General features: G+C 51.4%; 5 protein-coding genes across 8 annotated transcripts in view; 1 reads left to right on the top strand and 4 right to left on the bottom strand.

Annotated features, from left to right (window-relative positions):
* Positions 1-22,223: 22,223 nt before the first annotated feature.
* Osbpl7 (oxysterol binding protein like 7) lies at positions 22,224-38,942 on the bottom strand. The gene is made up of 23 exons (XM_057776285.1): positions 38,797-38,942; positions 37,436-37,590; positions 37,204-37,329; positions 37,002-37,055; positions 35,681-35,794; positions 35,254-35,349; positions 35,018-35,135; positions 34,297-34,400; positions 33,986-34,078; positions 33,764-33,896; positions 33,587-33,681; positions 33,311-33,406; positions 32,087-32,224; positions 31,376-31,469; positions 30,060-30,292; positions 29,740-29,877; positions 25,245-25,308; positions 25,037-25,115; positions 24,052-24,196; positions 23,806-23,950; positions 23,596-23,722; positions 23,359-23,481; positions 22,224-23,198 (listed from the first exon to the last, which is right to left on the bottom strand). The coding sequence occupies exons 2-23, from the start codon at positions 37,508-37,510 to the stop codon at positions 23,090-23,092; spliced, it is 2,499 nt and encodes an 832-aa protein (XP_057632268.1). The 5' UTR covers positions 37,511-37,590; positions 38,797-38,942; the 3' UTR covers positions 22,224-23,089.
* A 2,104-nt stretch (positions 38,943-41,046) lies between these two features.
* On the bottom strand, positions 41,047-48,822 carry Mrpl10 (mitochondrial ribosomal protein L10). Its single transcript, XM_057775340.1, has 5 exons — positions 48,744-48,822; positions 46,926-47,095; positions 43,465-43,629; positions 43,100-43,244; positions 41,047-41,915 (listed from the first exon to the last, which is right to left on the bottom strand). Exons 1-5 carry the CDS (start codon positions 48,790-48,792, stop codon positions 41,659-41,661), a joined length of 786 nt encoding a protein of 261 aa, XP_057631323.1. The 5' UTR covers positions 48,793-48,822; the 3' UTR covers positions 41,047-41,658.
* A 170-nt stretch (positions 48,823-48,992) lies between these two features.
* On the top strand, positions 48,993-54,778 carry Lrrc46 (leucine rich repeat containing 46). Of its 2 annotated transcripts, XM_057776019.1 has the most exons (8): positions 48,993-49,252; positions 49,343-49,451; positions 51,493-51,601; positions 52,843-52,889; positions 53,119-53,228; positions 53,386-53,455; positions 53,751-53,896; positions 54,333-54,778. In XM_057776019.1, the coding sequence occupies exons 1-8, from the start codon at positions 49,231-49,233 to the stop codon at positions 54,695-54,697; spliced, it is 978 nt and encodes a 325-aa protein (XP_057632002.1). In that variant the 5' UTR covers positions 48,993-49,230; the 3' UTR covers positions 54,698-54,778. The 2 variants fall into 2 exon arrangements, with proteins under 2 accessions (XP_057632002.1, XP_057632001.1); XM_057776018.1 differs by lacking the exon at positions 48,993-49,252 and having other exon boundaries at positions 49,270-49,451.
* A 640-nt stretch (positions 54,779-55,418) lies between these two features.
* Positions 55,419-59,169, bottom strand: Scrn2 (secernin 2). 2 transcript variants are annotated; one of them, XM_057775030.1, is made up of 8 exons: positions 59,073-59,169; positions 58,588-58,755; positions 58,119-58,306; positions 56,988-57,187; positions 56,374-56,589; positions 56,139-56,304; positions 55,871-56,051; positions 55,419-55,736 (listed from the first exon to the last, which is right to left on the bottom strand). In XM_057775030.1, the coding sequence occupies exons 2-8, from the start codon at positions 58,753-58,755 to the stop codon at positions 55,578-55,580; spliced, it is 1,278 nt and encodes a 425-aa protein (XP_057631013.1). In that variant the 5' UTR covers positions 59,073-59,169; the 3' UTR covers positions 55,419-55,577. The 2 variants fall into 2 exon arrangements, with proteins under 2 accessions (XP_057631013.1, XP_057631012.1); XM_057775029.1 differs by having other exon boundaries at positions 59,086-59,169.
* A 5,073-nt stretch (positions 59,170-64,242) lies between these two features.
* The window catches only part of Sp6 (Sp6 transcription factor), a 10,585-nt gene continuing 6,916 nt past the window's right edge, over positions 64,243-67,911 (bottom strand). For both annotated transcript variants that reach the window (XM_057775091.1, XM_057775090.1), the window contains exon 2: positions 64,243-67,618. In XM_057775091.1, the coding sequence (XP_057631074.1) occupies positions 66,431-67,561 (1,131 nt within the window). In that variant the 5' untranslated portion in view covers positions 67,562-67,618 and the 3' untranslated portion in view covers positions 64,243-66,430. The remainder of the gene's footprint in view (positions 67,619-67,911) is intronic.

The raw sequence follows: 67,911 nt of genomic DNA, 5'->3' as shown, positions 1-67,911 counted from the left end.
GTCCCCTGAACAGGACAGGTGGTTATCAACCTCGGCTTCCCATAGGGGCGATCTGGAAGGGCGATCCCCCCCCACTCCACCCCGTAGAGGAGCTGACAATGGGGTCCTGGGGCTGACTTGCCAGTTTATAAGGCCTGGATATGTTGGGCATGGTGGCTCACACCTTTAATCCCAGCACTTGGGAGGCAGGCGGATCTCTGTGAGTTCGAGGCCACCCTGATCCATATAGAGCTCCAGGACAGCTGAACTGTGTAGTAGAGACTGTCTTTTTTTAAACACCCTCTGTCTGCTCTCTCTCCCAGGAATCAGGTCACACTCTTATATGGCTTATCCCTTCCAACTAGGCTTACAAGATGCTTCCTCACCCATCATAGAAGAACTAATAAACTTCCACCCCATGCAATCTGTCCCTTAAGACAAAGAACTAACAGAAGCCTGCTGTGACTGTTGAGTCCTTAGATCTCTGAGGGAAAAGCAAGCCCAGCTCTGCTCCCCTACCCCATCTCTCTCTGGGACACAGAGATGATAAGAACTAGCGGACTCTGGTCTTACAGTTCCAGTCTGTGGTCCTGCCTAGCGCTTGCTTCGCGCCCCTTGACAGGTAGACCAGGTTAGACCATGGGGTATGACGCTTACACACCCACAGAAAATCTGTACAAGTCAGAAGCTGGGTTTGGAGGAAAGTCTCTCTCTGTCCCTCCTCAAGGTCTCACTGTGGCTATATCTATGGCCGTGATGTCATGTCTCTCCTGATTGTAGGTGAACTAAAGGGTCCCTATGTCCCTTCAGGGTGCCCCCATCATGCCCTCCATGGTGAGTATCTCTCCTAGTAAAACCCCTCTTCAGACCTGAAGGCTGCGCTCACCTTTCCGGGCCCCCTCAAAGAAAGCTTCTGGGAAGGATGACCTCACTCCCTTTCTATGAATCTGCGAATTCTCTTTTAAGTTGACACAGAATGGACATAGCTTTCCCTAATGACTTCCAGTAGCCTTGGATTGGTAGCCTGCCGCTGTCCACAGTGGGAATATTTACACCATGGGAATCAACTTGTAGTACACAAGCTCTCTCCCAAAGAGCTTGTTTCCTACCACAAAAGTGAGAGCTGGCATCCCCTGCAGCGTTAGTGCGCTGAGACCCTGACCAAGGTGATCCATTCTCCAGAGGAGATCCCTTAGCAGCTGCAGCATTCTGGGAGTGGGGCATGAGAACAGGGAGCTGAACCCCACTTATTACCTCCAACTTTATTGTGTATGGTGTGTGTGTGTGCATGCATGTGTATGCATATGTATGTGGTTGTAGGAGGTGTGTGTGTGTGTGTGTGTGTGCACGCACGCTATGGCATGCACTTGGAGGTCAGGGGACATCCTTGGGTATCCGTCTACCCCTTCCACCTTGTTTGACACAAGGATTATATTGTTTTTCTTCTGTGTTTGTAATTTGCTGTCTTGAGAGTTTTGGGGGATTCTCCTGGCTCCACCTCCCATCTTCTGGGAAAGGAGGGATTACAGGTGTTTGAACTACATGTCAAGCGTTCACATGCGCTCTGGGGATTTGAACTCAGGTCCTCACGCTTGGGTGGCAAGTGCTTTTACTCAGAGAGTCCTCGCTCCAGCCAAAGGTGACTTTGATTTCCTTTTCTCCACCTTCCATTTCCCCTCTCCCTGTCTTTAGTGTCCCCAATCCTGAGTTTGTTCTTCTCCTCTTCAGAGAAGGACATTCTCTACTTCTAGAAGGAAGTGGTGGTGAAATGGCTCCTGGCGGTTAGCGTGAGAAGCAGACACGAGCATCTTGACACGTCTGAATTCAGACTTTGGATGCTCCACCAGTTCTCTGAAGGGGCTGCAATCCCTCCTTCCACTGTCTCTGGCTGTCCCGAGCCCTGGGACTCTATGCTTCCCTTGGGGATGAGTTAGTTCACTTATTGTTCATCCTTTTAGAAGGCGTTTTAATCTTCAGCTCCATTTTGCATACGTGTTCACAAGTCACCCTCAGCCACATAGGAAGTTAGAGGCCAGCATGGGCTACATGGGCTATGTCTCCAAATAATCAGAGCAGAGTCCTTTGGAAAATTCTGTCCCCACTCTCTCTCCTAGGAGCCAGGTTTATATGATGGGACCGTGTTCCATCTCCTATGCCACCCCATACCTTAGCTCAGTTTCCTGGAAGGGGCTTGTGACATGAAGAAACTGGGTGGCACTCTGAGGCTGTGTGACTGTGTTGTCCCCCTGGAGTGGGCTGGGCTGTCCTACAACAATCATTAATCAAGAAAACACTCCACGGACTTGCCTACAGGGTCACTCTGATGGAGACAATCCTTCAGTTGAGGTTCCCCCTTCCCAGATGACTCCAGTTTATGTCAAATAGACAAAAATTAGCCAGTGACTAGGCATCTATAACCCATCTCTCTGGAAGCTGAGACAGGAGGGCACCATGAACTCTAAGCAAACCTGGGTATAGCGTGAGAACCTATGTCAAATGTAAAGGCGGTAGACACTGCTGGCACAGCTTGGCAGCTAGGGCAAGGGCACTGGGCGCTCCCTCTGAGGTCGTGCTGAGCCTCCCGCTCTCCCACATGCTTACGGCAGTTTCGCTTTGATTTGGAGCGGGAGTCTGAGAGCGTTCAGAGCATGTCAGTGAAGACATCCTCTCCCTGTCGTGATAACAAGGCACATCTCTGTGAGTAAGAGGATGAAGATGTGATGGGCTCGCTTCCTTTTATGGGCTGCCTAGCTCTTGCCACGGTTATATCAACTACCCAGGAGTGGGAGTGGGGTGGTGACAGAGTCCACATTTTACCTCTATGGACATTACTCCAGACCCATGAAAAAGGGTGGCTTTGTCATTTCTAGATTTTTGTTGTTGTTGTTTTGTTTTGTTTTTTTGTTTTTTCGAGACAGGGAGGGTTTCTCTGTAGCTTTGGTGCCTGTCCCGGAACTAGCTCTTGTAGACCAGGCTGGCCTCGAACTCACAAAGATCCGGCTGCCCAGACGTGAATAGTCACACAGAAACTATACTAATTACAATGTTTGGCCAATCGCTTATGTATATTTCTAGCTAACTCTTATATCTTAAATTCACCCATTTCTATTAATCTGTGAATCACCACGAGGTTGTGGCCTACCAGTAAGGTTCTGGCTGGTGGCTGGCATCTTTCCCCTTCGGCAGCTGCTACATGGAGTCTCTCTGACTCTGCCTACTTTCTCTCTATATCTCTGTTCAGATTTCCTGCCTGGCTTTACCATTGGCCAAAACAGCTTCTTTAATAACCAATGGTAATAAAACATATTCATAGCATACAAAGGGGAATCCCACATAAGCTCCCCTTTTCTTTCTAAATAAAAAGGAAGGTTTTAACATAGTAAAATTACATATAACAAAATATGTATCAAGCAAGAATTGCAGTTACAATATTTATATCTACTTTATCTTTTATGATAACTAAGGAAAACTATAACTATCTATTTTTTTTTAACTCTATTAAACACCCAGAAGGATTACCTAAGTTAACAGGAAGTGCACTGTAAGCAACTTCTAAAACTCTAGAATTGACAGAGACATCTCGCTGCCTGGACAGTCACCCAAAGTTTTTCTGTAACATTGGGGCATCCTTTAAGAGAGGTCTTCCTGACTCAGCACTGGCAGTGAAGGCCGAAGCAGCTTCTTTAGTAACCAATGGTAATAAAATATATTCATAGTATACAGAGGGGAATCCCACATCAGAGGACACTAGGAGAACACAGCCCACAGAATCAACTAAGCAGGGCTCAGAGGGGCTCACAGAGACTGAAGAAGCAGCAACCTCAGACCCTGCATGGGTCCCAGCTAGGTCCTCTGCATACATGCTGTGGTTGTTTAGCTTGGGGTGTCTGTGGGAGTGGAGGTGTCTCTATTTTGCCTGCTCTTGGGACCCTTTTCTTTCTACTCACTTGCCTCATCCAGCTTTGACATAAGATTCGTGTCTTTGTTTGTTTGTTTGTTTTTTGAGACAGGGTTTCTTGGTGTAACAGCCCTAGCTATCCTGGAACTAGCTCTTGTAGCCAGGCTGGCCTCAAACTCAGAGATCCACCTGCCTCTGCCTCCCGAGTGCTGAGATTAAAGGTGTGCACTGCTGTCGCCACGACTACCCAGCTTGTGCCTAATCTTATTGCATCTTGTTATGCTGTATTTGGGTGATATCCTTAGGAGGCCTGCTCTTTTCTGAAGGGAAGCAGAGGAGGAGTGGATCTGAGGAAAAGGGGAAGTATGGGGGACGGAGTTGGGGGAGTGGAGGGAGGGGAGTCTGCAGTCGGGATGTATCATATGAGAGAAGAAAAATAAAGAAAAAAAGCGGCACTGGCTGCTCTTCCAGAGTGCCTGGGCTCCCTTGCCAGAACTCACTCCCGGCACTGGCTCACAACCACCAGGAGATCTGAAGCCCTCTTCGGGACTCTTCAAGCGCTGCATGCAGGTGGGACATCCAAGCAAAACGCCCCTACACATAAAATTAAAAACAACCCAAAAACTATATATTAAAAATATGTTGAGGTCAGACAGGGTAGCACACACCTTTAATTCCAGCACTCCTAAGGTAGAGGCAGGCATATCTCTGAGTTTTAGGCTATCCTGGTCTACATAAAAAGTTCCAGAACAGGCAGGGCTATACAGAAATACTGTCTTAAACACGCAGACAGACAAACAACATGTATGTATCTGAGGCCCCTCTTTTCCAGGCTTGGGATTTCTCTGATGACGTTGGTTGAAATATATCCCACTTGGCTCTCTGCTCTTTGATTTCCTGGGGATACCATGTGCAAGGAACCAGGTGTGTACGTATGTATGTGTATACACACACACACATATATATATATTAGGGCTGGCAAGATAGCCTAACAAAGGCATTTGCAACCAAATCTGATGACTTGAGTTTGATCCCTGGGATTCACATGGTAATACTGACTCTTGAAAGTTGTCCTCTGACCTCTCATTTGCACTATGGTATGTATGTGACCACACCCACACATACATACATACATACATACATACATACACACATACACACATACATATCATATACACACATTTTAGCTTATTTGTATTTATTACTTCTCTTGAGACAGGGTCTTGCTGTGTATCCCTGGCTGTCCTGGATACACAGGCCAGTTTGGAACTCACAGAGATCTGCCTGCCTCTGCCTCATGAGTCCTGAGTTAAAGGTGTGCGTCACCACACCTGGCATACGAGTGTGTGTGTGTGTGTGTGTGTGTGGACTGGGGAAATGGCTTAGTTGATGAGGTTTTTACCATGGGAACACAAAGACCTGAGCTTGACCCCCAGAACTCACTGGAAAAGCTGAGCGTGGTGGGGTGGCTTGTGCTTACACTCCCAGGACTGGGGAGGTGAAGACAGGTGGATTCCTGAGGACTGTGGACCAGCCAGCCTAACTTACTCAGCAGGAACTCGGGAGTGGGCAGTGCCTGAGGAGGAACAAAGCCCGATGCTGTCCTTGTGCCTCTACAGATATACACATACATGCACCTGTTCACAGACATGCACGTACGAACACATACATACATATTTGCATGTAGCTGTCATCTTTGCAGAAGGTCACTGCAAGCTGTTTGCATGTAGCTTGCGTGTCATCATTGCAGAAGGTCACATGCAAGCGGTTTGCATGTAGCTGTTATCTTTGCAGAAGGTCACTGCAAGCATGGTGGAAGAGGGGTCTTTTAGTAGCAGTTAAGAAGGACGAATGTCTTCCTCACAGTAGGAACAGGTCCTCAGAACACAAGCCCAGTCCCTTTTGCTTTCTGTTTTGTATTTACTCTCCCACCCTTTCACATTCTGTCACTGTCTCAGGGTTTCCGTTGCTGTGAAGAGACACCATTGTTGTGAGATTACTTTAACTGTGTAAAGGTGTGTTACACTTGTTTATGCTGCAGAATGTTACTTTAACTGTGTAAAGGTGTGTTACATTTGTTTATGCTGCATTGATTTAACAATGTAAAGCTCTGTTGCTTTGCCTGCCTGAGGCACCTGATTGGTCTAATAAAAAACTGAATGGCCAATAGCTAGCCAGGAGAGGGATAGGCGGGGCTGGCAGGAAGAGAGAATGAGTAGTAGGAGGAATCCAGGCTTGAGAGAGGAGAAAGGAGAGAATGAGGGAGAAAAAGAGAGAGAGGCCCAGGGCCAGCCAGTCAGACAGCCAGACAAACGGGAAGTAGGACATACAGAATGAAAGGAAGGTAAAAAGCCCCAAGATGAATAGAAACAGGTTAGTTTAAGTTCTAAGAGCTAGTGGGACACATATAAGGCCGAGCTTTTATAACTAATAATAAGTCTCCATGTCATGATTTAGGAGTTGCTTGGTGGCCCAAAAGAAAGCCTGCCACACCCAGCAGCTCTTATAAAGGAAAACATTTAATTGACAGCTTACAGTCTCAGAGGCTTAGTCCATTGTCATGGTGGGGAGCATGGTGGCATGCAGGCAGACGCAGTACTGGCTACATCTTGATCAAAAGGTAACAGGAAGTGAACTAAAACATTGGGTGGTGTCTTGAGCATATATGAGACCTCAAAGTCCACCTTCACAGTGACACACTTCCTCCAACAAGACTACACCATAATAGTGCCTTTCGGGCTATTTTCTTTCAAACCAACACAGTCATGTAATGGTGCTCTGACCAGATGGCACTGATATGTCCTTGGATGTCCCAGCTTCCAGAACCATAGGTTAGATTAGACTTCCCTTTGTAAGTTACTTAGTCTTAAATATTGGCATAATAACAGAAGATGGACTAACCATTAATATTCATTTACATGAAACCAAATCACAGATGCTTATGAAGTAAAGCCTTCTGTTCCCAGGCTGTCCCCACCATGTCCACCCATAGCCTGGAAGGTGGCTCTTCAGTTAGAAATGGGCTGGGTGTGATGGTATACATCTGTAATCCCAGCATTCAGGAAGCAGAAAATAGATCTCTATGAGTTCGAGGCCAGTTTGGTCTACATTGCAGACTCCAGGCAAGCGGCCAGAGCTACATAGTAAGACACTGTTGGTAGCATCCAGGCACACTTGGCCCCGTTCCTTGGGGACCTGGCAGAGTATCCATCACCTCTGCCCACTTGGCAGGCAGTACCCCATCCCTCTAAAAAGTGGAACTCCGCCTACTCCTTTCTCTTCTTTCTCTTTCTCTTCCTCTTCCACCCTCTCTCTCTTTCTCTCTCTCTCTGTTTCCCCACGAGGTCACTCTGCACTCCCTTTCTCTCTCTCCCCTCTTGCTTCCCTTCCCCCACTTCCTTCCCTTTCCCCAATAAAACTCCCCACACGAGTTTTGTCTTTCCTTCACCCACCGTGGCTTCCACCCACCTGCCAAGGTCTCTCTGGTGCAGAATCATAACACCTATCTCAAAAACAAAACAAAGTGCAGGCGAACAGAAAAGTAGTTAGGGATGGAGGTGGGCTGGAGAGATGGCTCAGCAGGAAAGAGTGGATACGGCTCTTGAAGAGGAACCGAGTTCAGTTCCCAGCACCCATACGCGATGGAACCCATCCATGTTGGATGGAACCCTGGCTCCCAGGGCTCCATCACCGGTGATCTCTGCAGGCACTGGCACTCATGTGCACAGACTCACATCATACACATACATGTAATTTAAAACAAAATTTAAAAATAGGTGCTGGAGAGAAGCTCAGTGATTAGGAGCACCTGCTGTGTCTACGGAGGACCCGGGTTCTATTTCTAGCACCCGCTGGTGGTCACAAGCCTCGATAGCTCCAGTTTCACAGGATGTGGTGTCCTCCTCTGACCTCCTTGAGAATTAAGCATGCATACACGATGCTTACTTAAGCAAAGACAAAAGATGCTGTTCTCGTAATCCAGGATGACAGGCTTTCTAGTCTATCTATGCTGGGCATTGGTGGCACGTGCCTTTAATCCCAGCACTCAGGAGGCAGAGGCAGGCAGATCTCTGTGAGTTCGAGGCCAGCCTGGTTTATAGAGCTATTTCTAGGACAGTCAGGGCTACACAGAGAAACCCTGTCTCAAAAAACAGAAAACAAAAGAACAACAACCAAACAACCAAAACCAATGTGATGGGGTGCAAAGAAGGGAGGGACAGTGGGGACCGAGTCACCTGACAAGTGTAGGTGCAAAGAAGCAGAAGGTGAGCTTGCTTCCTGGTGGCCATTGCACCCGACTACCAATTCAAAGTCCTTTGCTTGAAGAACCAGAAGATGGACTTTGTGAACGGTAATCTGGACACACCCTCTGCACATTCTGTTCTGACTTCTTGCATCAGTGCTGCAGCTGAAACGTGTGCCGCCCACCATCGATTCTCATTCCGTGGCAGGAAGTCTTTCGCTTTGCTTAGAAGCTTTCCAGTGAGAATCACAGGCAGCGCGAGTCACCGTTCACCTGTGCTGTCCTCTCTCCCTGCCTCAGCCATGTTCGCCTGCTCAGCAACCATGGCTGTGCCACAGTTCTGCCCCCCCCCGTGCCAGCCCCCTCCCACATTGTTAGCTACCATCACTGGGGTGCATCCAATTCATCTCCATGACTTATGTCTCTTCCTGAACCTCAAGATCCAACATAATCTAGTCCTGCTGATGTCTCAACCTGAAGGACTCCCAGCCACCTCCCAGCCCTCACTTTTCCCGCCCTGCTGGACTCTACAGTTCCCTCTCGCCATCTCCCCGCAGTCCTCTCTGAGAACCATACAACCGTTTCCTCCCTTTCCCAAACCAGACACCTATGGCTTCTATGTGTGATCACCTGTCTCTAAACTCCATCTCTTTATTTAGCTAAATTTCCCCTAATTTCCCATAACTCAGTGGAAGGACAACATTTCGGACAAAGTCTATTCAGGTTTCTTTTGGGCTCCTAGATTGGGTGGCTTTCTCTTGGGGTGTCCAGGCCCTGTACCTCACCATCACTGACCCTTTCAACACTCCAGCCTTGTCTGGACTGGACGCCATCTGAGGCAACTTCCATTGCTCACTGGTCAGTCTATTTCTAAGTCGTCCGATAATTATGTCCCGTTTTCTCTAGGGACCCCTCGCGCTCCATGAGGGGTTTTTTATTTGCCTGTTTTTATTTTTTTCAAGGCAAGGTCTTGCTCTCCACCGATTTAGCCTCCAGAACAGGACCCCCCCCCCACCCGCCACCTTGGCCTTCTGGGTGCTGGGATTACAGGCATACCGAGCTATTCACATGGTCTTAAAGAGCTGCTGGGTGGTCTCCTGCTAATGCTTCCTCTACATAACTGGGCACGTGACCAGCTGGGTTAATAACAGCCGCCCACATCCTCAGCACCCGTGCTTTCTAGCCCATCAGTTGGACTCCCACAGCGTCTCCCAGGTATGGGAACTAACCCATTCTCTTTCAATGTGAGTTGGGCCCACTGCGTCCCTGCCACTTTCAGCTACAAGAGCCCCGACTGAGAGGGAACTCCATAAAAGCTTAACAAAGATGCTCAGAAATGAGGTGGGCCTTCTGCCCTGTCCTGTTCCCTCGGAGTGTGGGGAAGCATTTCTGCATGCTTAGAAGGGAGTCCATCTTCTGCTTCCACTACGGCTCTCGTCCGCATCCTACAGTTACCACAGATCCCAAGCAGCCTACTATGCACTGTCTCCGAGTCTCCCTATGTTCAGTCTGCAGGTCTCTGCATATACCTCACCTGCACCGTCCTTTTCTCCAAGGGCTCATCCCCACCCACTCTGCCTGATCCCATCTCCTTACAAAGCCTTCTCGCCCACTCCGGAGGAGCCCAGCCATCTCTTCTGCCGTTATCATTGCTCCTAAGACAGCCGCGCTGAATCACAGCCACGTTGACTCATCCTCCTTCCTCTTCTGGCAGGGTCCCATGAGGCCGAGCTCCGCTCCGTAGCCACCTTAGCAGCGGGGGCTCCGTACACCCACAGCACCCTGTCAGCAAGCACGTGATGAGAGGGAGCGCTCTCCGGAAGAGGCTTCATTTCCTCCTCCTGGCCTCTCACACCCCGAGGTTTCAGGTTTCAGAAAAGAGGCCAGCCTTGTGACACTTGCCAGGACACTCTTGAGGAATGGAGAGTGGTCACTGGGTACACTGGCTCCTGGGTCCTTAGCGACATGTCCCTCTGGACACCCCCAAGGGTCCCAAACATCGGGTCCCATCTTCTCTGGTTTCCCAAAAGAAGCGATCTAGAGACTATATGAGAAGGAAGGTCACTGGAGGGCTTCTGTCTTTCATCCACGTGATAAGTCCTAGGGGCTGGGGTGCAGGATGAGCGTCAGAGTGGCCAGCCAGAGAAGAGGCCCGAGGAGTCTGTGCTGCACGCATGCAGACATGGCATGATTCTGCCCGCATGAGGGTTCCTCACACCAGTGACAGGCAGGGCGGAGGAGGGCTCAGCAGCTGAGCATTTGGACTCTACAGTAGCTGTGTGGTCTTAGGCAGCTCGTTTTCTCTCTGTCTCTGATGCACTTCACTGACACAATCTGTAAAATCAGATTCAAAGTAGCACTCAAGACTATACAGCACGCAGCAACTGCTTTGTAATTGCTTGTCTATATAACAGTAGGGCTCTGTGTGCTGAAGCTCTAAGTAGACCTTTTAATAAAAGAACTCCACTATGGGTTTGTCAACGGCATGGAAGTGGAGTACAAACGGTTATGGAACTACTTGGGAGTCAAAAGAATATGGTGAAATTCCTCATATTTCCACAAGAGGGCACTCTACTCCCCCCCCCCCCCCCCCACCGCTCCCAGGGCATGATGGAACTCACAGAATACCATCTCCTTTGCTCTACATGGGCGTCTTCACCAAAGCTGAAGCAATCCGGGCCCGAAGTGCTTGACCATGGCTGAACGTTCTTCTGCGTGATGACCAATAACTCCTATAGAGACACCTCCGTACTCAGCCTGTGTGTACCCTGGAGTACACACTCTCCCCCGCAGCTGACCCAGTTTTTCTGAGTGTCCAGCAGGGTTGTCCCTTATACTGGAGAGAAGGACATCAGCTGTTTCCACATCTGGACCTGCTGGTTTCTCACCGTCCCCCTCTCACGGAGAGAGTCAGGGGTCTCCGCCGGTCTTACCTAGGGGGTGCTCATAATTCGGATCCTTGGCATCATAGACATGGCTCCTGCTTTCCCGAATGTCTAACCCTGAGTACAGTCTGGGAGTGGTCTCCTGCGTGTAGCACTGGTCCTCCCCCTGGCCTTCCAGAGAGGGTTGTGAGAGGGGTGGGGGAGATAAAAACCTTGACCTGCTCCGGACAGGATCACCTCTCCTGAAGCGTGCATCCAGGAAGGGGCAAACCCACTGCAGCTCTCCTAATCCTTCCATGGACCGGCGAATGTGGAGGACGCTCGGAAGGGCCAAGGGAAGAGAGCCCAGACCCACTGCTCTCCTTGCCTCCCTGAGAACGGGTGTCCTGGACACTAAGCTGGGGAGGATGGTGCAGGGTAAATGAACAGGAGAGAGAGCTGAGGGCCCTGAAGGCTGCAGGTGAGAACTATGCCTAGTTCCAAAAAACTGTCTGCGAGTTCGGCGGGGGCAGGAACAGATAAGACAGACAGTGAGCCATAGTCCATCATCGCCCCTGACAATGATGGAATCCCGAGAGATGGTGGTCACTGTCCCCAGAAAAGATACTCTCCACGTTGTGGCTGATTGATCCCCTTCTGCAGTTACAGAGGCCAGGGCTATGGAGAGTCTTGACCCATTCACCTCAGAGAAGAAGATCTGGAAAAACAGGAAGGCCCCTGACAACAAAGTTGGAGGTCAAGGAGCAGAAATGGTCACTTGCTTCTAGACATCTGTAATGCCCTGTAATGCCCGTGCTACAGGTCAGTATGTGAGCCGGGAACTAGCTGGGGACTTAAAACCACACGCACACAGACAGACAAAGACATGGAGACACGGGTCATCCTTGATACAAGAATGCCAACTTTATTGTGCTCAGGGGAAGCTTATGTAGGCCATGCCCCCACTCTCAGGATCTTTCAGTCACAGACCCACCAGAAACCACTCTCCCGCCATCAAGGTCTCCTGCTTAGGGCAGCTACAGACACAGGTAAACAAGTTGTTTTGCTTAGTTCATTCACTCCAGCAGGCAAAGGGTCTGAGGCGGGCAAAGAAAATCAAGGGACCAGGGGTCTGCAGCCCCCAACAGACATCACCTTCCGTGCACATTCTGGGGTACACATGGGAGTGTCGCTGTGGAACAAAACTTTTTGGGGGAGACGCGACACACCTGTCTAGTCACCCTGGATAGGAAGTCCACAACAGACCAAAGTACAGGCACCACTAAAATCCAACTTGATAAACCATGAGTGTTATTGGGGTTACTTGCAGGAATGTGGGTAGGGGTTACTCAAAGATGGCTGACTCACTAAGGCCCACCCCAGCATGGGAGACAACGCACGAGTGGGAACCTGGAGCCCACTGCACAGCCTGAAGCAGCTCAGCGCACGAGTGGGAACCTGGAGCCCACTGCACAGCCTGAAGCAGCTCAGCGCACGAGTGGGAACCTGGAGCTCACTGCACAGCCTGAAGCAGCTCAGCAGGCTGAAGAGTGTCCTTTCCCGGTGCCTCAGTTGGTCCAGCCTCCTCCCGGCAGCACAGCTAGGGTTTCTGCTTCTTCCGGGGAGCTGGTCTGGCCTTGAACTCTTCTTCCCAGCTTCACTTGCCTGAGAAGAATTCTCAGTTTTCACTGTGTCCTCTGCAGGGAGGGGCCTTATGAACCTAGCCAGTTTCAGGGACTTCCTGAAGCCATTTTTAGTTGTTGGCCTTCTTGCTCAAGGAGCTTTCTGGAGAATGGGATGTTTCAATCTGGGGGGAAACTGATTTTCAACAGGTGTCACTGGAGAGGGCATGTGACCAGGACACCCAGCCCCTAAGGGGGCTACAGCACTCAGACGAAGACACTGCTTCTAGGAGCAAGGAGAGGAGCTCGAGGACCATAGCCTAGAATCATCCCTATTTCTCTCTCTACCCAGAAGTCCCGCCCATACCTCCGTCCTAGCTATTGGTCATTCAGCTTTTTATAACACCTATCAACAACAATACATCTTCACACCGTGCACAAATATCCCACAATGCACATTTCTCCTGAAAGCAGGCACACCCGGACAGTTTCCCTACAGGCTGTCAGTATTTTCTCTACAGTTCCAGAAGGAGGAGAATGAAGATGCTGGACTGAGAAAGACTGTCACATGGTGCCCAAGAGACTGCTAGGGACAAAGGGACTTGTGGAAGCAGTCAGGGCCTCCAGATATCTATCCCTGCAGGCATTGTCCCGTACTCATATGGGCATCGGTAGAACTAACTGCCTGGGAGCCTTCAGAAGGCAAGTCTGGGCTCTTGGCGGCCCCATTCTGGCTTTTGTAGATAGGACCCTAGGTTCAAGCCCCAGTCCCTACTGGAACACAGCAAAACCTAAGCAAAACTCTTTCTTTCTTTTTGGGGTGGGGTGGTTTCGAGACAGGGTTTCTTTGTGTAACAGTCCTGTCTGTCTTGGAACTTGCTTTGTAGACCTCCTGGCCCAAAACTATGCTTTCAAAGCTCCTAATGGTACACACTCCACTTGCCCTCAAGAAGTGGAGGCTGGCGGACATCCCACGTGATCTGATTGTCCGGGAACATCGGTGTCCAGCAGGGAGAGACTCCTGCTATCTCTGCTGTTTCCAGAAGGTGTCACACCCACCTCTAAACACCAACTATCCACTTCCCACGTCACGTGCTCTGGAGAATTCTGGGTCCGAGAACCTAGAACCTATTTGGGGAAAAACAAAGATGGAGGGCCACCAGGAAAAGAGCACAAGAGAAGTCGGGCCATCACTGAGGCTTTTACTCAGACCATTCCTGGGAAGTCCCAAGTCACTGGCAAAGATGCTGGGACTGGAACAAAAAACACCTGAGCTGGAACTGCGGAGTTGAGGGACATGTCCGCTGTCCATGGTTCTGGCCAGCCAAGGGCTATGACTCTAGCTATGCCCTGAGACCCGACCATCAAGTGGGGGGGGGAGGGGGAATACACTCATCTTCTAGCCTGCCACACGAACTTCATCTCCCCAAGATGCAGCATCCTGAGAGTCCCACACTGGGCTGAGCTTAATGGGGAGGTGAGTCAATTACACAGAAGGCCAAAGAAGAAAGTGCTCATCTCTCTTTCTGACCACGATCCAATTATATTAAAAATTTAATAATGAAGACAAACATTAATCACCATATGTATGAAAATGAGGAACACCTCTGAATCATTCATGGGCCAAAGAAGGAAGCAGAGTGGAAATTTTGAAAAACTTAGTATTGAACTTGAAATGGTAAAATGCTACAAAAATCCCTCTTCCTAGTAACAGAGCAACAGAGCAAAATCACGACCAGCTCCAGAGATGCAGAAGACTATTTTTCAATTCAATGTTAATTTGTGTTTTTAAGAAACAACACTTTTCCCACCTACAAGACACGCTGGGACAAAGCTGATGCAGAAATTATGGGAGTGGCCAACCGGTCCAGCTTGAGACCCATACAGTGAGAGGGCACCCACCCTTGACACTGCCCGGAGGACCAGGACCCAGAGCTGGACAGCCAGAGACCTAGGTAGAACCAAACATGACTGGAAAACGGGCAAAAAAGGAAAAAATGCCAATGAAATGAGTTCTAATTCCTAATGATAGTCTGCTATCCTCACAGACTGTTGCCCAGCCCAGTTGTCATCAGAGAGGCTGCACCCAGCAACTGATGGACACAGATGCAGAGACCCACAGACAAACATTAGCTGGAGCTCTGAGCATCCTGCAGAAGACAGGGAGAAAGGATTATGGGAGCCAGAGAGATCGAGGACACCACAAGAAAACCCACGGAATCGAGGCCAGCCTGGTCTACAAGAGCTAGTTCCAGGACAGCTAGGGCTGTTACACAGAGAAACCCTGTCTCAAAAAACAAACAAAAAGGAAAACCCACAGAATCAACTAACCTGGGCTCACAGGGGCTCACGGAAACTGAACCACCAACCAGAGAACTTGCGTGAGACAGAACTAGGTCCTCTGCATGTAATGTCGTAGTTGTGTAGCTTGGTCTTCTTGCAGAACTCCTGAAAGAGGGAGCAGGGGCTGTCTCTGACTCTGTTGCCTGCTCTTGGGATCCTTGCCTCCTGCTGGGTTGCCCTGTCTAGCCTTAATAGGAGAGGAAGTGCCTAGCCTTACTGCCATGGGGTAGGCCATGACTCTGATAAACATGACGGGTTTGATATCCAGCACTATAAAAGGGAACAAAGACGATGGTGGAGTATATAAAAAAACTTTCATTTTTTAAAAAAGATTTGGTTCATTTTTATTTATACGTATGTGTGTGTGCTTATGTGCACATGCATACGGGTGTTCATGGAAGCTAGGGGAGGATGCTGGATCCCTGGAGCCAGAGTACAGCTGGCTGTGAGCTGTCTGGTGTGGCTGCTGAGAACAGAACTCTAACTGCTCTTAGCTTCTGAGCAGCTATCAGTCCCAAGGATGTTCTAACCCGAGAAAATGTGTCTATAGAAATTCTGTATTAGATGCCATTAAAATTTTTCTTATTTATGTGCATTGTTGTTTTGCCTGTATGTGTGTCTGAATAAAGGTGTTGAATCCCCTGGAACTGGAGTTATAGATGGTTGGGAGCTGCCATGTGGGTGCTGAGAATTGAACCCAGGTCCTCTGGAAGAGCAGCCACTGCTCTCAACGGCTGAGCCATTTCTTCACTCCACTCTAGGTCATTTTAGATGGGAGAAATATTGTCATCCTCTTAGCCCAAGGAATTTTTGGGCTGGAGGAGGCTGTGAGCCAGTGAATTCAGTTAATTTGGCAGCTTTTGTTGTTTTTGTTGCTATTTTGTTGTTCAAGACAGGGTCTCGTGTAGCGCAGGATGTCCTCAGACCCACTGCTGGGGTTGACCTTGCGCTTCTGATCCCCCTGCCTCTACTTCTCGAATGCTGATATTGCCAGCCTGTGCCACCAGTCCTGATTGATTCGGTGCTGAGGAGCAAACCCGGGGCTTTGCCTGTGCAGGTAAGCGTTCCACTCCCTAAGCTACATCTTCAGCTCCTAACTCGATGTCTGTTCGAGAACTAGAAACCCACTTTCAGTCCTACGGCATAAAGTTCCCATCTACCTATTCCAGAATAAACAGCGCAGGGAACTGCCCTCAGAAAATGAAGGAATTAACAAACATCTCTTGCTTGTTGGGGATAAAATGTTTTTATGCTTTTGGCTCACTCTAGTGCCATCCAGTGACAATCATAATAGGTAGCTTTTATTTCAAATCTTGTAAAAAAAAAATCTCCTGGTATCCCAGTATTGGGGAGACAGGAAGATAGTGAGCTCAAGGTTGGGGAGGGGGTTACACAGCAAGACCCTGTCTCAAAAAAATGCATGGTGTTTTTAGTCATATTCAAATGTTGGGAGCTCCAGTCAGTCAGTAAGGCAAGGAAAACAAAAGAGGAGACTGGGCCGATAGCTCAGCAGTGGCCGGCTTTCCCAACACACAGGCCCTGGGTCTGAGCTCTAGCACTAAGAGAGAACAGGGAGGAGACATGGGGAAAGACGCCACGGTGGCACACACTTATAATCCCAGCATTTAGGAGGTGGTTGAGACCAGAGGATCACAAGTTCAAGGCCACCTTCACACACTAAATAGTGAAGCCAGTCTTGTCTCAAAAGGAGAAAGGATGCTGGGCACAATGGTACCCACCTTTAATCCCAGCACTCTGGAGGCAGATGGACTTCTGTGAGTTTGAGGTCAGCCAAGGTTACATTAGTGAGACTCTGTCTCAAAAAGAAAAAGAGAAGGGGAAGGGGAAGGGGAAGGAGGAGGAGGAGGAGGAGAGGAGGAGGAGGAGAAGGAGGAAGAGGAGGAGGAAGAAGAGGAGGAGGAGGAGGAGGAGGAGGAGGAGGAGGAGGAAGAGGAGGAGAAGAGAAAAGAACTAAACTTCCCACATGACAAGCTTCCTCAGGAGAGAGACACATTCTGCCAGATGGCCATTCTCAGTCCCCACTCCCTCTGAGGGTTGGAGGCAATCCCCGTGGGATTGGGGTACCCCTACTCTCTGCAAGGGAATAGGTCAGGGCCTAGGGCCTACTGGAGCGGCTTTCCCTTGGCCCTAGCCCAGACCTGTGGTGCCTTTCCTCTGGGATCCCAGGAAGTGTCCCTTCCAGCAGGTAACTGAGCTAATGCACGTGGATTCCATCCTACATCTGGACACCCCTGTATGTCCAGAGACCGCTAACCTCCGGGGACTTGGGGGTCAATGCTGCGTACACAGGCATTGATCCAGAGACAAAGACCTTAGCCAGAGAGGTACAGTCCCCCTGCTGAGCCTCTCTGATCCTCCATCCGTGCACCAGGCTGCCACAGAGGGCAAAGCACTGGCTACTTCCAGAGGGGGTGTCTCCACCCAGTGCTTGCACACTTGCGCACACCTGGCACACAGATTCCAGTTACATCCAACTCGGAGTGTGATGGCTGAAGGTTGGTGGTGCAGGGGTCCACTCTGTCCGGCTTCAACTACCATATTTGCCATCTGGAATTTTCTATCTCCTTGTACAAATACCTTCAAAACACTTTTGGAAAAAAAAAATAAAAGAACCCGACTCTTCCTTTGGGTCCACAGACAGCTAGGGGAAGGAAGAGAGCCTGGAGTCTGCTCCTCACCTTTACTCAGGCTCACCTGGTCACCTCAGGACCTCTTTATCGCTCAGGAATTGTCCCCTAGAAACAGGTGGTACCTAACCTAGTTCTTCCTTAAGGCTGTAGGCACAAAGATAAGGGTGGCCAGGCAGCTCTCACTCTCTAGTTCCAGACCACAAAAGGCGCCAAAAAGTCTCCAACCACCTCCCAAACCTGCAGTGCAGCTGGGATTCTGGGAACAGTAGAGCCCTGAAGGACAGACTGCCACCCCATGAGGTCCCCAGGAAGAGCAATTATATACACCCCAGGGACACTGCACCTGGACTCAGAGTAATTAGCTCTGGAAGATCTGATTGTCCCCTCAGGCAGTGAGAACTTCACCAGGTTGTAAAAACATAGCAGAAGCTGGGTGGTGGTGGTACTCCGGAGGCAGAGGCAGGTGGTTCTCTGTGAGTTCGAGACCAGCCTGGCCTACAGTGTGGTTTCAGGACAGCCAGGGCTGTTACACAGAGAAACCCTGTCTCAAAAAAATACCAAAGCCAAAAACAAACAAACACAGCAGAAACTGTCCAGCTAGGCCACCTTGTCCAGGAAGCCTTAGCTGTGCACACGTCTTGCTCATGCCCCAATTCTCCTGCTTTAATCCAAAACTCAGTCAGTCTGTGAAGTTGAGTGTGGGGAGTGCTGAATCGCTTTGTCTGTTCCCTTTCTCAGCGTGTTCACTGATTAAATCTCTCTCTCTCTTTTTCCCAAGTTCACCCTTTCCTTGGTGTATTGGGATGAGGGGCCAAGCACAGCCTGTTGAGGTTGCTGGGCCAAGAGTCTGGGACCTAAAAGTTAACTTGGAGCACTCTTGGAGTGGAAGTGTGTCCTGCTTTATCTGCCTTACCAAAAGCAAGTTCAAAATTAAGGTATAAGGTTAAATTTAGGGTCTCAATCCCAGTATATGATGGGTTCTGTGGCTCAGGAGAGATGTCCTTTTCTGAGGGCTCCGTGGGTGGAGGATCCTGGCTCCGCCATGCCAGGGCCCTGTTACTTGGCAGTGAGAAGCCCTAACTACCCCCTGCCGCTTCCAGATGTGGTTGGGGTCACCCCTGCCTTCAAGAACTTGAGTGCTCTGAGCTGTGCCCGGGCTGAAGTGGTCTGACTGGGCATTCATAGAGATATGGGCTATATGTAATTTCTGTCACTTAGCAGTGCTGGTCTCGAGGGTGTGTGGCAGAATTGTGCATTTCTAGAGTGCCAGGTGCCCTCTTGAGGATTCTTGGAGAATTGCAGCGTGTGTGTGTGTGTGTGTGTGTGTGTGTGCGCGCGCGCGCGCGCGCGTGTGCATGTGTGTGTATAGACGCACACGCTATCCCCTTGGTTTTTTCTCCTTCCTCCACTGTCCTGGCCCTTCCAGTTCATTCTCCCACCCATACCCTTCCACCCACCTTTCTTCCTGGAGACAGAATCTTCAGTTTGAGGTACCTCTTCTATTAAGAATTCCTGGCACCAAAAGGCTTTAGTGGCACTGACTTGAAATTGCCTATGCGAAACATCCCTTCCACTTAGGATATTTTAGGCCTTCTTTTTTTTTTTTCTAAATGCAATTTAGGTGCCTCCAGCATCTTTTCAGTAACTAAATCTAAAATGATAAACATCTCCAGCTAGAGCTGTGTGGCTGGGGTGAGGGCTGTAACACCCCCCCCCATGCCCATCTTCCTCCCTCTCTCTTCCCTGCGGTCAGGCCCTATCCTTCCTTCCTCTTTGTCTATCCATGGAAGGGACCTGGCTTCACTCACGGCTTCGCTTCAAGCCGAGTCAAGAGTGTAGATCATTAAGTCCACATTACTTCTCTTTGCCCCAGCTGGCCCTGTCTTCCAGCCAGTCAGATCTCTAGGTCTGCCCTGAGGCCCAGAAGTGAAGAGTGCTGCCAGAACCAGACTGACGGGGGCCTGAAAGTGGAGTTCACCATCCCTCCCCGTTGGAGTAAAGAACCGACACCCTCCATGGGAATGGCTGCCCTCGGCCCTTGACACTGTCCACAGATGCTTTCCAAGAGTCAAACCATCAAAGTTTCCTCACGCTAGCACAAACCCAGCAGACCCTGGCTGGACGGGGGCAGTGTATTTCCATACACCTATTATCCTGGCACTTGGGAGGGTGAGACGAGGCCAGCCTGGGCTATCTAATAAAGCTGTGTCGAAGAAGAGGGCGGGGAAGTCCCACTCTAGGTAAGTCCCGAGGCAGCAGTGTATGTCAGCATCCAGCAGGTGAAGGCCAGGGGACCAAAGCCGAAGTTCAGTCTGAGGTACACAGCGACAGTCTCCAAAGGCAATTGGAAAAGAAAGGAGAGAGACTTTGAGGAGGGAATGGCCTTGTGGAACCAGCAAAAATGACCATAGTCTCGCCTCCTTGCCCTGCCCCCACCTGACCTGCCCAGCTGGTAGCTGCACTAGGCTAAGAGTGAACCCAGAATGGGGCGAGCACAAGTCACAGAGCGCTGGTCCCTGGGTCTGGGGGGAAGGTAACGTTGGAACTGGGTCTATCTCAAACTCCAGCTCTTTGACGATGTGGGGGAGGGTGAACTCAGGCTGGTCCTACCGGTGTCTGCTGCTCTGAGGGGGAAGGCGGTGGGGGAAGGCGGTGGGGGAGGGTGTGCACTATGTTATAAAAAGGTCCTGATGTATGTAGGCTTCAGCCAGCTTGGGGGATGGGCTGGAGTTATTTCTGGCATGTGGTGCTAGATCAAGTGTACTCACATTAATAGTCTCCATAAATAAACTGAAGATGTGAGGCAGGAGGATCACAAGTTCAAGGCCAGGCCATACAGCGGGACTGTCTGATCCGACAACAGCAAAACAGATCTGAGTGAATAACAGCCACCATGGTCAAAGCCAGGCATAGCAGCTCTGCCTGTGATGCCAGTGTTTGGTAGGCTGAGGCAGGAGGGCAGCTGTGAGTTCAAGGCTAGCCTGGGCTACACAGTGAGTTCCAGGCCAGCCTTGGCAACATCTCTTTAAACAGTTCCAACGGAAGCTCCTGGAAATGCGGAGCCCACTCTTCCTGAGACTGGAGGAGAAACCAGGGATCAGCTGCCACACTTCGGGGTCTCCAGAGCTTGATCCCAGGATCCTCTTGGGATGCTTACCAACACAGAGCAGGGACTTGGGGGCTGTTGTTACAGTGGAGTGGGGTGGAGGAGAGGAAAAATCAAACGAGAGCCCAAACTGCTTTTCCAGCATTCCCCTCTGAGACACCAAGGAAGCTCCATGAGAGAAGGAAGGGTCTGAACGTGGACCAAGACCCTCTGCTTCGGCCAAACGCCTGCTTCTGGGTGCCAGGAGGCAATGGGGGCATTTTAAAAACAGGAAACTACTTTTGAAATATCACCCTGAAGCTGGGTGTGGTGGCTCAGGTAACGTCAGTCAGTGCTCAAGGGACTGAGACAAAAGACCAGCCTGAACTACATAGGATGTTCCAGGGAGCCTGGGTAGTGTAAACACTGTCTCAAAAGAGCAAGCTAGAGACACCCACAGAGAGAGAGACAGACAGACAGACAGACAGACAGACAGACAGAGACAGAGAGAGCTCAGTAATTAAGTTGATTGCCTCACAAGTGCCAAGAACCCGAGTTTGGATTCCCAGAACCCCTATGAAAGTTCATGCTATCATCTCCCTGACAACAGGATGGGAGATACAGGGAGTGTCACAGAGTCCCTGGTCAGCTAGCCCATACCCTTCTTAGTGACATCCCAGGTCCATGAGAAACTCTACCTCAAAGAAAGGAAAAGATGGAAGGTGCCTGAGGAAGGACACTTGAGGTTTTCCTCTGATCTCCACATGAAAACACACATGCACACCCCACACCCACATAGATACACGCCCACACAGGAACGTGCACATACAACAACTAGGTAAGCAAAAGCCCACAGCTGCTGAGGCCAGATGTCTGACAGCCAGTGTGCCAGCAGGGCGTCTCCTTCTCAGGGCTCAGAGCACACTCTGCTCTGCTGCCTTACCTCACTCTGGACATGCCTGGCTGTGGAGGCCCGGAGTCAGTATGCCCACCTCCCACGGGGCGCACTCCCGAATAACCCATTTGCCACAAAGCTCTTTCCTCTTCCCTGTGCCCAACCTTTGTTGTTCTCACAAGGAACCAGTTGAATCTGCCAAGTCCCTGCTTCAGAATAAGACCACAGTTCACAGTTTCAGGAACTAGGAATATCGTGTGTGTGTGTGTATGCTATGGCACATGTATGATAGCAGACAACCTTAAATCAGCTCTCTCAACCTTTACATGAGCTCCAGGGATCTGACTCAGGTCAGTAGATTTGCAAGGTAAAGCATCTTTACTCCCTGGGCCATCTTGCTAGCCCAAGTAAGTTAACTTTCGTCAGGTTCTTCCCCCATTCCTCGGCCAGTGCTGAGGAGTGAACCCAGGACTGGCCTTCTGCATGCCAGGCAAGCACTCCCACCCTGATCTACATCCCTACTTCTCTGGAAACAGACCTTTTGGAACGACATAAGTCAACACAGCAGTGGTTATGAGCCTTCCCCCAGAACTCCAGAGCCTATAGCTTTCAATGAGTGGTCACAGGCCAAAGTCTAGGACAATCTTTATTGGAGCTTGGAATGTTATAGCAATTCACCTGACTCAGGCAAACTGAGAAAATGAGCAGCAGCGGTGACAGACACCAGCAGCGGGGGTGTCCTGGCTACATTAGGAATCCTGCTCGCCGGCAAGCAGGACACGGCGCGCGCATACACACACACACACACACACACACACTCCTACACAAACTTACACTCACACTGGCTCACTCCCTCCTGGGTGAGTCTGAGGCCAGGCAACTCAGCCTGCTCCACACCTCTTGGAGAAGGCTCATCCACCTCTTGGGGCATCTGCTAAGCCAAGCCTGAAGGGACCACTGGTGTCCCCTGGGGTGGAGGAGCTGGAAGCGGCAGGTGCCTTGCAGTTTGGGAGAAGGGGATGCAGGACAAGGGATGGGTCAGGGCAGAACAAAGAGGCTGCAAAGAGGACAGATGGGAAAAGGACATCTCCTCTCCTCCACCCATTCCAACCCTGCAGCACGGCCAGCGCCCTGGGCACAGAAAAGTCTGGGTAGCATCAAGGGGGTCCCCTGTGTCCTAGGAAGGCACTGAAATGGGGAGCAAATCTGGGGAACCTGGCATCTCCCAAAAACACGCCCAGAAGAGGAGGATGGCTGAGCGAGAAGGGTTTGACATGCCAGCTGCTGGGGTAACAAGACTGGGAAGCCCAGATTCCATTTCCACCCCAATGGTGGAGTGGGAGAGCGCTGAGATACAGCCCCTCTGGCCAGCAGAGGGGGAAAGGGCTGGAGGCTTGGCTGCCCCTCTGCCCTCAAGGGCAGTGAGAGCAAACCTGACCTCACCCATATGTCCATGGTAGGAAGAGGGGCAGGAGTGAAGGCTCAGAGTCTCCTGCCCCGAGGCCAGGGCTACCAGAGCACAGCCCCATCCAGGTTCCCATAGCCTGGCTCAGCACGCAGCCTCCAGTATGTATGGTTGGTCACCCACCACTCCTTGCCGCTGCTGTCTGTCTGCCGCCTGGGGGAAAAGCACCAGTAGGTGTGGGTAGAGGATGGTAGAACGCAGGCTAGTTCCCGGTGCTGCCTCCCACAAACTACTCTAAGCAGAAGGCGGTAATGAGGAGCCGGGCTGCAGAGGGACCCAGAGCGGCGGGCGGGGCGGGCGGGGGATGAGGCACCTGAAGAAGCGTGCCTGGTGCGCTATGTTGTTCTCCTCCATCACTCTCCTCCGGTCTCGCTGGAGCTGCTCTATCCTCCTCTTCTGGGCCTCCGCCGCCTGTATGTTCCCCTCCTCCAGGTACCTGATGATCCAGACATCAGGCAGTGAACTGGCTAGCCTCAGGGGTTCCCAGAGCTGAGGTCCCTGCCCCTTTCCCATTTTAAGGAGTTCCTAGGGAAGTCAGCCAGGCACCGACCTCTGGTCTGGCCGGAGCCGTGTGTCAGTGGAAGGCAGGGTCCGTTTCAGCTCTGCGGTCAGCTCATTCAGCTCCAAGGCAAACTGAGTGAAGCCGAAGTTTCGCTCATGGTCTGGGGGCATTGAATCTGGGGGAGGCAAGGGGCTGGGGCAGGTGGACTGTGTTACAGCCACCCTCACCCTCTTCAGTCCTCCTGGACACCCCACTTACTGGGTTTCCAAAGGCACTGCCCACCCGGTGGGAGGCCGCGGTACAGCCCCTCATGCCATTTCCCGAAGAGGCGGTGGAGGACGCGCCCACTGCGGCTAAGTACTGCGCCTTGTACCTCATGGATGTTGGAGCTCCAGTACTTGGCCTATGGTGGAGAAGGTGGGAGTGGGTAAGAGGCTATCCCCCTTCCCCAGAGGAGAGGACCCTCCGGGTGGAGAGGTGGGGTGGGCGCGCGGGTGCGCCTACCTTGCAGAAGGTGATCTTGCAATGGCAGGAGCTATCCTGCGTGTTTCGGATAAGCACCTCTCCATAGTGCTCGATCCAGCGCTGGCCACTGAGGATGTTGTGGATACAGGACGTCACCTTGTTCCATTCAAAGTGGTCCCCAAACCTGAGAGAGACAGGGCACATGACAGCAGCAGTCAACCAGCCCTGGGAAACAGGTAGGCTGTTAATGGAGATGCTCCTTTCTTCCTGTATCAAGTCACAAGGGCCGGAAGGAGGAGTGCCGACGTCCGGCACCAGCTAAGGGAGGTGCAACTCTTGTTCATAACCTCAGTCGCCATCACAGAACACTCCAGTGAACAAGTCTGGATTCCATAACAAAGTTCCTAAGTGCACGAGTCACGGAAATAAGACTGCAGAAGGGTCCCTGCCACTCTTTTGCTCTGGGATTTTTGAGACAGGGTCTCACTGTGTAGCCTTGGGACTTGCTGTATAGCCCGGGCTACCTTGAACCCACAGATACCTACTTGCTTCAGTGTGCATCACCAAACAGGGCCCCTGTCACTCTTAGTGAAAAGCCTCCTTCCCCTTTACCTTCTGCTATCTGTCTGTGTATCCGTCTCTCTCTCTCTCTCTCTCTCTCTCTCTCTCTCTCTCTCTCTCAGCATCCATTTAGATTTCTGTGTGTGTGTGTGTATGTGTGTGTGTTGGGGGGTGGGGGTGGGGATGCCTCGTTTCCATAGATCTGAAGTCTCAAGTGCATTTCTTAAGGTAAGTCATGATCAAAAAGTTGTGAAAGACACTTAGTCAGATGACCTCGTTAAGCCCCCACCCCGGTTCTCAGGCTTCTCGCCTTCTTCACAGTAACCGCTGCAGACGCAGGTGTAAAATGTACAGATGCCGCCGCCTGCTGTCACCTCCGGCAGCTCCAGGCTAGACCAGGCCCCACTTGCAGCCAGGAGAAGGCCCGTGAGCAGGCCCAGCCCCTGGAATTTACAGTACTCACCTGGGCAGGCTGACGTTGACGGTCCCCACGGGCACGATCTCCAGGGATTTGCCCCAGAATTTGTTCTTCCACTTCATGTCTGGGGAGGGGAGGGCGGGAGGGGGAGAGGGATCAGCAGACATAAGGCCAGAGTGATCCAGATTGTTCCAGCCACCCCCGCACCCCACCATCCATAACCTTCATGCTCATCCAACCCTACACCACTCACCTTGCCAGAAGACGAAGTTCTCCGATTCTGCATGACATGCAGAGATTGGGGGATGATGGGAGACCTTGATAAGCAAAAAAAAAAAGTCCTTAACGCTGCCCCTGAGAAGCTTGGGGTCTCCTTAACCTGGCCCCCACCCCGATTCTCTGATTCCTACCTAGTTTCAAGGGAATCAGTTAATTCTTGTTTGATCTTTGAGACAGGGTTTCTCTGTGTAGTCTTGGCTGTCCTGGACTCGCTCTATAGAACGAGCTGACCTCAAACTCACAGAGAATCGCCTGCCTCTGCCTCCCAAGAGCTAGGATTAAAGGTCTGCGCCACCACCGCCCGGCTTGAATGGGTTAATTCTAAGTCATTTGCTCCTGCAATCCTCAGGCACCATCCAAGTCCATTATCATCTCTGTTCCCCACTGGGCCCCGTGTTCTCCTTGCTCATTGGCCTTGCTGGCCACCCTGACCAACTCTGCTGATGGAGCCCTCAAAAAGCAGCCCTGCTTTGGCACAGACATTCCCTGCAACATACCCAACAGGGCCTCTAACCCATGCGGGAAAAGGCAACTCCTTCCACTCTAGCTTCATCCCTGCTACCTGCTCCCCTCCGAGCTTCCAGGCTGGCATCTCTTCCTTCATGGCTCCACAGCCCTCCCACACCGCTTCCCTTCAGTCCTTCCTTCCACATGACCCCTTCTCTACAAACAAAAGGGTTTCCTGCATCTCCCATCCGAAGCAGCAAGCCTTCCCTTTATTTTCCCACACAAATATTCATAGCGCTTTTATTCATAATACCCCCAACAGGAAACAATCCAAACGTCAATCAAAAAGGAAACAAGCAAACTGCTGTGTGTTCACACAAAGGGACATTCATTAATAAAAGGAATACACTATTGGCACACTCAACAATATGAATAAGGCTTTATGCTGAGTGAGAGGAGCCACCAACGAGTACACACGCCTTGACTGCATTTTAAGTCTCCCCCTCTAGATAGGCATGTCTCTGCTGCCATCTGTGCCCATCATTTCTGGCAGGATAGTAGCAGAAGTCCCTTCCCTAGGTCAGAATGTGAGGATTCTATTGTACACATTATTCTGCTGTGTAAACTTTGCACTCTCTTTAATTCCTGATCTCAGGAGGCAGAGGCAAGTTCAAGGCTGGCCAGAGTTACATAGTAAGTAAGACCCTGTCTCAAAAAACAAAGCAAACAATATCAACAAAAACTAAATAAAAGAATGAGTTTGGTGCTCACCCTTCTCTCCTCCCTCTGTGCCCACCCATTTCTCCCCCCTCTGGTGCCCACCCATTTCTCCTCCTTCTGGTGTCCACCCTTTTCTCTGCTTTCCCTTGTGATTACATTTCTTGAAAATAATCTCCTTTTCTTCTAGTTTTAAATTAATTTTTTAAGATTTATTTATTACACATACAGTATTCTGCACGCAGGCATGCTTGCATGCCAGAAGAGGACATCATATCTCATTATAGATGGTTGTGAGCCACCATGTGGTTGGCTGGGAATTGAACTCAGAACCTCTGGAAGAGTAGGCAGTGCTCTTAACCCCTGAGCCAATCTGTCCAGCCCCTTAAATTAATTTTTTTTTCTTAAAAATTTAGCTGGGGTGGGCGGTGGTGCCATATACCATTAATCTCATCACTGAGAGGCAAGAGGCAGAGGGATCTCTGAGAGTTCAAGGCCAGTCTAGTGTTCAGGGCGAGTTCCAGGACAGTCAGGGTTACACAGAAACCTTATCTCAAAAAACAAACAAACAGGGGGCTGGAGAGATGGCTCAGTGGTTAAGAACATTGCCTGCTCTTCCAAAGGTCCTGAGTTCAATTCCCGGCAACCACATGGTGGCTCACAACCATCTGTAATGAGGTCTGGTGCAGAATATTGTATACATAATAAATAAATAAATATAAAAAAACAAACAAACAAAAATTTATATTGATGTATGTTTGCCTGTATGTATGTATATGTACATGTGCTTGCAAAGACCAGAAGAGGGCATGAGATCTCCTGGAACTGTGGTGGTAGAAACAGAACTTGGGGTTCTCTACAAGAACAGTGAGTGCTCTTAACCCTTGAGCCATCTCTCCAGTCCCTAGTTTAAAACACACACACACATACACACACACACACACACACACACACACACACTCAGAGGTAGAAAGAGGGATCAACAGTTAAGAGCGTATACTGGGCAGCTCCTCAAAACATCCTGTAGCTACAGCTCCAGAGAAACCCAATACCTTCTGGCTGCCTAGGGCACTAAATTCATATGCTCACACACACACACACACACACACACACACACACACACACATTCATGTGCTCATCACACACACACACATATACATACATTTAAAAAAATTTAAATGGAGGCGGTGCTGGAGAGATTGCACAGTTAAGAGCCTTGGCTGCTTTCCCAAGGGTCTTACTATGCAAATAAATAAATCCAAGTCCACTTTCCAGTCCCATACGGCAGCTTACACACATCTGTTACCTGATGTCCTCTTTTGTCCTTTACAGCACCACGTATGCAAGCACTGCACAGACACACAAGCAGGCAAAACATCTCCACACATACATAAAATGTAATATATGTGCACACCTATCTACATATGTGTGTGTTTATGTGCGTATGTGTGTGTGTGCATGGGAGCATGTGGGTGGAGGTCAGAGGACAGTTGGCAGGAATTGCTTCTCTTTCCGCCATGTAAATCGCTGAACTTGAACTCTGGTCATCAGGTTTAGTGGCCACTGCTCTTACATGCTGAGCCACCACACTGGCCCTTTTTCTAGCTTTTTTTGGTTTTTCGAGAGGAGGTTTTTCTGTGCAGCTTTGGGTGTTCTGGAACTTGTTCGGGCTGGCTGGGAACTCAGAGCCTGTCTCTCCCGAGTGCTGAGCCTGCCCCACCGCTGCCCAGCTCTAGATTTTATTTTTTTTTAACTTTCACTGTTGTCAGGGGTTTCTAACTTTTTAAGTTTCTTTCCTTCCTTCCTTCCTTCCTTCCTTCCTTCCTTCCTTTTTTTCTTTCTTTCTTCCTTCCTTCCTTCCTTCCTTCCTTCCTTCCTTCCTTCCTTCCTTCCTTTATTTCTTTCTTTCTTTTCTTTTTTTGAGACGGGGTCTCTCTTTATAGTCCTAGCTGTCCTAGAACTCACTATGTAGACCAGACTGGACACAAATTCACAGAATTCCTCCTGCCTTAACTTCCCCAATATCAGAAGTAAAGGCATGTGTCACCACCGCCAGCCTTGTCCATCTTTTGATGTGGCAATATGATGTTGTCATCTACAGCTGTTTCGGGCTGCATTTACAGCTGTCCTGAGGTGGACCTCAGCCAATGGGCTGCAAGCTGGATACACCTGTGCACTCTGCATAGCCTCATCTCTACCCTGTCCTTCCTGTCTCTCACTCATGAAGTCACTGTCACCCCAGGTCCCATGGGCCACATTTCCCCTCCTGGTGACAACCCCACAGGGGATCCTGATTTTTCCCACCAACTAAGTTGGGAACCCTCTTTCCAGTCCGTGGTCCATAAGCCTCAAAGCCAACAGGACATTTCCCCGAGGAAGTCCCACCCAAGGGGCAACCTGCTACTAGCTCTTTTTTTCCCTTCTACCTTCTCTCTTGCTAGCTGGCATCTGCACCCATGCACTGAATCTCCTCAACTAGAGAGACAGAACCACGCAGGACCCCCTCCACTCACCAATCCTATTGCCCAGCACTCTAAGAGGTCTCTCCACACTTGTTCCCGTCTGCTGCCCACGTGAGGCTGGCAGCTCCTCCACTCCAGCCTACGCCATGGTGCCCAGCACAGGGTCACTCCCCACCCTCTCCTCCACCCCTGCGCCCGCTGAGTTCGGTCAGTGGTGACGCACACAGAGCTCTCAGTTTCAGGGAACCACAGGCTAAGTGCAGGTTGCCCTCAGCTCTCAGGCTGATGACTTTAATGGCCCGATAATGGCCTCTGCCAACTGTTGCACACTGCGGCCTGAGTGCTCTCTCCAGAGTGCCATTGTGAGCATGCCACTTCTCTGTTTCGAGTTCTCCGTGCCTCTCAATGGCTTCGGATTTAGAAGCAAATAAAACCCCAGAATGCACCTCACTTTCACCTACAAAGCACAGGGCTTATTTAGCCTGTTCAGTCCCGTCTCTGGCTTTGCTACAGGTGATCCGCCTTAGCCTACACACACGAAACAAACCAACGTTCCAGCTCTTTACCCAGACTTTCCCTAACCCACCCTTCAAGACCTAGCTGGCAGTGTCGCCCCCTCCCCAGCACACCCTGGCTGTGGCTCTCACTAGCCCTCTCGAATTGCTTTACTCTGCCTCCCATATACAGAGCAGAGCTCTCCCCGCTGGCATGTGCCTGGCAAAGGACCACTGCTTTTTATTCTCCTCTATCCATTGGCCCCGCCGGCCCACCTTCTGGTCCCCAAAGCCCAGGCCTTCCCCTGCCCCAGCGGTGAGAACAGCCTTCCCACCTCAGGGCCCATACCTGCTCGCTGATAAAACGGAAACCCCGGTCAGGCCGCTCACACTCGTAGGTCTCTCCCAGGACGGGGTTAAAGGGCTTGCATCCTGCCCGGTGGTACGTGGAGGAGTAGGCGGAGACAGCAAAGGCTGCAATGTACACCTGTGGGGAGGCCAAGGAGGGTGCCACATACGCAAGGACACCCCAGGAAGGACACAGCAGCAGCCCACTGCAAGCAGAGTCTGGGGTTTGAATGCGGTGCTACAGCACCAGGGACCCACCCTGGCAGGATTTGGGAAGACAGACAGAACCCCAGGGAGGAACGGGTGACCCTGGGTGGGTACCATTCGCTCGCAGGGGTCGGTCGTGCGGCTGGCCTGGTCCAGGAGGTTGCTATACTCCAGCTCCTCGCAGAGCCTCTGCAGCGTGTTGAGCGGCTCGTTGAGCTGCACGGGCATCGACACCTTGGACAGGTCTTTGCCGATGTTGTTGCGGAGGATGTTCCACAGGCTCACATCTGTTCCAGGTCCACTGGCAGCTGGCAGGCAGCGGCGGCGAGGGGGCCCTACAGCAGGCCCTGGAGCACACGCCCGTGGGCCGAGGCAGACATTTTAGTCTCCTCTGGGACACTAGTGCTCCAGATAAGCCAGGCCCACTGCACAGGACTGCCTCCTAAACTCCTGAGGCATGCTGGCATTGCCTCCTAGGGCAATGTTGGATCCGCCTGCTTGTGAGCCCCTGGATGGGCAGCAGAGCTGAGAACCACCCGGACAGGACAGTGCCACTGCCTTGCACAAGTGCTCAGAAGCTGGGCCTAAGCCTCAACCTTGCCTCTGTCCCCTGATGAATAAAACAGAAGCTGGGATGCGGGGCATCCGCTGCCCTCCCCGCAGTTTTGTACAGGGGACAGGGTCTCCTTGGGTCTGCACTCACTGCGTAGCTGAGGATAATCTTGATCTGACCCTCCCACTTCCACCTCCCGAGTGCTGGGTTTCCAGGCCTGTGCCACCACTCTTGGTTCTGGGGGCTGAACCCAGGGCTTTGTACAGATAAGGCAAACACTCTACAAGCCAAGCTAAACGTCCCCAGTCCTCGGCCCCTTTTCTAGAAGAAGAAATAAGGTGGGCAGTGGTGGCCCCAGCCTTTAATCCCAGCACTCAAGAGGCAGAGGCAGGCGGATCTGAGTTTGAGGCCAGCCTGGTCTACAGATGGAGTTTTAGGACAGCTAGTGCTATACAGAGAAACACTGTCTCAAAAAACCAAAACCAAAACCAAAAAAATTAAATTAAAATTAAAAAAAAGAGAAAAAAAAAAGAAAGAAAGGAAAGGAAAGGAAATGGGCTCTGGAAAGTAAAGTGATGGGCCCAGGGCTACTCTGCTAAAAGCCCAAGCAGAACCGTCTGTCCCCGTCACAGCCCATCCCAGACTGCTAGAAGGTAGGCCAGCACCATCCCCAAGCCTGGTCAACCTCCCAGAACAGCCCCCCAAATATTCCCCAGCTCATGGTTCCAAGGTCAGTTCTGGAATCAATACCCAAAGACAAAAGCTCACCAGACACAAAGGATTGCCTCTACATGGCACCCGGACCATGAGCCAACAGCTTCTCCACACACACACTCCAGTTCACCCTTGGCCCCCTGCCTACTCGTCCAGTTGGTACCTTTCTGACAGCGGTCAGCTCCCCTGAGGTCCAGCACCTCCTCAGACAGGCTGGTGGTGATCTCACTAGCGCAGGACTCCTCCTCCTCAGAACCCTGAACAGGGAGAGTGGATAGGTAGGGTAGACTAAATGGCAATGCCCAGGACCTGGCAAGAATACGTCAGTTAACTCTTTGATGAAAGAGAAAAGACTGGGCGAGGAGGACTTTAGGTCCTAAGATATCATCCTGTACTTGATTGGTAGAAAAGAGCTTGCACCAGGTGGTAGTGGTACACACCTTTAATCCGTGCACTCGGGAGGCAGAGGTAAGTGGATCTCTATGAGTTCAAGGCCAGCCTGGTCTACAGAGTGAGTTCCAGAACAGCCAGGGCTACAAAGAGAAACCCTGTCTCAGGGAAAACAACAAGACAAAACACAAAAATAAAAAACAGAGCTTGGGAACTTGGCAAGACATAGAGAAAAGGGAAGTTGAGGGGGACACGGGGGTCAAAGTAGCGCGAAAGCTGACGTGGGATCACGGGAAGATGACTTCAGAGACCGCAGTAAGGTACGGCGTGGTAAACTGGGAGCAGAGGTTTCTAAGAGCCGCACAATGGGCATGCTCTCAGAGATAGCTGCCAAGGTGGCGAGAAAGGACACAGGAATCTCGGGACCCCAAGCCCGTCTTCCCCACGTCCCCCCACTCCTGCTGCCGGCTTCCCCTTCCCTCACCTCATTCTCGGAAGAGCTGGCTGAAAGGAGAACCTCGCAGGCATCGAAGAACTCCGTGTGGGAGTCAGCGAGGGACAGCACACTGCTTTGGGAGAGCTGGGGGGTCAGCTCTCGGCCTTTCATGTACAGAGCTTCTTGCTGTGGAAGACAGATGGATCTGAGACCTCAGAGGCCATCGGAGTGAGAGGGAAGCCACCCCCCCCCCCAGACTCAATTCCTGCCAAGCAGGAGAAGTAGCAGAGGGGAGGAGAAGGGTAAAGGGAGAGGGAACAACTTGGACTTGGGAGAGGTGGCACCAACAAAGCCTGGCTTCAAACCCTTTTCCTAGCCGGGCGGTGGTGGCGCACGCCTTTAATCCCAGCACTTGGGAGGCAGAGGTAGGCGGATCTCTGTGAGTTCGAGACCAGCCTGGTCTACAAGAGCTAGTTCCAGGACAGGCTCCAAAGCCACAGAGAAACCCTGTCTCGAAAAACCAAAAAAAAACCCTTTTCCTGCGCTGGTCCACTCAGCCTGGACCCCCACCCCACGAACAGGTGTAGCTGTGTCCCCAGCTTGAAGATTAGAAGACTGAGACCCAGAACACACAACTGGCATGCAGTGGCGCCACATTCGGACTCTAATTCGGCCTGGGTTCAACTATGGGACCACGAGCCCATCGACTGGATTCTTTGGGTTTTAGTTGTATGATGTAGACATGTCCAACCGGCGGTCCGTGAGCTCTGCCCGACAGAATGCAGCCGAGAACAGCTATGAATGCAGTCCAACACAAAATCATAGCTTACTTCACACAGTTAAAAATTTGTTGGCAATTTTGTTGTCGTTATTGTTAACTTCATTATATGGTTCTGGAGTGTGAATTTTGTACAAGCCAATGCCATGGTGCAATGTCAAAAGGCTGGACTGGCCCAGTAGAAGGTAAAAACCAATGCCTCATAGGCTCTGAAATCAAAGTTCTCAGAGGCTGGACATGTGGCTCAGAAGCAGACTGCTTGCCTGGCAGGCTCAGGGCCCTAGGTTCAAGGCTCAGTACTGCAAACCAAACACGACGTGAGGAGATACAAGCTGCCTGGAGGACCCGCCAAGAGAACCGTGATGCTGTGTGAGAGCTGGATCGCCTCCCACCCCTCCCCCACCTACTTCTAGACAAAAATCAACCCTGTGCTCTTCCCCTGGCCCTCACCCCTGGGAGAGAGCCAGCACCCACTGTCCATCCTCGAGCCTCACCTCCTCCGGGTTGAGGGAACTGAAGGAGTCTGCCGTGGTGTCTGAGGAGATGGAGAGTGAGTGGAGGCGTCTCTGACCATCTGGGGCCTCAGAGACCTGAGGCAGAGGGTGAGCAACCAGGGTGGGAAAGCGAAACCCTCCCCACCTGCCACCCCCACCCACTCAGGACAGCCTCTGCCAACCCCTGAGCCCTGGCACAGATTTGCCGAAGGGACCTGCAGTCCCAGCTCAGTCTCAGGCCCTCCCTCCAGTCAGCGGCCATGTCCCTGAGCTCACCGCCATCTGCGACAGCTCTGAGCCCTGATGCAGGTCTCTCAGTCGATCCCGTTCTGTGGTGAGGGCAACCAGGACGCTGCTAAGGGAGTTGTGCACTGCCGGAGCAGGCCAGACGTCAGACCCTTCAGTCTCCTGACCTCTTGACCCACTTGGAGATACCACCCAGCCTGTACTTACCCTTTTGGGCCAAGGCCCAGAAACTGCGCTGCAGGTGGGCATAGTCTGGAGGTGGCAGCCCACGGTGGCCGGAAGAGTCCCGAGACTCCAGGTACCGAGACAGGTTGGGAACAGAGCCATGGAGACGACCAACCTGGCAGTGAACGTGAGGGGTGAAGGGACAGCTTCCTGATGTCCAGGGCATTGCATCCCTGCAACTTGAGGCTTAGACCCCCATCTCACCCGTCCAATGGTGTCATCTTTGGCAAAGCCCTGTGTGCACCACATGCGACTGGTCCGTTTTCCCTTCTTGGGTCTCTCAGTTGTCACCGAGGCCTGGCAAGTTGAGGAGTAATTTCACTCACAGGGTTGGAAAAAGCCATGGAGAAGAGCACAGATCACCAGGCACATGGGCATGGCATGCCGGCAGTGACCCAGACAGAAAAGAAACAGCCTGGAGGCTGCTGAAACAGGGATGAGGCAGGCAGGCCTGTCCCCTAAAGTGACAGGGATGAGGGGCCCAAGCAGTCTCTGCCTCCTCCCTTGACCCTTACCTGGTGTGTGGGGATCACAGGGGCGGAGGGGATTCGGTGTAGGGACTCCAGGCTCTGAAGGAGTCTGTGTAATTCCTGGAGTTTACCCTGGCATTCTGAGAGTGCTAGGAGAGAGGGAAGGAGGGGACATTGCTCTCCTAAAAGTACCGAGGTTTCCAGGCTGTCCTATCCCTTTTTTTCTATTCAGCTGGCAGCCAGGGGAGTCTGACACTGTTTCCTCTCTTCAGGAGCTTAAATCGTTTCCAGTCTTGTGGCACAGCCACTTCTGATTGTCTGGGAGGCCAGTAGTCTAGCTCACCCCATCTGCAGACTACCCCCCACCTCTTCCGCCTGTGCCCAGGCTGGGTGTCCTTACTATCTGTCTCTCCTTATTTATACACACTACCCTCTCTGGGTCACTATCTCGGTCTCCGGCTGCAGGAACTCAATTCTAGGGCACAGTCTTTCCCTGCTGCTATTCAGAAATGTTACTGCATCGGCCTCCTGCAGGACTCTTCAAGTGAGCTACGTGCTTAGGGCGTGTGCCTACTATCTTCTGCAAATTGGGGTTCCTAGGGGCACTAAGAAGATTTGATCATCTTGGAGGCAGAATGTGTCTTCCCCAGAAGAGGGGGTCCCTCCAAGGAAGTGATAGAGATAACATTTTCCCTTCGTGTTGCTACTGCCCAGACCTGAGAACATGGGCCTTACCCACAGAGGCCCTGGGGTCAGGGACCCTCACCATGAGAGCAGCGGTCTAGCCCATCACTGTCCCTCAGCCAGGATGATACTTTCTCTCGAGGGCCAACCCCAGGTAAGGCAGAGGCACTACCTGCTGTTAGCATCTGGGTACCAGGAACCTGTGGGGGTAAGCCAAGAGTCAGGAAAGATGGTGCCCAGCTCTCTGGGTCTCAGTTTCCCACAGCCTCCATCCTTAAATCTTTACATCAGCCACCCTCACGCCTGGGCCCTTCTTACCTTCCGATGAGTGGCACCGGGCACGTCCAGGCGCTGGGCCAAGCGATGGGCTCGGAGCTGGGCCACCCAGCTTTGGAACAGGTCCTGGGATTTGATCTGCAGAAATGATAGAGAGAGATAAGAAGGGAGGGGTTGCTTTCCAGGAGCAAAACATCAGGTCTCTGATTTCCAGGCAAGCAGGGAATTTCCCTAGAGCACCCAGTTTATACAAAACCCTGTCACAGAGTATAATGCCCCCAAGCATAAGAGCTCCAAGGTGTGTATCCATTCATATAGCAGCCAACCATGGGAGTGGGCCCACTCCTGCCTGCTTCACACAATTTAGACATTCTTCTTGTCAAACTCAGAGAACCCTTAGCGTCTGTGTTTGTGCCCCGGCACCTCTGCCAGGCTAGTACCCAGAACACTTTGTTCCCAGGGATGTCACCTTTAGGTGGTAGATGTTGTCTTCTGTATCAAGGTCAATGCGCTGGGCCTTTTTGTTGATGGACATGACAGACAGCCGGACATCAATGGAGCCATGGAGCTTCCCCTTGGTGATCTGGAGTGGAGGGTTGGTGCAAGACAGGGGACTGGCTTGAGGTTCCCAGAAGCACAGAGGCACTATCTCCTTGAGGCCACTCAAGACTCACAGGCCAAGCACCGTAAGTCATATATGAAAGGGCTTGTTCATCACCTCGTGTACATAGAACACTATGCTGTGCCCAACTTCATGCAGGTCTGAGAAGTCATCAAGTAAGGAAAAAATGCTGCTAACCCTGGAGCTCTATGTGGTGGAAAACAGAATGCACTTTGGAAGGAACCTGAGACTCCACCTTGTTTCTTGTTCCCAGCACAAGAGGAGGACAAGGACAAGGGTGACAAAGCCCCTGGGCACTTAGTTTGCAATGGGCATCATCCAGATAATGGCACGAGTGGCTGAGTGTACCCCCTACCCCGTGTCAGCAAGGAAGGAGGCTGAGGGCCAGGGAAGCAGCTGTCTCATGATATTTTGGGCTCTAGGAGCCACAAAGAAAAACAAAATACACACATGCTGATATCCAACGGTAAAAGGTACAGTTTCTACATATAAACTACATACCATGGCTGTACCCGTTAGCCATTCCTAGATGACTTCTAATACCTAACGTCATGTCAATGCTGTGGGAATGGTGATTCTAGTGTTTAGGGAATCACAGCGAGAAGAAAACCTGCATGTGTTCAGTACAAATATACTTCCTTTTTAAAAAGATTTATTTCTTTATTATGTATACAACATCTTGCCTCCATGTATGCCTGCAGGTCAGAAGAGGGTACCAGATCTCATTACAGATAGCTGTGAGCCACCATGTGACTGCTGGGAATTCAACTCAGGACCTCTGGAAGAGCAGCCAGTGCTCTTAACTCTGAGCTATCTCTTCAATCCCACAGATATACTTTCAAAGTGTGTGTGTATGTGTGTGTGTGCGCGCATGTGTGTGTGCACGTGTGTATGTGTGCCTTGTGTGTGCGCACACGTGTGCATATGTATATGTGTGTATATGTGTGTGCGTGTGTGTGCGCGTGCGCATGCGCGCATGTTTAAATTGTTGACTCTGAAGATGTGGAGCCTAAGGATGCAGAAAGTCAACAGTAACTTGGTGGAGGCTGCTGATAAGTGGAACTGAGTGAGACTCAGACTCCGCTCCGGCTAACTCAAGGCTCCAGCCACCTGCTCAGAACATCTGGCACAGGCTCCCCCCACACCCCCAACCTGGAACCTGACTTACATCTTGTCGCGTTGTGGCATAGTGGAGGATCCCATCCTCAAGCACAAAGTACCTCTGTACGGAAGGGGCAAGACCAGGCAGCCAAGAGCGTGGCGTAGGGAGAGAGCAAACACACACAGTTGTCTTCTCCTGCAGCATGCATGGATGCCCGCGCTGGCCAGCAGTTCCCACAAGCAGCTCCTCCCTTGCCCTGACACCCTACCTTGTGCCAGCCCTTAAGAGGCCACTTCCTCTTCTTCAGCAGGTGTCCTTCCTGTCTCTCAGGCATGATGTCCTCTGCTCCCCGTCTGCCCCGAGGATCCTCTACCACCTCCCACAGCTCGGAGGCCTGTAATCCAGAGTAGATGGGGGGCAGCAGCTGGTTAGCCTGCCACCTCAGTCCATTCCCCAGGGACCCAGGGTAGGCCCAGTCACCACTGCTTTCTACTCCAGACCTGCTGGGTGCTGCTGGGTTTTGACGACTGAGTGCTCTCAGTCAGGGAAGGAGTGTCTCTTTCTTGGAAGTCCATGAGGAAGGAGAGGGTACTCCCTGGTGAAGAGGGCAGAGCAGGGGGGCAAGGGAACGGTGTCACCTTGTCCTGGGAAATCCCTTGAAGCAAAAGAGAGACCCATGAGTACGACCCTGCTGTCATGCTCCCCACCACTGGGAACATGATCCACATCCCCCACTTGCATGCCAACCCCACACCCCCAGAATGCCTTGAAACCACAATGGACCTCGCCAGCAGCACCCAACTCAGCCCCCACTGTGGTCACTGCCAGGGGGTAAGTTAGCACTCAGCATAAGGCTTCACCCTGGACATACACCCCAGGAATCCAGGAAATGCCGGTTCCTTGGGGTTGGGGAGGAAAGAAAGAAGGTCTAAGAAGAGATGGAAGGACTCAGAGACTAGACGGGCAAGAGCTCCTCAGTTCAGCTGCCTTTTCCTCTGGGATCTCTTTGCCTACTTCTACGGCTTGGCCACAACTGCCCTGCAGACCACCCCTTAGCTGCCAGTGCTTCTGCTCCCATTTTCTGCACAGGGAAACTGAGGTCTGAGGCAGTCCTGTTTTCCCACGCCTCCTCGCGCCAAACGTGCCCCGAGGATAACCACCTTGGGTTTTTTTCCCTGCTCCTCCATCTACCACGTTAGTCCTCTGTGCTTCTGAGAAGCACCTCCCACCCAGCAGGTGCAGGACCCTGGCTGACTGAGACACTGTGGGTGGGAGAAGAGGTGACCAGGAACATGACCAGGTCTATCCAGGTCCCACGGCAGTGCCCACAGGCGCCCTTGGCACTGGTTCTGACCGTCCTGGCTCCGCCGGGAGATCAATAATACATGAGGCTGTGTGTGTGTGTGTGTGTGTGTGTGTGTGTGAAGGGGGAGGGGACTGGAGGGGTAATGTTGTCCGGTGTCTGGGGAAGCAGCTCAGAGCTTATGCAGCTAGCAAGCACCTGAGGAGTTAAGGCCAGAAGGGACAGGGAAGAGGCAGTGTAAGTGTGGCCAGGAGGTCACAGCAGAAGGACCCAGACTGTAAGAGGCTGACCCAAGGGGAAACTCCTGCATTCGACCATTTGAAGTTTCCAAAACTCTTCCGGTGTTTGGGTGTTTCTATGCCCTTGTCCTGGTCCCTAGGACCTGGGCCATTCACTGCTGGCTCCCGGCAGAGGTGGGAGGTGTCTGGCAGTAGGAAGGAGAGTGTCCCCCTAACCACCTCCATTCTCAGCCTCTTCACTGGAGGAGCAGACCCTCCAGCTCCAGAGGAGAGGAAGCCCTCCCAGTAATGTCAAGTGGTGCCAGCAAGGCCCCCTTACCCCAGAGTCCATGGACGCCCTTGCTTCTTGGTCCGTACACTGATCCGCCTCTGAGTCACTGTCCCCGAGTCGCCAGCTACCTCTTCACAGAGCTGAGCAGTGGCAGCTGCGGCTGCAGAAACCAGGAAGGAAGGAGACGTCGGAGCCTCCCCTCCAGCCGGATCTCCCCACCTGCCCCTCCCCCGTCGCCTCCTCCCGCCAAGCTCCGGGCTGCCGCTCAGCTCTGCCCCCCTGCTCCCGGGAGGACTAAGGACCGAGTGGTACCGAATGACTTGGAATTGAGGGGCGCAGTCCCCACTGGGCATAGTTCCACGTGAATCAGAGGACTGGGAAAATGCTGGCTTCCAGCCACAGGAGGTAATTTGTTCAGGCTAGCGTGGCCTTGACCCTGGGAGCACTCAAGGCCATTTCCTGATTCACCCGGGCCTCTCAGTTTACACCTGAAATAGAGGGCGCATTTTGGACTAGCAAAGATATCAGGCTGACTGTGTAGGGACAAAGATGTCCTCCAAACTCACACCACCCCTGCATACTCTGGGACGGGATATGACAAACTATGCCAGAAGCATAGTCAGCAGGCCACTTGAGGGACAAGGGACAGCTGAAAACCCGGAGGCTATTCACTGCTAGGATGGCCTACCAGGTAAGCTGTGGCGCTCAGGAGAGGCAGGTGCAGTGAGTGTCTGGGGTGGGACCAGCTATGGGGCAGTCACACGCTGGTTGTTGTTATAAAGGAAAGCCAACTTGGGGGCCCTCCCCTGACCCTCAGACACCTTTACCCACTGCTAGAACACTAAGTTCAGTTGCTGAAGTAATCAAGAATTGGCTCTTGAGAAATACCTACAATTCATCCAAACGGACGTGCTCTGACTGACAGGTTTGGTTCCTAAGAAATGGTGGCACCATAAGCAGATGTGGGTGTGAAGGCTCTACTATGGTCTCAGAAATGATGTGGGTCACTTGTCTGCTCCACCTTGTCAGACTCAGGGATACCTGGTGTCTGGGCTCCCTTCAGGACCTCAGCCAGCATGGATATAGCCTTCCAGGAGGGAGTGGGCAGCACCAGGTAGGCCTCTGGAAGCAGAGCCACCCGGTGGCACTGGGCAAAGCTGCTGACATTCAGAGCCTCAAGGGCCTTTTAAATGATTGAGCATCCCTGGGCATCCGCAGAGCTGGGCTCGGTAAGAAGCTGGTCCTGGCCCAGGCCAGAGGATAGCTGCTGCAGAACTCCAACCCCAGTGTCTGTCCAGGACTGAAGATGCTGTGGCATGGCTCCAAGTCTGGGAGGAAGGCTGAGGAGCCACTCCTCATTCAACACCATCCATTCAGGATGTGTTCTGATCAAGGGCAGTGCAGGCCACAGGCTGAGCACCTTTCTTGTTAGAGGTACTGCTGCTCTCCAAGACCCAGGGAAGGTCTTCTGCGACAGCCCCCCAAGAGCTGGGAAGGCCTCTTTTAACAGCCCCCCAAGAGCCGGGAAGGCCTCCTGTGACAGACCCCCAAGACCCAGGGAAGGCCTCCTATGACAGACACCCAAAACCCGGGAAGGCCTCCTATGACAGACCCCCAAGTCCCACGAAGGCCTCCTACAACAGCCCAGGACCCAGGAGGGTCTCCTGTGACAGACAGCCCCCTAAGAAGGAAGGCCTCCTATGACAGCCCCCCAAGACCCGGGAAGGGCCTCCTGCAACAGCCCAAGACCCGGGGAGAGCCTCCTGCGGCAGCCCCCAGAGCCCATATTAAAAGTGAATTCTAGGCTGGGACATCGTGGTGCATGCCTTTAATCCCAGCACTTGGGAGGCAGAGGCAGGTGAATCCCTGTGAGTTTGAGGCCAGCCTGGGCTATAGTTCCAGGACAGCTAGGACTGTTACACAGGGAAACCCTGTCTCGAAATACAAAAAAAAAAAAGTTAATTCTAGCTGCCAGATTTTTTGTGCCACCAGCCACAGCCTTCATGAGGACATGACATCTGTAAGGGCAGGTGACTAGGGAGCAGGGTTTTTAGGAAGGAAAGCGAGAATTCAGAGATGCTTTGAGATAACCCAGAGAATAACCGTAAGATGAAGAGTCCAGGCTGGAGACTCGGCTGTCAGCACCTGTTGCTCTTCTGAAGGACTCGGGTTCGATTCCCGCCCACACTGTGGTTCACCATCATCAGCAACTCTAGCTCCAGACCTGATACCCTTTCCTGAATATGAGTACGAGGCACACACGTGGCAGAGATTTAAACTTAGGCATAGTTTTACACATAAATCTTAAAAGACAAGAATCCATAAAACATATTTTATTTTTATCACGAAGTTTTCCCACCCCTTCCACAGCCCAGCATACCCCAAGGCGGGACACTAAGCTCTGAGCCCACCCATGATGCACTCCTGGGTAACTTTATGAAGAAGTTCTGCTATGGAAAATTGAGGCTTCGGGGAATCAAGTTCAAGGCCTTATCCAGGACTTCAAACTCTGCCCTTTCCTAAATGGTAAGGAGCTGGCACCTGTGTTTAGTACAGCGCTTGGCAGAGGATTCAGCAGGTGCCATTCACAAGGTCCATCATGGCATGCAGAGGAACCAAGAGGGTGTCTGGGAAGACAGACAAGGGACAGTGGCCAAGAGGGCTGGGCGAGATGATTGCCATCTTCTGCTCTGTGTCTGGAGAGGTCCCTAGTCGGGATGACTAAAGACAATGACTTGTGAATCTGAAGACAATGGACAGCCTCATTCTGAAGTGGATTTTTTCTCTATCTTCAAGAGGCCTGTCCCTAAGGAGGTCACTGAGAGCCAAGTCACACATGCCACACCCGCACTTCAAATTCTTTTAGATCTCTACCAGACCACAGGGACGGAGCTGGGTACAGCAGGCAGGCTATGACTCCGGAGCGGGGTCAGGAGGAGGGGGCTTCCCACTGGCTGGCATGGCAGACTTGTCTTCGTGTTGCTGTTTGACATACTGATCCAGCAGCGAAGTCAGCTGGGCAGGCTGGTGCTGAAGCAGGTAGCAGGTCTGGGCCACAAGGCTAGTGAGTCCTCCAACCAACTCCCTTTGCAGCAGGTCCAGGCTAGGCAGCTTGGCATAGTCTACGAGCCCCTGCCTGCTGAGGATGGTGTCGTCAATGCAGCCACCTGGAAGACCGCAGGGACATTGGGTTCCTGAAAGTGCTCTTCCTGAGAGATATCATCCCAACCCAAGAACCTGCTCTCCAGTGCCCTCCCCCACTTCCAGCTGGCCCTAAAATCAGGGTCACACTTGTGCCTCACCCCATTTCTGCTGTTGGGCACGAATCCCCTCCTCCTTCCCTGAAAACAAGCACCTGGTCTCACACACACTTCGGAGCAGGCTCCTGGAGTACAGAAATGAGCTGCCGCCTAAATGCACAGATGCACAGTGACGGGGATGGACGGGCTGCCACCTGCAAGACACTATGTGTGTCTAACCACGCAACTGCACACTTACACACCAGGAGGATGGTGTATCCCAGGCTGTGTGTCTAACCACTCAACTGCACACTTACACACCGGGAGGATGGTGTATCCCAGGCTGTGTGTCTAACCACCCAACTGCACACTTACACACCGGGAGGATGGTGTATCCCAGGCTGTGTGTCTAACCACTCAACTGCACACTTACACACCAGGAGGATGGTGTATCCCAGGCTGTGTGTCTAACCACCCAACTGCACACTTACACACCGGGAGGATGGTGTATCCCATGCTGTGTGTATTTTGCGATGAAATACTAGGGAAAGGAAACCTTGGAGTGTCAGGGGCGTGACTGTAAATATAAGTTCCTAGGAAATCTGAATTTTCTGGGGCCACAAGGAGTCTCCTCTACAGACTGAACCCCAACACAATGGTCACAGCACTGGTCCTCAGCCCTTTTTATTTCAGATACTTGTTTCCTTATTATTTTTCAATGTTTTTACTTATTTATTGTAGGGGGGGCGTGAACATACCACAAACAACTTCTGGGACTCGGTTCTCTCCTCCCACTTTGTGGGTCATGGCAACTGAGCTCAGATCCTCAGGTCTGGCAGCAGGACCTTACCTGCTGAGCCACACTGCTGGTCTAAGAGATACTGATACCTTCACCAGTACCCACCACCTGACAGGTAAGACTCAGAGGGCCTGATGCCCCCTCCTGTCACTGGGAGACACCCCTTGCTCCCGTTCCTCCAGCACAGAATGATGTGGGGCGGTGACACAGCACAGGTATTCAGTGACACATCAGTCCCCAAGAATCATGGTGACTCAGGCTCTGCCACCCACCTACCTCACCCCAGCTCTAACCGGCAGGGCTGCCCACTCACCAAGCAGCGGCACAAAAGGAACACTCTTTAAGATCCGCACCATTTCCTTGACCTTGGGCTCTTCACTGACGAGCAGCAGATTGTGCCCAATAAAAAGGGGTAGCAGGTTTTTGTATTTGGAATCTTCTAGAAAAGGCTTCAGGACCTGGTATCACAGGAAAGAATGGCTAATGGGGGGCAAGAGGGAAAAACCACATACCTTAGCCCCAGGCTGTGCCTCAGCATCTCCTCAGTCCCTACCCACATTTAGGCACCAGACTAGGTAGCTTGTCTACTAGAACAGAGGTAGGAAACGTCCTGCAGGAGCAGCCGCTCCCAGGTCCCCTCAGCAGGCACGGGAGGAAGGCAGGCGAGTGGGGCAATACCTGGTTGGGGAAGACTTTTATCAAGATCTTGTGTTTCCGCAACTGGTGCCGCAGGAGAAGCTTGTCCTCTGCGCTCATGGCCACGTTCTGGCAGACGGCAATCATCCGGTGGTCTCGAAACACTGCTGCTATGTCCCGACGCAGGAGTTGGATGAGGCCTGACTCCTGCGGCAGGATGGGGTGAGGAGATATGAAGATCTCCGGGTACCATCCCTCCCCCGCTCAGGTACTGGGGTGGTCAGTGGTGCAGAATGCACAGGACTGGAGAACAGGTGGGCAGCCCAGCCTGACGCCTACGATGTAGAACACCTCCCACCATACGTTTTCTGCTTCCACTGGAGAACCGCAGGCTTCAGAGAGGGAGTTTGCAAACCTGAGAGCACCCACCCTTCTCTAGACACCTTGGCAGGCAGCTTGTTACCATAGTTAACAAGAGTTACTTCAATTATAGGCTATAGTAATATAAGCCTGTAAAATAAATTCCAGCTCCTCAGGAGGCTGAGGCAGGAGAATCAAAGGTTAAGCTTGAACTGCAGAGTGAGTTTAAGACTAAATTCTGAAACTTAGTAATATGGTCTTGAAATAAAAGTTAAAATAAAGGCTCAGGACAGAGTTTGGTAGCAGAACACTTGTCTAGCATGTATAAATAAACAGGTTTAATTCCCAGTGCCAAACATATATACACACACAAACACACACACACACACACAAAATTACTTCAATTATTAACATCACACTGTGCTAAGGTGAATTATTTTACCAATTTTATTATTATTAGTTGTTGTTGTTTTTTGAGACAGGTTTCTCCCTGTACCCCAGGCTGTCCTGGAATTCACCCTTTAGACCAGGTTGGCATCGAACTCAGAGATCCACCTGTCTCTGCTTCCTAAGTGCTACGATCAAACATGTATGTCACCACTGCCCAGCTCATTTTATCAATTTTCAGTATGTGATGGGAGGCTGAAAGATGAACCAATGGGTAAAGGCTTGACACCAAGCATGAACGAAATGAGGCCAAGCCCGAGGACCCAGGCTGGGCACTGGGTGCCTTTATCCTGACACCTCAGGACTTCCTTTTCCCTTTTTTAAATTTATGTGTTAGGAGTATTTGGTCTACATGTATGTCTGCACACCATGTATGCAGTGCTCTGGGCAGCCAGAAGAGGGCACTGAATCTGGTGGCACTGGCATTACAGGAAGAGCTGTGAGTTGCTATGTGGGTGCTGGGGATCCCATCTCTGTAAGAACAAATAACTGCCGAGCCATCTCTCCAGTCCTTTGACCCCCCCCACCCTTTTTTCTTTTTTAAAAAATATTTATCTATTTATTATGTATACAATATTCTGTCTGTGTGTATGCCTGTAGGCCAGAAGAGGGCACCAGACCTCATTACAGATGGTTGTGAGCCACCATGTGGTTGCCGGGAATTGAACTCAGGACCTTTGGAAGAGCAGGCAATGCTCTTAACCACTGATCAATCTCTCCAGCCCCCCCCCCCCTTTTTTTTCTTAAGACAAGTTCTTATTACAGTCCTGGGGGATACGGAACTCCAATATTCATAATAGCCAGAACCTGGAAACAACCTAGATGCCCCTCAACAGAAGAATGGTTAGAAGGGGCTGGAGAGATGGCTCAGAGGGTAAGAGCACTGGCTGCTCTTCCAGAGGTCCTAAGTTCAATTCCCAGCAACCACATGGTGGCTCACAACCATCTGTAATGTAATGAGACCTGGTGCATTCCTTGCCAGCAGTACAGTGTATTCCTAATAAATAAATAAATTAAAAAAAAAAAAAGAATGGATAAAGAAAATGTGGTACATTTGCACAATGGAGTATTACTCAGCAGTAAAAAAAAAAAGGCATCTTGAAATTGGCAGGCAATTGGATGGAACTAAAAAAAATCATCCTGAGTGAGATAACCCAGACACAGAAAGGCAAACATGGTATGTACTCACTCACAAGTGGATATTAGACATAAAGCAAAGGATAACCAACCTATAATAGTCCATGACCCCAGAGAAGACATGAAACAAGGAGAATCCTAAGAAAGACGAATATGGATCCCCCTGGGAAGGGCAAGTAGACAAGATCTCCTTAGTAAATTGGCAGCATGGGGATGGGGGTGGTAGGGGAGTAGGGAGGGGAGAAGGGGAGCAGGGAGGAGAGCATGAGGGATCAAGAAGATTGAGTTGGGTAAAGGACAGAGAGGAAGAGCAAGGAAAGAGATACATTGAAAGACAGAGCCATTGTGGGACTAGCAAGAAACCAGGCACTAGGGAATCTTCCAGGAAACCACAAGGATGACCCCAGCTAGGAATCTAAGCAATAGTGGAGAGGGAACCTAAACTGACCTTCCGCTGCAATCAGATTGATGACTACCTTAATCCTGGACAACCAATCCTCCAGCTTCCACCTCCTAAATGCAAAAGATTACAGGCTTGGGACACCACACGCAGCTTCTTCCTGTTCTTTTCAAAAGACAAAACACTTCTATCGCCCCTTAGAGACACAGGGAAGCTTCAGCTCCTTTGAAACAGGAAAGGGCAGGGTGTGGCAGTCACACCTGTAATCTCAGCATCCAGGAGTTTGAGAAGAGCTTGGTTCTAAGACACCCCATCTCAAAAAAAAAAAGAAAGAAAAAAAGAAAGAAAGAAAGAAAGAAAGAAGGAAAGAAAGAAAAGAAAAGAAAGGCAGGAGTGAAATCCCCCCCAACCTGCTTAAGAGTTTTTGCTTGTTTTTGGAGACAGATAAAAATTTTTAAAATGCAGACAGCCCAGGCAATTCAGAGCCTAACGTCAATGCAGAATCAAGTGCATATTTTATTATAAAGAATCTGAAATGGCTGAGATGGCTCAGAGTAAAAGCATCTGCGGTGCAAACTGACAATCTGAATTCAATCCCCAGAACTCACATCGAAAAGCTTCATGTGGGTCAGGCGGTGGTGGCGCAAGCCTTTAATCCCAGCACTCAGAAGTCAGAGGCAGGTGGATCTCTGTGAGTTCGAGGCCAGCCTGGTCTACAGAGTGAGTTCCAGGACAGCCAAAGTTACATTGAGAAACCCTGTCTTGAAAAATCAAGACAAACAAACAAAAGAAGCCTGATGTGGTTGCACCCACAGCATTCCTGCAGCGAGATGTGGGGGCAGAAACAGAACTTGAACCTCTCTAAACAGAAGCTTACAGGCAGCATGGATTAGGCAGCACAAACAAGACTATACAGTGGGAAGAGAACTGACTCCTCAAAGTTGCCCTCTGACCTCCACACACACATAATAACATACACACACACACACACACGCACACGCACGCGCACGCGCACACACACAAACATGCACACGCACGCACGCACGCGCACATACACAGGGCTCTGAGTGGGAAAGGGCACTAATAGCGTGAGTACCTGCATGACTCAGAGTCTAACTTACCAGTCTTCCAGCAAATAACATACACCAAGTCTCCTTACCTCCTTGGGGGGTTTGGGAGGAGGTGGCAGGCATCTGGGGTGGATGGCAGGTTTGGGAGGAATATACTCAGTTATAGCCATTAGCTTCTGCCGCTCAAAATGCATGACGCGACGGTGGCGGGTCACAGCCTTGGAGCCATGGCGTACGGTCTGGAGGGTGGGCAGCCATGCTGGAAGATGGCAACACAGGAAGATATGGCTTATTATCTCCGACGGAAGAAAAGAGCCCCCACCGCTACAGAGAAAGACACAGAACTAGACACGGCACAAATGTCTTCTCCTTTCAGCAGGGGGCCTTATCAGTGGCTCTAACACTTAAGACTCTCATTTCTCGCCTTGCGGTGGTGGTGCACGCCTTTAATCCCAGCACTTGGGAGGCAGAGGCAGGTGGATCTCTGTGAGTTCGAGACCAGCCTGGTCTACAAGAGCTAGTTCCAGGACAGGACAACAGGACAGGCTCCAAAACCACAGAGAAACCCTGTCTCGAAAAACTAAAAAAAAAAAAAGACTCTCATTTCTCCAGCTTTGTAACTGTTGCTGATTTTTGTTTTCAGACAGAATCTCTCATAGCCCAGGCTACCTTGAATTTACTACATAACTGAAGATGACCTGATCTGCCCACTCCACCTGAGTGCTGTTTAGGACTACAGGTATTTACCTCTATGTCTGGTTGAAGTGTGTTGGGGATTAAATGCAGGGCTTCCGGACATGCTAAGCAAGCATGCTAACAAGTTGATTACAGACCCAGCCCTCTAAAAGTCCTTCTTACGTGCAGTGTTAGAATTTTAAAAGTTATATATTTTTTTAACCTGGTGATGTTGGCACAGACCTTTAATCCCAGCTCTCTGGAGGCAGAGGCAGGTGCATCTCTGTGAGTTCGAGGCCAGCCTGGCCCTACAATGCCAGTTCCAGGGCAGCCAGAGATGTTACCTGGAGAGACCCTGTCTCAAAAAAGACCACCACTGCAATTTCCAGGTACGGCAGGAAAAGGATCAGCTAGAAGGCTCTCGGAGACTGTGGAGGAGTACCAGGTTAAGAGGTTGTACGGTTAACGGCCACAAGACCTGTTACCAGCGGCTGTGGAATGAGTTGGAACTGGACTGACTGTAAGCCCTACTCTTCAGATTGTTAGTGTTATTCTTGCCCTCCACAGAACTGGTCCCAACTTCAGTGTGCTTATCTTCCTCCCAAGGTGCTTTTGCTGTTAAGATTCAAATGAGGCAATGAGGTGTAAAAAAATAACTGCAATCCCTGGTCAAAAGTACGGTGTCAAATCCACTCAATAAAGGCCTAATGCATGCCTACCGGCGTCAGGCACTATGCCAATAACTAGCTAAAATGAATGGACACCGTGCTGCCCTCCACGGGGTTGAACAGACAAGACAGGCGCATTTGGCCAAAGCAGAACTAGACTGTGAACTAGCTAAGCGGGGGTGTAAATAAATAGGGTACAAGCAAAGGATTTCACGAGGAACCTGCTTTACAAAACGAGGGTTGTGAGAGAAGACGGGGAGGCTGCGGTTCAGGCTGGCCGTAACAAACGATATATTAAAATCCCAGCAAGGACTGAGTGAAGGATTAGAAAAACCCAAAGCAGAAATAAGCATCGTCGTTGGTGGCACCGTCGCTGTCATTACCAGAGTGTGTATGAGGGTGAGGGTGAGGGTGGAAGGGATGTCACAGGGAACTGGACCCAATCAGATCAGAGACCCGACTAGTTGCAGGGTCACCGAGAGCTGTCAGAGACTAGGAGGGAAAGGAGGGAGGGAGCTAGAGAGCGCCGGTCTGTCCGCGGTCAGGCCCTGGGTCTCTCCTTACCCGCCCGGGGCGGGAGACCTCGAAGTATCCCCGCCACCGCCGCAGCCATCGCTACAGGAAGTTCCCACGAGCGCAGCGCGGAGACGGAAGGAGCTAAGGATTGTGGGGCTGCAAGGAAAGCCCAAGGCCGGAAACAATAGGTGAGTCTTCCGGATGAAGCCGCTATCCGCATGCGTAGAGTCGGGCCTATAGTGCCCGCCCCCACGCCTACGTGGCGTCCCGTCTCCTAGCAACGACGCGAGACCTCAAGGAACGGTTCTTTTCATCCCTCAGGTCTTTTCAGTTTGCGGCCAGTGAAGTCACGCCACACACTTCTAACTCCAGATCCTTCACTCCGATTTATCCCCGTCTTCCACCGCACACCCAGTAATTGACTCTAAACCAAACGTCCCCGTCCTTGTCTCCCCAGTCTTCCCTCCAAACTGGGTTTAGTCACCCGCCAGCTAAGCTTCTCTGCTCCTCAAGCAGCCGCTATTTACTTTAGGTCATGCCAGGGAGTGAGCAGGAAGGTGAGTGGGTAGCAGAACAATTGGACGACAGTCGGGTCAGGTTTCCGAGAATGAAGACAAGTGACAAAGGGGCTGCCCGCCTTTTCACAGCTAAGAAGGCTGCCCAGAACACCGAGGAAGGGGAAGTCGCCATCACCGAAGCCCTTATCACCAAGAGGAACTTGAACTTCCCTGAGGATGAAGACCTGTCAGAAAAGATGTGAGTGCAGGCGAAGGGAAGGGGTAACTGAAGCGCAGATGTTCAGATTGCTGAGCTGCATGGATTCTGGGACTTATTTTTGTCTCTTTAGTTACACCGTACACCAGCCAGTAGTACTTCCCAGTTGGCTTTTCTTCCTTTCCTTCTTTTTCTTTTTTGTTTTGTTTTTTCGAGACAGGGTTTCTCTGTATGATTTTTCCTTCCTAAAGATGGTTCTTTTTTCATTATCCTCAGCTGCCTTAGAGAATGCTCTCGCAAACTCAGAAATTCTCCGTTCAGTTCTCAGTCCGGCCTCCCCGCACTGTTATTGCCCAATTGATCGTTATAAATTATAAATCTAGTTACTCCCTGGTATGAAGCTTCCTCCGCAACCTACTATATCCATAATAAAATCCAAACAGCACGAACCGAAATATTTCCAGCCACACCTAAGTGTGCAGTTTCTCCCGCCACGTTTTTGCCCCCTTTTTACTCAGAAGTGAGAGCAGCTTGACATCACCTGGTTTCTTGTCAGAAATGAAGACTCGCCACCGGGGGAGGGGATTAGCTCACTTGACAGAGTGCTAAGCACCACATAAAACCAGCTTTCAGGGCTGAGGAGATTGGTCAGAGGTTAAGAGCTCTGGCTGCTCTTTCAGAGGTCCTGAGTTCAATTCCCAGCAACCACATGGTGGCTCACAACCATCTATAATGAGGTAAGACGCCCTCTTCTGACCTATAGAGGTGTATGCAGACAGAATACTGTATATAAAATAAGTAAATATTTAAAAAGGAGAGTGATTATTTTTTAAAAAGTGGCTTCCATGTAATCTCAGCACTCAAGAAGTAGAGGCAAGAAGATCAGAAGTTCAAGACCATCTTCCTCAGCTACATAGTGAGTCTAAAGCCACCCTGGGCTACATGAAGCCCTGGCTTTAAGAGAAAGAGAAAAAAGATATCCATCTCAAACCTACTGAGTTAGAATCTGCATCTTCCAGTACACAAAGGATTCCCAGAAACAATCAAGTTCAAGACAGGCTGAATTAATACACACATGTACTATTTGTTCTGCCTGAAATGCCTCGTCCTCATCCCTCTTCCATTGCCTACCCATTGGTTACCACCTCTAGGAAGCTGGTCCTGATTCCTCCACTCTGGAGTTGGTGCCCACTTTCATTTCTTTTTGTCCCCCCCGCCAAAGACAGGGTTTCTCTGCGTAACAGTCATGGCTGTCCTGGAACTCACTCTGTAGACCAGGCTGCCCTCGAACTCACTTAGATCCGCCTGCCTTCCAAGTGCTGGGATTAAAGGCATGTGTGCACTACCACCACTCAGTTAAAATACAATGCATTATTTTGTTTTTGTTTTTTTGAGACAGGTTTTCTCTGTATAGCCTTTGAAGCCTGTCCTGAGACCCACTCTGTAGACCAAGCTGGCCTCAGATTTAACAGAGACTGCCTGCCTCTGCCTCCCGAGTGCTGGGATTAAAGATGTGAGCCACCTCTGCCTGGCCCACTTCCATTTCTTGTACCTGCCTCTAGCATCCACTTGGCCATAGCTATTTGGCTGGCTTCCCTGGTAGTGACGGGCAAGGACCCATGCCATTAGTCTGGAGGGTACTCAGTAAGTTTGGAAATACTGAATGGATGGATGGAACAAGTGACTTCCCTCCATGGGTGATGCAAAACGGAGTGAGGAAGATTCTTCCAGAAGATATGAGAGTATTTCTGCATCTATCCCCACCCTGCCTCTGCCATCCAAACTGACCAAGGAAGGCTTCTCTTGTTCTGAATCTCCAGGAACCATGAGCAGTCACCCCCCTTTAATCCAGAGGGCCCTTCGTCAGTTTTTGCTCGCTCTTTCTCAGTTCCACCAATACAGAACCATGTGTCTGAGACCAGCCAGTCTCATGACCGAGACATCACTATCTGGGTCAAGAAGCTGTTCTTGGCATCTCATCAAAACCATTCAGCTCCCTTCCTTTCCTTGAGACATGTCTTCTCCCATCCCTCCCTCCCGTCGCTCACTAACAGGCCGCACCATTTTGCTTACTCTTCTCCAGGTTTCACACTCTCGATGAACTCGAGACTGTCCGCCTGGATCGGGAAGGGATTACCGCGATCAGCAATTTAGAGGGCCTCCGGAATATTCACAGCCTCTACCTGCAATTGGTAAAGTCTTGCTCCCATGCCTCCTGTCCTCTCCCTAGTGTGTTTGAAAACCACTGAACGGTTTATCTCCTTGCATTTCTGGTGTTAGGTAAGTGGAACATTCCCAAATGAATCAGGAATCCTCCTGAATTGAAAGACTCATTTCTGACCCAGTGGTGGTGGCACATGCCGTTAATTCCAGCACTTGGAAGGTAGAGGCAGGAGGATCTCTGTGAGTTCAAGGCCAGCCTGGTCTACAAAGCAAGTTCCAGGACAGCCAGGGCTACACAGTGAAACCCTGTTTTGAAAACAAACAAACAAAAACCCCAAACAAACCAAAATTTCCTACCCCAAACCCACCAAGAGCTCCTGAACATGCTGGAGTTCAGTGGCATATGCTAGTCCCTTGAGTACTCAAGAGGCTAATGCGGAAGGATCTCAAGATTGAGGTCAGCCTGGGCTACATAGGAAGTTTCACATATTCTCTCTCTCTCTCTCTCACACACACACACACACACACACACACACGTGCATGCAAATAAATGTCATTAAAAATGTTCAAATAATAAAAAATGTTCAAATAAGTGCTCAGTTACTGTTTTGATAAAAAGATTTTCCTGTATCCTACATCCCCTTGATCTTTGGGAGGTTGTGAAGTGGTGGCTGGGTGATCTTCAGCTTTTCCAACGATGAACAGAGCCAAAGCCCTTCAAGTTCTATGCAAACCTTGTGAGCCAACTCAAATAGAGTCATTGCTCTTCCGGGTTCACAGGCCACCAAGGAGGCCTGTTCCATTTCTCTACTGGCCACTTGATTTCTTTTCTTTTCTTTTTTTTTTCTTTTTGGTTTTTCGAGACAGGGTTTCTCTGTGGTTTTGGAGCCTGTCCTGGCACTAGCTCTTGTAGACCAGGCTGGTCTCGAACTCACAGAGATCCGCCTGCCTCTGTCTCCCGAGTGCTGGGATTAAAGGCGTGCGCCACCACCGCCTGGCTGGCCACTTGATTTCCTTCTCTTGAGTCTCCTCTAGTCCTTTGGTTCTGCTCATTGGACTAGCTCCAAGTTCACCCATTAGCCACTGACCAGAGAAAAGAAATCACCTTCCCCAGGTAATGGCATCTAGCCACGGTCAGACTGAGTGGTCATTCTCAGAGTGGAGTGGCTGCAGCTGAGACTAGGCATGGTCTTAGGGCTTCATCCCTTAAAAGGACCCCCCACCCAGCTGACCTTAAACTTGGTTTCCCCACCTTGGTTTCATCCCGCAGAATAAGATCCAGCGGATTGAGAACTTGGCATGCATCGCCTCTCTGCGGTATGTGGCACCACAAAGGAGTAAGGCGTTGGGTGGTGAGAAACTGGCTACTCCCCTAGAACTGTTTGGGGGGCTCTCCAAGCCTGGCTCTCTGTCAGCTGAGAGGGCTGGCTCTGCTCTCCTCACCTCACTCTGTGCCCCCACTTGTCCGCCAGCTGCCTACACAGGGGAGCCCAGGTACCCAGTGCCCTCCCCCCTCCAACAGTCCTTCCTCTGTCTTCCTCTGCAGCTTTCTGTCTCTGGCAGGAAACCAAATCAGGCAGGTGGAAAACCTCCTTGACCTCCAGTACCTCCAGTTTCTGGACCTTTCTGAGAACCTGATAGAGGTCCTAAAGCTAGGTAGGAGCACCACACATGCCCTGGCTCACGGAGTGGGTCCCAAATGGCATCCTTCCTCCTCTTGGCTCCAAGCTCCTTGTGGTTTTGCTTCTCTCCCTGGTGGTAGTGGGGGGGCAGAGCCAGCATGAGCCCCTCACTCCTTCTTTCTACCTCACAGATGAGTTCCCCCAGAGCCTTCTCATCCTCAACCTGTGTGGAAACCCCTGCACCACCCAGGATGGCTACAGGTGAGGAGGGTAGGGGTAAAGAAGTGCTAGATGAGCCCCGCCCACTGCTCCGGGAAGCTGCTCTCCGCCTGCCTCCCTCATGTATCCCCCTGGGCCCTCTGCCCCTACACTAATCTGTCCCTTTCTATCCAGCACCTCACAAGCCTTTTGCTCTTAGGGTTGACCCCAGGCCCATCCCCTAGTCTCGGGGTCATACCCACCCAGGTATGGGCACTGAAGCACACGTCACTGTATCGTCCCAGGCTCTACACCACGCATGCCCTCATGGGTGACCTCTGCTCCTTCCGCCTTACAGGAAGACGGTGATAGAAGCCCTGCCACTGCTCTTGGACCTGGACAAGCAGCCTATAATTGAGCGCTGGACCTCCGATGAAGAGGATAAATCCTCGGATGAGGAGGAGGAATTTCCGGAGCTGAATGGCCCATTCTGTGCAGAGCGAGGTGATTATTTCCACGGCTTGTGGCCTCCCCAGGCTTGTATTGCCCAAGGAGAGGGGTAATGGCACCGGCACTGTCCTAGAAAGCTAGGTCTGCCATGATCCCTCCAGCTCTGCGGTCGCCTCTACTCCAGGCCCTTCATGTTCCTGAGTGCCAGTCAGGACAGTGGAAGGTAGCATCTTCCCAGCGTGGCCCAGTCCCTGGGGTTACTCGCTCACTTTCCTTTAGCCACAGGGCCACCTGCTACTCATGACAGAGAGAGCGTCTGTGGCCTCCTCTGTCTGGAATTGGCAGAACTGAATCAGAGGATGTGGGGTCCCATCTCTTTCCAGAGCCAGCCTGATACTTTTTCTACTAGGGATGCCAGGAGGTTTACCAAAGACATCCCTGAGCCCAAAGCCCTCCTGCCGAGCTCAGGGCTCTGCTTTTCCTCCCCCAGGGTTCTTCAAGGACTTGGAGCAGGAACTGCAGCAGCATCAGGAGCGAAGGCAGAAGGAGGTCCTGGCAGAGCACTTGTCCAGGATGGAGACACAGCCTGTCCTCACCGACCTGCCCCTCCTGCCTGCAGTGCCCATGGCTGGGGACGGCAGCCCTGCTGTTACTGTGCAACCCGAGAAAGAGTCAGCCCCTAAGGCCGCCTCCTCGGCCGAGACCACCTCTTCTACCATGAAACCAGTGCCCAGGAGCCACAAAAGCTCTGTCCGGGCGAGGAAGAAGGCGCCAACAGCCACAGCCACAGCCAAGACCTCTCTGGCTGCAGCCCCCAGTAAGACAAAAACTACACCCAGAAGAAACACCAAGTAGCGCACAGGCTCTGTGCACTTGCCCTCCTTCCCGGGCCCCTCCCTCACTAGTGGCAGGAGCCCCAGCTTCCAATAAAGCATCTTAGGGCTTAGAATGCTTTTCATGTCACATGGGGTAAGTCAAGGAAAGGAATGAAAACCAGAAGTCAAAAACACAATCCCCAAAAGCAGCTTAACCTTTCAAGAACGACCAAGAGGGCTGGGTCCCCAGTGGGCTCGCTGCGCCTCACCTCACTAGCTCTGTAGACCAGGCTGGCCTTGAACTCACAGAGATTCGCCTACCTCTGTCTCCCTAGTGCTGGGATTAAAGGCCACCATTGCCCAGCTTATTGTTTTGGTTTTAAGATAGTGCCTCATTGGGCAATCCTGGCTGGCCTGGAACTCACTAGGTAGACCAGGCTAGCCTGGAACTCACAGAAATCCACTTGCCTCTGCCTCCTGAATAGTTGGATTAAGACATGCCACCATGCAGTCCAAGCTAAGGACTAAACCCTTGCTTTTCATGTCACATGGGGTAAGTCATGGTAAGTGTCCCCAAATAGCAGCCAGCTCTCATGAGGCATAATCTTGGGTCTTCGTGCAAACATACATGAATTAGGTCCCATCACACCCATCATCAGGGGTTATGGCTTGGCACCACAGCTCCAGCAACCACTCTGCTGGGAACTGCCCTGTGCCCTGGCTCATCTCTCCCCAATAGACCCGAGATTCATTTCACTGAATAAGGAAATAAAACATATTTATTAAGCCAAAGGTGTACCAGCCACCCAGAACCTGGACGAGTGGTGTGAAGGGGGTGACTATGACTACCACCACCTCCACGGCTCAGGGCAGCTGGCCCCAGAGCTCCTACACCCAGCAGGCCAAGAGGGGCTGTACGCTTAAGCATAGGCCTGGTGCTCCTTCTCCACAAAGGCTTGGAAGAGGCTGCTCAGCCCACAGGGAGGCAGGGTCTGTTCACCAGTTAGTAATTTTCTGAGAGCCTCCAGGCCCTCCAGCTCCAAACTCTGTTGCTTTTGCCGGAGACGTTTTCCCTGATCCTGCCAGGAAAGGCACAGGTGAGGAATGAGGACCCCCCTCCTCCCTGCAGGAGAAACCCGAGACTAGCTGAAGACCCCACCTGCTCCCAGCTCTGCCCTTTACAAGTCCAGACTATCTGGAAGGTATTTCCTACCTGCTCCTCCTCCATCAGCCCCAGGGCTGCCTGGTGTCCGCGATAGAGCAAATGCCGCCGATCCACCTGCGTCTGGAATCGGGGGAGGATTCGAACAGGGTCCTGGGCTCCAAAAGTGGGGGACAGCACCTGGGGGGCCTGGGCCACCCCCGCTTCAAAGATGAAAGGTTTGAATACCGACCTAATGAGACACAGGTGGAAGGACCGAAGTAGCAGCAGGGCACATGTCCTCCATGTCCCCTGGCCAGTGTGTCCTCTTCACCCTCACCTGGATGGGTCTGGTGTGGCAGTAAAGAAATGGACACAGGGCTTTGTGGGATCCCGGGGCAGGACCGACACCATACTGGCGGTGGTGCGGAAGCCTCCCGAGTCCATGCAGATGCCGCTCTCCTTGTTCCTGAGGATGTCCATCATCACCTCTGCTGTGATACTCCCTGCAAAGGAGAGTGTGAGAGAGACTCCCAGCTAGGGTGCCGTGGCCCCCTTGCCCACCACCCACAGACCTTGCCGTTGCTGCAGCAGCTCACGCCCAGCCCGGAAGCGGGCCTTGGCAGCTTCCATCCGCACAGGTTGCTGGGTCAGGGAGAAGACCTCTGCAAAGTCAAAGGTGCCCTGTCCAGTCCACCAACCCTGGGCCTTGGCGTGGCTTCGGAGCTCTGGGTGTTCTGCTGAGATGTCTGTGCCAATGCTCAGCTGGTTAGAAATGTTCCGGGCGCCCCCTGTGGAAGAAGAGGGGTTTATTCATCTAACATGGAGCACCCACTGTATGCCAAATCCTGGGGGAGGTGCTTAGGTTACAGTTTTAAGAAGCACAACCTGCCCTCAAGGGGCCTACTGTGATGAGACAGACAAATCAGTCAGAACTAAGTCATAGGGAGGGACAAGATGGCAAAGTGGCAGTTGCTTGCATATGACCTCCCGACCATTGCAGGGAGGTCCAGGAAGGCTCTGGAAAGGACAGACTAAAGCATGGGAACATCTGGCCAGGAAGAGTTCCTAAGTGGGCTCATTTCCAGTTTGTCAGGGAGGACAAAAGTGGCAGCCTCCAGAAACGGAGGGCGGTACCTGGGGAGGTCTAGGCTCCCTCTCGGAGGCAGGCTCTATGCTAGATTCCTACCCTGGATCCGCTGAGCAGCCCACAGCCTCCCGGCTGTCTCCAGCACCCACGCCTCTGTCCGGTCAGCCAGTAGGAAGGTGTTGTGATAGCAGAAAGGCACAGGGTCCTCCCGGCAGCTGCCCCCCTGCCCATAGCGGTCCAGCAAGCCTGCAATCACGTGCACAGCCTCCTGGGCAGTACTGCTCCGCTCCAAAGCCAGTCTGTCAGAGAGGTCAGAGGGCAGAGATGATCCAGAGAGGTTTGATGAACAGCCCATGTGTCGCGGCAAGCCCTGAAGCAACAATGGCATGTGGCACCCACCTATGATCCCAACAAAGAGGTGGAGGCAAGAGGATCAGAAGTTCAACTCCAGACTCCTTATCTCAAAACAGACAAAAATACCAAAGCAAAATGAAAAATCAGCCAGATGTGGTGGCACACACATTTAACCCCAGCACTTGGGAAGCAGAGGCCAGTGGATCTCTCTGAGTTCAGGGACAGCCTGGTTTACCTAGTAAATTCTAGGCCAGTCAGGGATACAATAGGAAGTCTCAAAAAACAAAACAAAAACAAGCAAGAAAAAAAAATGAAAAAGCCACACGCCAGTGGTTTCCAAGCTTTAAAGTGAGAGTTCCACAGAAAGGTCTGGAACAACGTTTCCAAGGAAGAACCGCCCAAACTCCTCCTCAGTCTGAGCTGCCCCACCTTTATCAGTTTCTATAAACCAGAACTCTATGAGAGATTTCAGCTAACAAAAATAGTACTGAAAAAAAATATTAAATCACTCTGGGCCAAAGGAGGCTCTTTATCAGGCTTGGTGTCCCAGGCCTTTAATCCTGCACTTGGGACACCAAAGCAGGATCTCTGAGGTCAAGGTCAGCCTGGTCTACAGAGAAAGTGTCTGGACAGACAGGGCTGTTACACAGAGAAACCCTGTCTTGAAAAATCAAATAAGAAGAAAGAAGGAGGAGCAGGAAGAAAGAAAGAAAGAAAGAAAGAAAGAAAGAAAGAAAGAAAGAAAGAAAGAAAGAAAGAAAGATATAAAGGTGCACACAGCTTCTTAGAGAGGCCACAGGACGAGGTCAACAGAGATGCAAGCCCAATGAATCCGAGTGTTAGGGGAGAGGGTGGGCATGAAGAAGGGGTCTGTACCTGAGTAGATCCATACCCAGAAGGGCTTCCCCCTCCCCAACAGGCTCTTTGGTCCACACTGCTTCGTTGCCAATGCAGACACCGTGTTCGTTGGCTCCCATCTCAGCCCCCCACAGCCAAGAAGGGCGGCTCAGAATCACAGCATGTGTCTTCAACACCTGTTCCACCTCGATGTAGGTGCACTGGAGGTAAAGAAGAGAAGAACTCACAGAATGAAAACAAAAAAAATCTAGAACCTGCATTGGCCTGGCACTCTGTCGGCCACTTTATATAATGGCCTTAAGAAAGGTCTTGTGCTCAGGTCACACATGAGTAAACTGAGTTAGCAGAGGCTAACTAGACTCAAGGTTCAGGTTGGTGGACTTAAAGTCCATATTCTTTTCTGCCAATGTCCCAGGTACACGAAAAGGAAGGTCTTGGAACAAGGTCTAAACCTCCCAGCTCCTTTTAAGTCCTAACCCACCTGGAGCCGGCTCCCAGGGGTGTGAGTGCCTGCGGGTATAAACACCACCTCCTGCACCTCATCTCGGGGGCGGTCCGAGTTCTTTGCAAAGATCACAGCTGGGATGGCAGAGGCAGGGGGCACAGAGACAAAACAGTCGCAGGAACAAGGGGCATCAGGGCTCGACGAGGCCATCTGCGAAGAGGCGGGAATGATTATGTCTCTCCAACACCACCTCTCCACAATCCTGGCCACCGGTGGGGCACAGAATCCGTGCCAGTCGCTCCGGGACAACAGCACTGTGTGCACACTCAGAACGCGCTGTGCACTAACTGTGCACTCGGCTTAGAGTCAGCAGACAACGCAGACTCTGCAAGCTAGGACCGTCCCCCTTGGAAACCTAGCCCTTCCAGGCTGTAGGGTAGTTTCTAGGCACTGTAAGAATCCCACGCTCCTGCGCATGCCCACATTAACGCTCCTCTTCCGTACAACCCCTTCCAAATCTTCAGTACCTCCACCTCTCACCCGTTCTGCTTTCAAGACCCTCAAACTCGGTTCCGGGAACCACCGCCTCCGCTTCAGGTCAAAACTGCTCCTCTGGACCCAGGTTCCCAGGTGACCTGGAAGGTCTTTGTCCCCGGAGGCGGGGCCGAAACAGAACACCTGCAATCCCAACGTTTCCCACGAGGGTGCGCGCTAGCTAGCACTACTTCTTGGAACTAAGGGGCCTTCCGAATCCTGCCTGGGTGTTCTGGACTTTCCCGTTCAGTCTTATCAGAGAGAGTCACTATTAGGAGGCGGAGCGGAAGGAGAAAAGAAGGCTGAGTGAAAAGAGAGTATTCATAAAATAGCCAACGGTACTGGGGATTCTGGAAATGAAGGGAGAACTTTAGCTGCCTGCATCCTGACTTGAATTCCCAAGACTCAATCCCAGTAAAATGCACAGCACAAGACAGGATGCATAGGAATATCTTAGGTTACAGTAGCATTCATTTTACCAATTTTTTAAAAAATTATTTTTAGAGGCTAGAGAGATAACTCAGCACTTAAGGGCACTGGCTGCTCTTGCAGAGGACCTGGGTTTGATTTCCAGCATCCACACAGTGGTTCAGAGCTGTCTGTAACTCCACTTTCAGGGAATCCGATGCCTTCTGGCCTGCATGGACACCAGACACACATGTGTGCACAGACACACATACGGACAGGCATCCTTAAACACAGCATTTTTAGTTTTGTAATTGTGTGTGTGTGTGGATTATGTGTAAGGGAGGGCATGGGCCCGAGGAAGCCAGAAAAGAGTGTTCCCTCCCTCTCTTGAAACTGGAATCTCAGGGGGTTGTGAGCCACCTGGCATGGGTGGTAGGAACCAAACTCAGGTTCAGAACACACTCATTTATTTTCAGTTCTAGATATCCTGTCTCAGAAGCGGCCCACCTTGTTGCCGTTGTCTTTAATATATTTTACTGTTCGACTTTGGGAGACTATTTGTGTGTGTCCATGTGTGCAGTGTACATGCACATGTGTGTGAGTGCTTGTGCACACTAGAGGTCAACATGGGTGTTTTCCTCGGTTGCTCGCCATCTTGTTTTCTGAGGCAGGATCTCTGATTAAACCTGAAGCTTTGATTCTGCTACACTGTCTGGTCGGGAAGCCCAGGGCTCTTCCATCTCCACCTCCCCAGGACTGGGATTGTGAGCGCATGCAGCACTCAGGATGGAACCCAGGCACTGGTGCTTGCTGGGCAGATGCTTCATTGTCTGAACCCTTCCTGGCTGAGCCATCTCCCTGCCCTCATGTGTCCAGTGTGTCTCATGTCATATACACAGAACTCTCCTGCCTCCCAAAATCCAAGTTCTGTGCGGCCCCATAAGTGCACAACACTTGGAAGGAAATTTAGAAATTTCTATTTCAAAAATACGATATTTCTACCTTCTACATGCAGTAAAAATGAAATAGCAAAGGAGAAATTTGGGTTAAGAGGGACATACAGTGGGGGCTGGAGAGATGGCTCAGAGGTTAAGAGCATTGCCTGCTCTTCCAGAGGTCCTGAGTTCAATTCCCAGCAACCACATGGTGGCTTACAACCATCTGTAATGAGGTCTGGTGCCCTCTTCTGGTCTGTAGGCATACACGCAGACAGAATATTGTATACATAATAAATATTAAAAAAGAGAGAGAGAGAGAGAGAGAGAGAGAGAGGGACATACAGTGTTGTGAAGCTGGATTCCGACCTCAAATATTTCTGGTTTTCAGTTCATTTTTCCTCTATGTATCATCTCTGTAGCCAGAAGAAAATGCATCTCAGCCGGGTGGTGGTGGTGGTGCATGCCTTTAATCCCAGCACTTGAGAGGCAGAGGCAGGTGGATCTCTGTGAGTTTGAGGCCGACCTGGTCTACAAGAACTAGTTCCAGGACAGGCTCCAAAGCTACAGAGAACCCTGGGAAAAAAATTAAAAAGAAAAAGAAAGAAAGAAAGAAAGAAAGAAAGAAAGAAAGAAAGAAAGAAAGAAGAAAAATACACCACCAACAAGAAAATGCATCTTATAAATTATGTTCATATGACCTCAAGGAATTACTTCTAGGGGTTACATGGAGTCTGTAATATTTCAACAATCTTAATTCTTGTAATAAATAAACATAAACATAAGACAGAGAGAGATAGAGTGTGTGAGTTGTGTGTGATTACTTTAATCAATTTTTTTTGTTTGTTTTTTGAGACAGGGTTTCTCTGTAGCTTTGGAGCCTGTCCTGGAACTAGCTCTTGTAGACCATGCTGGTCTTGAACTCACAGAGATCCTCCTGCCTCTTCCTCCCAAGTGCTGGGATTAAAGGCATGCGCCACCACCGCCTGGCTGTTTTTTGTTTTTTGAGACAGGGTTTCTCTGTAGCTTTTGAGCCTGGAACTAGCTCTTGTAGACTAGTCTCAAATTCACAGAGACCCTTCTCTCTGCCTCCTCCTGAGTGCTGGTATTAAAGGCATGCGCCACCACTGCCTGACTAGAAATGTCTCTCAAGAGCTGAAGAGACAGCTCTTTAGTTAAGAGCACTTGCTACTCTTGCAGAGAGGACCAAAGCTGGGTTCCCAGCATTTAGACCAGGTGGTTCACATCAGCCTGTAACTCCAGTTCCAGGAGATCCAACACCCTCTTCTGGCTTCAGTGGGCACCTACAGTGAAGTCTACATACCATATACTTAATTATTAAATAAAAAGAAAACTTCAGAAAAATAAAATAAGCAATACAGTTAACTTAAACTATCCTTATGGTTCTTTCTTTCTTTCTTTCTTTCTTTCTTTCTTTCTTTCTTTCTTTCTTTCTTTCTTTGAGACAAGGTTTCTTTGTAGTTTTGGAGCCTGTCCTGGAACTAGTTCTTGTAAACCAGGCTGGCCTCGAACCCACAGAGATCCACCTGCCTCTGCCTCCCGAGTGCTGGGATTAAAGGCGTGCGCCACCACGCCCAGCTCGATCCTTATAGCTCCTGTTTGCCCATTCTGCCTCACTAGGAATATATCTTTGGAATTCAAATGAGGATGCAGCTGAGATTTTTCCTAATCTTCAGCTACCACAATTATCTGTAGCTCCAGTTTCAGGGTTTTGGTGCCCTCTTCTAGTCTCTAAGGGCACTGTCTTCATGTGGTGCATATATATATGCAGGCAAACATTCACACTTATTATTATTATTATCATCATCATCATCATCATTATTTATTCCGAGGCAGGGTTTCTCTGTGTTGTCCTGGCTGTCCTAGAACTCTCGTTGGAGATCAGACAACCTTGAACTCAGAGATCTGCCTGGTCAAGTGCTAGGATTAAAAGCCACATTAAAAATTTTTTTGAAAAAGAAATATTTCTTATTATTCTGTAGACTGTATTCTGTGACTTTTTTATTTGATTAGTTCTAACAGTTCTTTGGTTTTGCTCCTAATATTCTTTTTAAATTTACATTGCTGGTATTATCCATTAGGCAGTAAAGGATTGTTGGGGGTTGTAAAAGCTGCTTCCGCGCGTCTTGGAGGAGGGGTGCGAAGTTGCTCAATGCTGTACTTGGCCACAGGCATTCGAGGCACCCTGCGAAGACAGGTTCCTCTTCTGCACTTCCCCAGTTGTCCGCTGGGGGGCGGGACGGGCCGAAGAAGAAGGAGGCAGCCGGAAGAGCAGGAGGAGGTGGAAGCTGCGGACTTCAAGCAACCCCAGGCTGCGTTCCAGGGCCGTCTCCTGTCCCTGTTTCTACTTTTGACTTCATTCACCCGCCACTTCTCTCAGAGAGGTCGTCCAGAGGCTCAATCCATACGGGATGATTTCCCTCCCTTTCAGCCTCTCCACTACAATCCTGCTACGGTGCCACTTCTGAGGGGTCATAGGTGACCCTGGGTTCCTTCAGGGGGCCCAGGCCAGCCAGGCAGCATTGCAGAGGATCAAGCATGCATCAGAGCCCCACCAAAGGCCCCTGCTAAGAATGCAGGTCAGCTGGAGGAGTTGCAAGGGGAGGAGGGAGGGCCCTGGCCCTGCCCAGACAAGCCCAGCCGGCCCTACAGCTGCCCTCCTGTCCCTGGGGGCAGATATGGGGAAAGAGAGGGGACTCACCAGGTTTCTGGGGTCTAATTCCCCCAGAACCAGGAAGACAAAAGAGGTGCCCCGCAGGAGTGCCTCAGGCAGGAGGTCACAGGTAAACAGGCTCTGAGTTGTTAAATCCTGTAACAGATAAATGCAGGTGCTCACCCCCAACCAGTCTGGCTTTCTCCACAGCCCCTAAATTATCCTGATGTCCTCGTCCAGCGTCCCCTTCAACTCCGAGGCCCCCAGTTCTCTCAGACATGTGATAGAATGGGTCAATCTGAGAACCAGATTTGACTAGAGAAATTGGGTTAGGGATTGTAGGGGCTGGGAATCCCATGAGGGAAAACAATACATTTGGAGAAAAAAAATATATAAACAAAAGGTATGTAGGGAAGGTGACAGGGCATAATGACCAACCTTGCCGCAGGAAGCCAAAACAAAAGCTGTTTCCCTATCCCCTTCCAAACACCGGTCTCTGCAATCATGAGGCTTTCACTCTGAATTGGATACCAGCTATGAGTGGGCATCTCCAGTCCCTGAAGACAGCGAGTCCCGTGAGGGTGCGCCCGTGCACACTACAGTTGCGCAACCCCGGCAGGTTTCTTGCTTTGAGTAGTAGCAGCAACCTTTCCCTCATACTTTCCAGCTGGGCAGATGCCCATCAGATATCCTGGCTGCCTTTCATCGCCTTGTCTCTGATAGGGATCACCCTGGGTGAAGAAATCGCTGTCAGTCACCCCATCTCACTCACAGCCAGAGGGACCGGCTGACACGCATGCTCCCATGGGGGTGGGGAGAGTCAGGCGGCCAGCTATGACTGGGAAGGGAGGGGACCTTGAGGAGGAACAAGTTATAAGTAGAATACGGAAACATCCTGAAACTGCTCCTCTCCACAGATGAGTACCAGAGACTATGGATCCGCAAGCAGCCTTTCTCTCCTTATCGCCTTCAGGATAGGATCAGATCCAAGCTCTGCCCCAGCCAATTGAATAGAGGTGATGCTTGCCCAAGGATCCCCCTGCCCGGTCCCCCCTGTGGAGGGACAGAGTCAAAAAATAATAATAATAATAATAAAGGAGGCTGAGCTGGAAGACAAACAAAGCAAGAGTGTGGTTGGTTGATGACTTTATTGTTGCATAAAAAACACAGGCTGTTTCTGCCTCCTCCTCCCCACCCCCCAAGTGGGTTCACAGCAGTAAAAGAAAAAAAAATCCTACATTTTCCTCTAGGGGGGCTGCCTAGAACGACAGGCAGCTGAGAAACCTAGGCTGATGAAGAGCAGGGCAGACAAAAACTATCCAAAGCCCTGCCTGTAGATCTTAGGGTTCAGAGCGTCTATAGGGGGGACCATGCATGCCCCCCATACCCACACCCACGTAGGAGTTCCCCTAAGAATGGTCACTGGAAAAGGTTGTCTTGGTAGCACAGGGAGAGGGTGGCTGGTTTCGATGGGTGGAGGAGAGAGCATCTCACACCCACGGTGCCCTTCTTTCTCCCCCTCTGTGCCTACCTAGCCAGGCAACCTGCAGGCATGGCCAACTTTCCTCTCGCTCTCAGTCCTCTTTGTAAGAAAGGGGACCTCTGGCTTAGGTTAGCAGGAGGTGAGGAAAAGAGGGAGAACACAGAAAGAACCTTATTCTTAAACTACCTCAGGCCCCTACATCCCACAGGGAGTCACCCTGTCCCTTTTAAGGAGGAGCTCTTTCTATACAAACACATATTCCTACCCAGATCCCAGCCCCTACTTCCCATACAGTTCCCAGTCCTTGGACTGGGCTCCAGCATCCCCAATGGAGGAAGAGATACTTGGGTCTAGGCCCCAGACCTTGGAAGGGGTTTATAAGATGGGGTCTCAGGAGACCCCAGGCTCAGTAGAGAAACACGTACATACATACAGGTACAGACAACACACACATACACACTCACACCCTAAAATTATTAAATAAAATACCCATTGCTTATAACTTAAAAATCAACACACAGCTATTCCCTGCAGAGGGTTCTGGGTGGAGAGAAGAAAGCAAGAGAGAGGTCGGAGGGACTCAAGGCCTCGGCCTCAAACCTGAGTGTGCCTCCAGCCCCAGGGTCCTGTGGTCTGCCAGGCAGAAATCTACCCTCCCCACCCTGTGATCAAAACCCTAATGTATCTCTAGCATCTAAGAAAGGGACAAAGAAACAGCTTCCTAGAGTCCCTTCTAGGGGAGAACTCTTCATATGGAAGGAGAATTCCCACGGGGGGGGGGACGGACTCTATAATAGTGGAGGGGACATGAACGGGTCAAACTAAAGCTAAAGAGTGGGCCGGGGGAGTCCAGACAGGGGCAGTGTCCTCACTGTAATCCCTCTGCTAGGACAACCCCAAACAGTCAAAGGACCCCTCTCCCTTCCATCCCCACCAAGAAAGCTAAGGATAGGGACCTGAGGGTGGGGTGGAGTAGGGGAGTCCATGCCAACTCTGGAGTTGGTGCTGGTGGCTGACTTTAGAAAACTACCTAGGGTATTGGATGGAGAATGGGAACTACTAAATTTGAGTTCTTTTTAAAAGGTCTAAGAGTTAAAGATTAAATTAGAGTTGGAAAAAGAAGCGGTTAGTTCTTCCATTTCCCACCCCCCTCCCCCATGTCAAACTTCTTCCAATTTTGTAAGAGGACCTCCCTGCCGGATTCCCATGTAACTCTGACCTCCAGCTCACAGCTCTGGCTACGAAGCTGTGCCTTCTCTGACTCTCGTAGACTGAATCAGAAGGGTTTATAAGGAATTCATTGAAGGGGATTTGTTCTGACGGAACAACCCTCCAAGTTAGATAGACAGCCCCTTAAGAGGAGCCACCCCAGGCTCCCTACCTCATCTCTGCTCTCTCTCTGGAAATTTTAGAGGGAGAAGCGCTAGCAGGGGGATGAAAGGGACCTAGGCCTTAGGGCGGCTCCGAGGTGCTTTTATGTCCGGGTTCCCAGGAGCTAAAGACGTGTCCAGACAGCTACCCCCAACGCCCCAAGCCAGTCTCTCTTCCCCTCAGCTCCCGGGACGTGACATTTCTACTAGCCGATCCCTCCACACGGTAGGAGTGCTCCATCCTAACGCTTCAGCAACTCAGGGGAGGGTGAAATAGTGAAAAAGAAAAGAAGCGAGGGGCACGTTAGCTCCTGGCAGCCTAAACACTCAAATAGCCTCCCTTCTAGCCCCAGAAACTAAAAAACAAAAAAACCCTAGCGCCCCTCTCCCTGTCCCCTCACCATCAATAAATAACCACCTTCCCCTTTTCCTCAGGCCGCCCCCCTAAAAAGATCGGCAGGGATGAGACATCCACAGGGGCTCAGTTGGAGGGCGCCGAGCTGCCTTCGGCCTCCCGTTTCCCTTTGCTCCCGGGTGGCTCCACTGTGCCGCCCGCCTTGGCCTCGCCCTGGGCCGCCGCCGCAGCCTCCTCTTTGGAGCCCTCGTGGGTTTTCATGTGCTTGGCCAGGTGGTCGCTGCGCATGAAGACTCGGCTGCAGACCGCACAGGGGAACTTCTTGGTCCCGGTGTGGGTCTGAAGGTGGCGCTGCAGCTCGTCGGAGCGCGTGAAGCGCTTGCCACAGAAAAGCCAGTTGCACACGAAGGGACGGTCGCCGCTGTGCCACCGCAGGTGCGCCTTCAGATGCGACGTCTTGGCGTAGGCTTTCCCGCAGCCTGGGATGTGGCAGTTGTGCAAATGCTTCTTCTTGCCCCCATCGGGCCCGCACGGAGCCCCGAGTCGCTCCGCCTCCAGGCAGTTGGGGCAGCGACACACGGTCTGCCCAGAGCTGCGGGGCACAGACCGCCGGGAGCCTTTGGGTCGGGCAGCCGCATCCAGACTGGAATCCAGCCCTTGGGACTCTGGCGCCGCCGCTTCCAAGGCCTTAGCCCCGTCGGGTGGCCCTAGGAGGTGCTGCCCACCCGCGGCTGGGAGGAGGTGGTGCGGGTGCGGATGGGGCGGCGGAGCACAGAGCTGGTGGTCTCCGACGTATCCTCCCAAACCAGGCTGAAGCGCGCCCGGGTGGCCAGGTGAGGTCAGCGCTCCTTGAGTATGGGGGAGGTCCATCCAGCTAGTGCCGGGATGTAGGTCCCACCACGAGCCATCCTCCGTGCCTGGGTGAGTCGGCCGGAACCACGATTCGTAATGATGTGACATGTCCGGCTGCAGGAGCTTGGAAAAGGGTCCCGGAGCCAAGGGACTGTCACTTTCCAGGTCCTCGCAGGTTACCCGCGAGGAGGCCCCTGGCAACTCATAGCCCTGTGAGAAGTCTACCTCCGGGCCCAGCGGGAGGCTCTGCAGCTCTGCAGGCTGCAGCGGGGAGGGGTAGTCCCCGACCTCAGGGCTCGTGTGACCCTGGTACGTCTGGAGAGGCTGCAGGTCGAGGCGCGGCGGTGATGCGTGAGGCGCGTCGGTGTGCTGGCTGCCCAGAGAGCCACAGACAGCGGTTAGCATTGCCGGGATCCGGGGTGGGGTGAGGGCAGGGACGGTCAAGGGCACCTCAGGTGGGACCTAGAGGAGGCAAAGATGAGACACAGTAAAGAAGGAGACCTGCTTACTTTCCCTAACCCAGATTCTTCCTAGCAAAGCTCTCCTTCCGAGCCCCTAGGAGGAAAAGGGGGGCGTGCCTCTGGGTGGAGACAAATCAGTTCTAACCTGGGAATGCTAGGAAGGAGTAAGAATGTGAAAGTTTAGGTCGGGGCACAGAAAGGCCTTTCCTCTAAGTGACCCCGCCCTTAGGACTCAGCTTCTCCTGGAGTTGGGCTGGTCCCAACCGCCAGAACCATCTCTATGTAGCTGCCTGG

This window comes from Chionomys nivalis, chromosome 7 (genome assembly GCF_950005125.1).
Source record: "Chionomys nivalis chromosome 7, mChiNiv1.1, whole genome shotgun sequence".
Classification (NCBI taxonomy): Eukaryota; Metazoa; Chordata; class Mammalia; order Rodentia; family Cricetidae; genus Chionomys; species Chionomys nivalis.
Note: the sequence above shows the minus strand (reverse complement) of the source record. Positions and strands in the feature narration are given on the sequence as shown.

What these genes read in the sequence shown, in the direction of transcription:
- Osbpl7 (XM_057776285.1), bottom strand. Translation starts at nt 37,510, where the DNA reads ATGGACTTCCAAGAAAGAGACACTCCTTCCCTGACTGAGAGCACTCAG. An exon ending in AAGATGACACCATTGGACGG is followed by an intron (nt 33,897 to 33,985) that starts GTGAGATGGGGG and finishes GTTCACTGCCAG; the next exon opens with GTTGGTCGTCTCCATGGCTC. An exon ending in GAACTTCGTCTTCTGGCAAG is followed by an intron (nt 25,116 to 25,244) that starts GTGAGTGGTGTA and finishes TCCCCTCCCCAG; the next exon opens with ACATGAAGTGGAAGAACAAA.
- Mrpl10 (XM_057775340.1), bottom strand. Translation starts at nt 48,792, where the DNA reads ATGGCTGCGGCGGTGGCGGGGATACTTCGAGGTCTCCCGCCCCGGGCG. An exon ending in AGGTCTCCCGCCCCGGGCGG is followed by an intron (nt 47,096 to 48,743) that starts GTAAGGAGAGAC and finishes GCCATCTTCCAG; the next exon opens with CATGGCTGCCCACCCTCCAG. An exon ending in TAAAAGTCTTCCCCAACCAG is followed by an intron (nt 43,245 to 43,464) that starts GTATTGCCCCAC and finishes CTGTGATACCAG; the next exon opens with GTCCTGAAGCCTTTTCTAGA.
- Lrrc46 (XM_057776018.1), top strand. Translation starts at nt 49,303, where the DNA reads ATGAAGACAAGTGACAAAGGGGCTGCCCGCCTTTTCACAGCTAAGAAG. An exon ending in ACAGCCTCTACCTGCAATTG is followed by an intron (nt 51,602 to 52,842) that starts GTAAAGTCTTGC and finishes TTCATCCCGCAG; the next exon opens with AATAAGATCCAGCGGATTGA. An exon ending in GATAGAGGTCCTAAAGCTAG is followed by an intron (nt 53,229 to 53,385) that starts GTAGGAGCACCA and finishes TCTACCTCACAG; the next exon opens with ATGAGTTCCCCCAGAGCCTT.
- Scrn2 (XM_057775030.1), bottom strand. Translation starts at nt 58,755, where the DNA reads ATGGCCTCGTCGAGCCCTGATGCCCCTTGTTCCTGCGACTGTTTTGTC. An exon ending in CTCACACCCCTGGGAGCCGG is followed by an intron (nt 58,307 to 58,587) that starts CTCCAGGTGGGT and finishes TCTCTTCTTTAC; the next exon opens with CTCCAGTGCACCTACATCGA. An exon ending in GCTGCTGCAGCAACGGCAAG is followed by an intron (nt 56,305 to 56,373) that starts GTCTGTGGGTGG and finishes TCTCCTTTGCAG; the next exon opens with GGAGTATCACAGCAGAGGTG.